At 41.9% G+C, this 61,982-nt stretch overlaps 3 protein-coding genes across 3 annotated transcripts; 2 read left to right on the forward strand and 1 right to left on the reverse strand.

The window, feature by feature from the left end:
* Nucleotides 1-3,781: 3,781 nt before the first annotated feature.
* LOC122530630 (transmembrane protein 132C-like) lies at nt 3,782-29,892 on the forward strand (the record flags this gene model as incomplete). Its single annotated transcript, XM_043657749.1, has 8 exons — nt 3,782-3,939; nt 10,539-10,794; nt 17,604-17,747; nt 17,838-18,668; nt 19,183-19,621; nt 20,471-20,916; nt 22,522-22,802; nt 23,584-29,892. Coding segments are annotated over 8 exons (3,213 nt in total), but the record flags the coding sequence as incomplete, so codon positions are not given.
* A 110-nt stretch (nt 29,893-30,002) lies between these two features.
* On the reverse strand, nt 30,003-31,617 carry LOC122530631 (39S ribosomal protein L16, mitochondrial). The gene is made up of 6 exons (XM_043657751.1): nt 31,304-31,617; nt 31,171-31,236; nt 30,934-31,091; nt 30,728-30,859; nt 30,525-30,635; nt 30,003-30,437 (listed from the first exon to the last, which is right to left on the reverse strand). Exons 1-6 carry the CDS (start codon nt 31,341-31,343, stop codon nt 30,222-30,224), a joined length of 723 nt encoding a protein of 240 aa, XP_043513686.1. The 5' UTR covers nt 31,344-31,617; the 3' UTR covers nt 30,003-30,221.
* A 158-nt stretch (nt 31,618-31,775) lies between these two features.
* Nucleotides 31,776-34,623, forward strand: LOC122530626 (cyclic AMP-dependent transcription factor ATF-2). Its single transcript, XM_043657741.1, has 7 exons — nt 31,776-32,132; nt 32,293-32,386; nt 32,468-32,613; nt 32,676-32,998; nt 33,076-33,292; nt 33,379-33,724; nt 33,790-34,623. The coding sequence occupies exons 1-7, from the start codon at nt 32,082-32,084 to the stop codon at nt 34,185-34,187; spliced, it is 1,575 nt and encodes a 524-aa protein (XP_043513676.1). The 5' UTR covers nt 31,776-32,081; the 3' UTR covers nt 34,188-34,623.
* The last annotated feature ends 27,359 nt before the right edge of the window (nt 34,624-61,982 follow it).

The following is a 61,982-nucleotide window of genomic DNA, read 5'->3' on the forward strand; positions in this document are numbered from 1 at the left end:
GTTTTTTTTTTTTTCGCGAAATATCACGATGGAGATTACACAGGCTGTGACACACAGGATGACGCGTAACCGTACGCGAGATTGAAAATTTGTAGAGGAGGGGAGGAAACTTTTGATCGATATATCGTATACCACATATTACAGACACGGTCTGTAATTCGTGATTTTTTCTTTTTTTTTTTTTTTTTTTTTTTTTGCATCGTTAGGCTGCGAATTTTTACGCGTTCGTTGGAAATTTCAAGGTAGAAAAACGCGCGGAATGTGTAACGCCGTTGAAATTTATAAAACTGTTCGAATTACAGCGCTCGTTGTAACATTTGAGGAATGAAAGCAATCTTCTCCATTTAGGTTCTATTTCTCCGGTGGAATGCACGTTAAATTCGCACGGACGTCCGCAGTCTATTCATCACGTTCAGATTGAAAATTTGCAAGAGAGAACTTTGATCGATGCACAATGTACTTAGGATGGTCCATGATACGTGATTACCCTTCATCGTGTTCGAATTTTTTGCACGTGTTTCTTTTTTTAGAATATTTTATTAAAAAAAGTATGGAATTGTACCCATGTGAATTCTCAAATAGGGCTATTACAATCCTCAGTTGAAACGTATCTATCTATCAATCAATCATTGCTTAATATGATTTAAAATATTTGAAGTTCTTCACGTTACAATATATATGTACATATATTATATTACAACAAACGTATTACAAATGTACATGGATCGTCTATTCAGAGCTCGCGCAAAAGAAACGATCTTTGACATTCCTTTCAAGAGATGCAAACGAATTTATTACATAACTTGATGATGTATATAAGTTTGGGGAAGAAGATAGACGTGATATCTAGTGATTAATTGATGACTGAAAGTGTAAATTAAGATTAAAGATCAGCGAAGTAATGACAAAAATTGTTAGAAGACTCGTCGTCAAACTAACTTACGTCAGCAGTTAATTATCTAACATGTCCATGACCTTATTTCATGAATTATAAATCATTCTTTACACATATACCGACTGTTGCCTATTTATCTTTGACTAAACTATGCTCTGCAACAATCTCTATGAATTTCATTACAAGTGAAAATAACAAAAATATTTTACGTAAAGTGATCGGTTAAAGTGCTTCAAGTTACAATGTTGCAAGCAAATATTGAACTCATTGTCAGTCTTCGCGTTACGTGCGAAGTATGCAGTTTCTACTTTAGGATATGCGAAGGAAATCGTATTTATGTGCTTTATTTCTACCGTAGTTGAGCATAATTGCTTCGCTGCTTAAATTCCCAGTGATATCGCGCGTTGTGTGTACGTTGATAGGGAATCAACACCGACATGGCACGGAATTTCTTGAGAATTTTACCTGGTATCAGCAACTAAGTTATTCATTCGTTGCCTCCTATCTTTCGTTATCCCGTGATAACAAATTTGTTCCCACGCGTGTATTTCACGCTGCGCTCGATGTCGGCATTATAGCTTTATAACAAAGGCGTTCTCAACAAAAGTTCGCGTAACAGTTTTTCCCTACTTTCACTTGTAAATTAGATTTAGCCGCAGTTCGACCGGCAAAGCAGGGAACACTTTCTGTAAGATTTATTATTTTATATTATACGACATTAACCTTCTAATACCGGGGCAGCTTATTAAGGCCTCGATGCAGAAGTTTTACGAGACTCTTGAACTTTCAGTTAATTTATACGTAAATATAAAACTGTCTCATCTTTGTTGCGCATTCTCTTAAATAAATGCAGCAGGATAGAGTGGCTCGTTACGTCAATTTCGTTTTAACTTGCTTTTAATTGCTCTTAAATACACTTTGAAACCTCTAGGGAATACATACGGGCATGTAGGAGCGGAGTTTCAGGGGAGTTAATTTAATAGAAATATGTCAATGTTTCACGACGGTGGCTCACGGAAGTATTCTAATCATAAGTTTAATTAAACTTCCCGATCGATTCTCCGCTTATCATAGAAAACTTTAATGTGCTTGGACTGCGTCTTCGAACGTCTGTGAGAGCATTGAAAAATTTTTTTTTTAACGATGACTTCGGAGATTGAGCTCTCGGAACTTGGCGTACGAATTGTTTTCGTCGTTTTATCGAGCTTTGAATATCAGGCTCAAGCGACAAAAATTGATATCAACGTTTCGTTGTTTAGCTCCGATGTTTCAAGTTCCATAAAATGGTGAGAGAGAAAATTTCAATCTTCCTTTTACCGCCACGATGCATCTAGTCGTAAGAGGAAGATAATCTCGATATGAATTGCACGTGATTTCGAAAATAATACGATCAGAGAGAGATTTTATCCGAAAATTATTTCGAACGAAATAATCAAATGACTTCGAGAAAGATGTTCCTTCAAACGAACCAACGTAGAAATAAAATTACCCTTCCTCGGAACTAAAATTTCGTATCTCTCGCGAATATTTCATAGAACAAATGTTGTTTCATAAATATTTGAAACGTCGAAGTCAAGATCCTCCTTCTATACAGTGGTTGCAAAACTGTAATCGGAAATCGTCTCGATGAGGGTAAAATTATTCGTGTCATCCGGTGGCGCGACTTTTGGCCATGCAGATCGGCCGAGTACACCGCTGCGCGACGATCGGACTCGCCGGTGCTGAAAGTGTGCCGTGTTCAGGCCTGCAGATAGACGCGATCGAACGGAAATCCGATACGCACGCACTGAAGAAGATGACGCTTCGTTTGCCAGCCCCGGGCAGCTGGGATAATCGAAAGAACCGTGGGGCTGGAAAAGTGTGCCGAGGTGTGCCGGTTTGCTCGCATTATTCCAAGGAGTTGAGCCGATAATTGCCGGGGCCGTGGGATCGATCACGGGGGCCAGCCACGGTGTACACCCATGGTTATCGGAAAAAGTAGCGCCGGAGAATTATTTCACCCTTGAACCCCGTTCGAACCACTCGGCGTCTTTTCCGCGTTCGTACAACTCCTTGGCCTTCTTCCTTCTTCTTCTATTTTTCTCCTCCCCGCAGCCAGCTTTAATTGCCTCTTCTTGTTGAATTCTTCTTCAAGAAAGAAGAAGATTCCGGGTGTCGGCGTCCGGGTGAATTTTATTTGAAATAAAAGAGTAAAAAGAGGGTAAGGATCAATTGATTCGTTACATTGGGGAAAATGGGGATTTTATCTCACGTCCATGAATCTCGAAGCGAATGATTTTATATTTGTTCGAATCGACTCGTTGAAATAAAATAATTTCGAAACGAGAAGTTTTATATGACGACGATAAATCCTCTGCAACGTTTGAATTTACATTACGGTCTGTATCTGAATTTTGTATTTCCAAAACGCGATTGAGCAATATCTACGCGATAAAATCCGAAGCTACGGAAACAAAGTACAAAGTACAAGACGAAGGAATAAAGAACAATCAGTAACGAAATAATTTCGAGAACGATCGAGTTTGCTCGTCCGAGTATACAAACTAACGTGACATTATTTCAAGACGATGTGCGCCACTTGAATAATTATTTTTCAAATATTTCGTGGCCCTTCGAAGCTTGGTGGAAGAGAGAGAGAAAGAGAGAAAGCAACCTGGTAGAGCGCGTTTACTCAGTGATTTTTACGTTTCACCGCGATTTCCAGGCGATTGTTTGCTCGCGCAAATTCGTGGAATTCATGGGAACGGCCGAGCGAATTTCGCTGGAACCGATCGGATTCCCTTCGCTGAATAATGTATCATCATCGATTCGCCGGCAGACGGCGCGAAACAACGAAATTATTCGACGTTCGATATCCCTTGGTAATAACGCTAATAAAGATCTTGACGTGTGTGTTGCAGAGCCAGGGTGAAATCCGGCGTGAAGATTCTGGACGCGTCGTCGAGCAACCCTGACTGGATCGTCGACAGCAAGATCAACGCGAAGAACACGATTGCCACGTTCACCGCCAGGCGAAAAGAGAACGCATCGCGATTACCAAGCGCGTAAGTACGTCGACATTTTTGCGCGAGGTGTTTCGTTGCTATCGATGATTGTACTCTACTTGGATTACTGGTGATTTGAACCAACTCTTTACGGACGATAACTTGAATCATGTTTTATTTTAAGAAATTGTCATTGTCAATGGACATACATATATTTTAGCGACAACAAAACGTCTCTACAACGAATTCGGTTGGGATATATTTCGTGAGTCGTTATTGAGGATTGACAGGGGAATGAAAATTAATCACGTGTACTCTCATTTTATTACGGAACATTCCAGAAACGGCAAAATAATTTTTATCTACATACATACATACATTCGTGAATGCAATTACGTATCGCTCACGACGAACGACAGAACATTAAAGGAACGCCAACGCGGCACACCTTTATTTCCGTAAACATAAAACGATCGTTAAGTGGCAGATCATTCCCGAAGAATCTCCATTATCTGGTGGTTGACGCGCAGCGAACGGAATGTCGCGACGTACGACCGTTCCTTTCCCCCATTTCGGTATCGTCTCTTCGCGTCTCTTCTCCAATTCTAAATCCTCCTCGGCTTCCTCGTGTCCCGGGTGAAATATAAAAATCGACGTCTGCGTTAAGGAGACCGCCCCACACCGGTCTCTTGGAGAGTCTCGGCGAGCCTCTGCAACTACTGTTGTTTATTCTTCTCCTCGGACGAAGATTTGCTGTCGGAATCGTGGTCGCCCAGTCCATCAATCTGCCTCTTGTACAGCCTCCTTTGGCACCTTCTTTTCTGGACGTTGCTATCGTTGCAGTTATTCTTCCGTCTCTTCTGTTTATTGTCGTTCTCGTCACTGTCACTGCTGCTGCTGCTGCTGCTACTACTGCTGCTACTACTGCTGCTACTCTTGTCACTATCGTTACTATCGTTATCGTCGCCGTTACTGTTGTCGTTGCCATTGTCGTTATTGTTATCGTTATCGTTATCGCCGTTGCATCTCTTCTTCGTTTCTAGCTCGCACGGAGCGAGCTCTTCTTCTTCCTGTCTTCCTGCCAGCAACTCGTTTCGCGTCGTACCGCCGTCTCGTATTCCTCTCTTAGCCCTTCCTCTTTCCTCGCTGCTGTTGGATTCCTGGCTGGAAGAATCGGCAGACGGTTGCTTCGATTGCACTTCCGTCCCGTTCCGCGGCGGACTCGCCTCGGCTTGCGGATACGCCTCGGCGTCGAACACGGAGTACGCCAGCGTCGCCAACAGCGCGACGATTATTAACGCGTTGCAACGCATGTCGTGTTCTTGCTTGGACAACTCGCCGGTTAGAGTGAATATAGTACTTCGTGATATAGTACTGAACTCGTCGGCTCGTCTGCTCGCCTCGTCGGTCTTATATACCGCGAACGGACCGATGATAAACATGTGATTGAAAGAAATATGCTTGGCGAGAGAGAGAGAGAGAGAGAGAGAAAGCAGTGGTACTCATGGGATCACGCTGGACCGAGATTAATTCTTCATTGGATTATTGCGAGTTCCCCGAACGTGGAATATCACAAATTAGGTCGCTTCTTCCTCCAATGAACGAATCCCGCGCCGTTGTTTCTCGCAAACGCGGGTACAAAACACGGGGTATCGAAACGTTGAGAAAAATAATGAGCTCGTTTCTGCGAAGTTTACGTGACGTGTCCTTTCATGCATTTTGCATTAACCTCTTGTACCGCGTAATAAAGAGAAGGAAGCTATCGATACGGGTACGGAAGAGTCGGCTTTGATTTTTCTGATATTCAGAGGCAAATGATGGAGAGGCAGGCGGTTCTCTTTGTGAGATGAACCGAGCATGATACTCGTGGAATAAAAAACTGATATATATATATATATAGATATTTTTGCTTTTGCGATTAAATAACTCTTTGACGAAGGTACTTGGAAATTGTCGAGGTTGTTCCCTGTACGAAAGAACCGAATGACAAATGTAAAAGTACGCAACATGTGGATAGAAAAGTAAGAAACTTGTCCTTTGCTCGCTTGTTCAAACAATTCCTCGAAGGTAGTAGGAGAGAGACGGTCAAGAAAGTTATTTCCTGTACGAAGCAAACGAATGACAAGTATAAAAGAAATTTGCTCTCGTGTTTAAACTAGGAATCGTTCAAAGTAGTTTTCCTCGCATGAAAATATTTAACGTATCGATACGACGGGAGCGTATAAAACAAGCAAATATTAAAATATGAAAAAAAACCTCACGCGCACCGGCAGACTCTCTCTCCCGTTCAAAGAAATTTTTCAACGGACAAACATGAACCGAGTAGATGGTATAATAATAAACAAACGAATGAGTACGAAATAAATAAATATTAAATGTAGAAAGATCCAATATGTCGATACGATGAAAACTGCAGGTCCTTTGCTCTCGCGTGCAAATAATTTTTTCGATCGCGCGGAACGGGGAGAGTACCAGAAACTGTTCGAGAATGGCGATTCTCGAGGGGTAATAGGGTCCGGAAATATGCAAACGACACCACCATAAATGAATGGTAGAAAGTCGAGAGAGAAAGAGAGAGAGAGAGAGAGAGAGAGAGAGAGAGAGAGAGCGGGGTGAGAATCGGAAAAAGATTTTATCACAGTCGAGAATCGAGGCGCGAAACGTCCGTTTCAGAAATGGTCCGCCGGAAAAGTAAAAGTAGTGAGTATCACTGTACGTTAGACGACGTTATCGCCTCTAACCCTGCGACGCTCCGATTTGATTCTCACTCTTCCTCTTTCTCTCTCACACTCTTTGCTAAAGTAGACCTAATGTCGTGCTTTTAATCGTCGATCGTGTGCAAACGTCGAACGAGCAACGCCGAGAGACCTATGCTCTCGATAAAACGGCATTATCGCCGATGAAAATCAAAAATTCGTTTGACTCCGTTGACTCTTCTTCCATGCGTTTATCTTTCTGCCAATTTTTTCGCGGCTTTTCCTTCAATTGCGTTGTCGTTTTTCAACTATCGCGATCCATCGTTCCAATTTCGATTGTTTCTTTCCTCTTTTTCTGCAACAAATGATCGATAAATCCCATGTATTCTCTATACATGTACTTCGAGCCGACGTAATATAAATGTAAGACTGAATGAATTATTCGTATTGCACAGGATATTGCGATAAATACTCGCTCAATAATAATAAATAATTTTTGTACATTTATAGAAAATTTCTTGGACGCACGTAACATGCGAGAATATACGTACAAATTATTCAAAGTTCCGTTTCCTTAAATTTGCGTACGAATAATATTCGCGTGAGATATTATATTAGAGGTTTAGCCAAGTCACTAATTTCCACATCTCGGCTCCGAAACTTCCACTGATATTTACAAACCGTACTCGTCCTTTTCCTATTTATACCGGTGAATGTGCGTACGAGCCGACCGCGTAACCGTGACTCGTTCAGTCCATGTTAGAACGTTGTACGGTAAACACGTGCCTAAACGATTTGTGAAGAATATATATTAAATGTTTAATACAATATATATATATATATATATATATATATATATATATATATATATATTTTAAAAGGATTTTTTTAACCATACTCTGCAACCAACAAATTAAAAACCCGAGAATGGTCCCAATTCATCCGTTTCGCAAGTTTGCAGGCAAGTGATGCAATTAGTTTATTACTACATACCTAGATTGTAAATAACAGGAAAACAAGATCATAAATACGATATTTCGACTCGTCTCGGAATATCCATCGAGCGATTTCCCCGCGATTTCGCAATCCTCGTGAATCTCGATGGGCTCTCAAGATAGACGGTTTTTCTCCCTCAATTTGCTAAAACCGACGGGGGGGAGGGGGGTGGAGGGCCGTCACGGTTGTTTCGAGCGGTAAATCCTCGGATAGTCTGTTCCACCACGTTGTGATCCTTGTTCCTCCGCGATCGGGACGTAGACGGATGGGTCGTTAATGCGTGTTCGACGTGGATTCGTGAAACGCTCGCGACTTTGTAGCACAGGCGTGTTCCGCTCCGTGTTACGTAACACCGGAGCGACTTGTAACTGGAAATACCCTCGTCGCAAGTTTCTCGTCCCGTCTCGTTGATTGTTCGACGAAATCCTCGTTAGTTGCACTGGAGCTTGAGAAATACTCAGGGAAGGAAGGACGCTTTATCGTTTGCAACTTCGTCCGCGCCCGTTTCTCCAGTTAGGGGCTGTTTCGCTGGATGAACTTCCACGTTTTACTTCGTACTCGTTCGCAGCTCTTCTTCTGTCTCTGGTTTCGGCGAGTTTTATTCGCCGGCCGCGTCGTCGATGCTAGGAGTTTTGCCGTCGAGCTGGATTTGTCACCAGACCATGCACACAACGCGCGTAATATGCAAAAATATACGAAACATCGGAAATATTTAAAGTACGAGAGATATATGTCTTTATTTCGATTTTGGTTCTTTAATGGTATAATAACAACAAGAAGAAGAATTATTTATTTATTTGACAGTGGCATCGTTTGGTAAGTAAGAGAAGTGTGTAATATAGTAACATGGAAAATTTGCATAAAAATCCGCGATATATATTTATCGCGTACACATGCTAACAATCGTAACTATTGCGACGCATATTGGAAAATTCTGATAAATTTTGCTTTTAAAGCTTTTGGATTTCATATTACGCGGGGGGTGTGCGTGTGGCGGAGAGGAAATAACGGATTTACAATACAATAGCGCTGAAAAATAAAAGCGGCGAAAGGCTTCCGATTGAATAACTATTTATTGAAAGTTCTAATGAATTTCACTTTATTTTGTATTTTATATTACACGTTGAAACTGTAATAATGGGTTTGTAATAAAATAACTAGAAAAAGGGAGCCGTGAGAAGCGTTCGCAAGGTTTGCATTTAATATTTATTTATTGGGTAACAATAACAAATTTTACGTCGTTTTGTGATGATGAAAGGCAGTGAAAAACATTCGATTTGTATTAAATTTATTCGATATCGATTGTTTTATATTTGTATGGCATATATACTGAAATAGTGGGTTCGTGATAAAATTGCTAAGAAGAAGAATCTTTCGAAAGGTTTAATCTTTGATTTGTATTAAATATTCATTTGTTGAAATAAATCTTACTTCTTACTTTTATGTCTCGTATCATAAAATAGATTTGCATATATTGAAATAATCAGAAGAGCGGTGAAAAAGGCACTCGGGTAAAATGAAATATCTATTTATTAGAATATTCTAAAAGATTTATAGGGCGCACATAAAATGATAAATTTATAATGAAATAGCTAAAAAGTAAAAGCAGCGAAGAATATCAATTTGTATTAATATCAATAGATGTTGGAATACTTACGAGAGGCAGTCCTCAGCAGTTTCTCCGCCATTTTGATGCCAATACTCAAATGCTCCATTTGGCACGGTACATAGTAGTATATTTTATCTGGATACCGCGTTGCATTGTCGTCTTTTCGCTTCTTTACAAAGAAAGCTTCTTTTCTTCTTTCAAAAATACAGCGCAATAAAAGGGGAGACATGACGTTTTAAAGTTAGAGCATGAAGTCTTTCTTTATTTATGAACCCTCTGTGTTCTTTTTTTTTTTAACGCGCTGTTTTATTTGCGTTGAAAGTTGAAAATTAATTTGCACGTATCAATTTTTTACGCGTGGAAAATATTTGAAGACTGACCCGGTAGATTGAAAATTTTCATAGTATAGTGTTGTATAATATGTAGAATCGTACGTGTATTCATTTGGTTTATTAATGAAATACAACAGCAAAGCAATAAATATACGAAATAAAATATAGATATATGGATATCTGATTTGCAAATTGCACGATATTATAAAGAGTTGAAAATTCACGAATTTTAGGTTAACTTAGTAACTTTTAAAAATGTTCGAAATGACAAAATTAAACGTGGAAGAATCGGATATGAAAATCTTTCCGTGGGAGATGTCTGTGACTTTTGTAATATTCAAAACCGACAGTTTCGACAAACTATTTGTCAACATTTGTCAAAATTCCAAAAAAGAAAAAAAAACCGCCAACGTTTCATCATCATTTGAGTTAAATCGACGACATTTTAACAGCATCACTCAATATCTACCTCCCAACGCACGATCCCAAAAATAAAATTCTAAATCATCGTGTGCAGAAAGTATTCCTACACTCGATGAAATACTGTCGAATACTTCAAACTGCTACAACCTCGCGAAAAAAAAAAAATATCACCGAAAAATTCACCTGGGTCCGTTTTAAAGCGCGAAGCCTCTACTTTCAGCAGTGGATTGATTTTTCGAGTTCGTTTCATTCTGAGGATGTTTTCGCGTCGTTTGAAAGAGAGTCGAACATAGATACTTTCTCTCCCGAAAATTGTCCCTATAGACAGTGAAAAATTTTGTCCACCGCGATTTTGATGATCGAAGTCTCCTCTTGAAATTTGTTGTACAACTCTTGCTTGATCAGGTTGTGCAAGTTTGAGAGATCGACGGTATTTCGTTCGAGTGTACGACGAAAATATACTTGTGAATTCACCCCATTTTTCCAAATATGTCAAGCGCGAGAAACACAAACGATGAATCACTCTGCGTCGTGTGGTTGTAATTATTGCCGGAGAAACAATCAAAGTCCTGTCATCGAGGATCGCATCTTTGTCGTTTGCAGATCGGCGGAGGAGATTCTAACGATGCTTTTGGAGGCGAGCGAGGAGGGGGTGGAAGGGAATTGGGACGGTGGTCGAATCGTCTGGAGCGTACGTTACGCTTTCGATAACGACTCTCAGCTAAATGGGATGGATCAGCAGAGATTGCAGCAGAGACAGATGCAGCACCATCATCATCATCACGCCGAGAGGCGAAAGCTACAGGTCCGCCTCGAAATACAGAAAGACGACATACAAGCTGTGTTGCCCATATCCAAGGTAAGCTCTACCACGCTCACTGGTTGTTTATCTTTCGAACGTTTCCTTCCCGATAACGTCCAGATAATGAAGATTACTCGACGTCCACCGAGATACGCCCATTACGTACCACTCTCTTCAAAATACCACTCTGCTCAAGAAATCTTCCGGGCACCTTTCTATTTTTAATATACTTGACGTTTGTTTTAGACAGTCAAATTTTCAAATTGTACGTGCATTTCGCGATGTAATTTTATATTGTAGATTTTTCGTCATGTAATATTGTATATGTAGCATAGCTTGTCCTAGAACTTTCGAGCGGAGATATATGCTGACAGTGAGTGGGAAAAATATACTGTCGTAAATTACTTCGCTTTAAAGAGAAACTTCCATTGATTTATTTGCACTTGGGCTTCGGACCATTCTTTTACCAGGTTATATATTTTATATCTTGTAGTATCGATGTTTGTAGTAACGTGAAAGTATTATACATTTATAATTATTTTCAACTATTTTCGTTTCACGATATGTACATACGCGATTTTTAATCGTATAGAGTGCGTGATACATTCGAAAAAGAAGTAATTCGTAAGCCCGCGTAAGCACCTTCGATGAAGACGGGAGGAAACAATTTCCAGTTGGCTACGTGCACTCTTGGAAAGTGATCGCTTGATCTCTTTAGCCGTCCGATAATCCCTCAAATTACACGTCCCGGCACTCGGACGTATAAATTTTAATTTTTCCCTCTGATTTTACGACCGCGCTATATCGCTCTCATCCTTAACGCCTTAAGCCTCGCCGGGACCTAAAAACCTTGTCTTCACCCCCCGGAGGAGAAGGATGAAACTTTAAGCTGGGGGATTTTGAATCACTGTGCCTTGAAACCTTTTACCTACACCCAGTGCAGATTATTTAGAACCCGCGTGTACTCTCTATGATCAAACGTTGACGACGCTTTGCCCGTGGTTCGTGAGATCCGTGGTTCGATGACAGAAGTTGGTTGGAGAAGTTCGATTGCTTTCGATTCGATGTGGACGTCGTCGAACGACAGGCGGAAAAGGGTGGCGATATAAAGAGAGAGAGAGAGAGAGAGAGAGAGAGAGAAAGTTTCCTGCTGTAATTCCGAACGGTTGTCGAAGGACACAACCGGATACGTGCCCGACGATTTTCATTCCCGCCAACCGTGCCTGGAACGTGGAATTCCACGACGGAATCCGCGACGGAATTCCACGAGAGAATCTGCTTTGGTTGAAAAATAAAAGAATCACCTAGCTAGAGAAAGAGAGAGAGAGAGAGAGAGAGAGAGAGAGGGAGTTTTAGTCTTGTGCGCGAACCAATATCGCCACTATCCTCTCACGTGTCCCTCTCTTCGAAATCTCTTGAAAAAGAATCCGTTAAGTTAACCGATAACCGACTGGAAAAAGCAGCGATCGATGCGGACCTGTACGTGGTATATGGTTTCCGCGATCTTTTTTACCAAACCGTGGGCCACTATGTCGAAACGCCTATCTACGACTTTCCCTGAAGAACTTTGGACGAGGGATGACGGAAGATAATGTATCGTGTGAGAGCCTCTTACTGTGATAAGTTACGATGGTGCGGAGGCGAGGAGGATTTATATTTTTTCGTCGTGAAAAAATAAGTTGAAAATATAATAGCGCGGTTATAGTAAAAATTCTAATTCTAGCTATGGAAAACGTGATACGTTCTAAAATTGGTTCAATTGGGAAAGCGGATGTACATAGCAGATAATTTTGACAATTGTAGCTCTTCATCAATAGTACAATATGTACAATGATAAATTTTAGTATGACAGATGCCAAGTGCGATAAGAGCGATATATTTAAGCGATTTAGTTATTTTTCTCATTTTCTGAAGTACTTGAATTATTCTTCTTAAAAATAACGTAGTATGTAGAAAATTTTCCCTTCTGCAAGTCTTTCACAATGAAAAATGTATATTTGAAGAGTGATACTGTAATTATCAAGTGCTCAAAAGTTATAATTGCGTTTGTCTAGAATTAAAACTTTCACTACTGTGCAAAACTCTCATTTTTTTATGAAATTCTTCTCACTCGTTCGAGTATCTCGCGATTCTAACGATTCTGACGTACAGTGTGTAATTCATTATTTCAGTTATAACAAATATCACAATATTTCATTAATTTTGATACAGAATTTTAGAACTTTTGCAACAATATTGTACAAAAATACAATTTGTTTTCGATGATTTTAATTTCCTACAGATAAGCGATTTTACATAAGTGCTTCAGTTCAAAATTCGTACACGTCCAAACACTAACATTTATTGAAAATCCAGCCTTTACACAATTTCGCAACTCGTCTCTGGAACCTAATTTTTTTCAGCAAGCAAACAAAGTCGTTTCATTATTGCGAAACGAAATTTCATCACCGAGCAACTTGACTAACCTGAATTTGTCCAAAGTGTCCGGATCCTTTTGAATTTTCCAGTCGTCGGGCTTCCCTCCCGTTAGTTTCATTACTTTTTCGATATATCTCTGCGTGACTATTCAAGTGACAGAGCAAACGAAACAGCGAACAAGAAGTTTCGTTTCTTACGTCGCAAATAACGCTCCAAGTTACCGCCTGAGAATGGTCGTGATTACAGGTCCGACTTCAGTCTTTGTCGTTGATAAACTAATAATGGAACGCGGATGGATTTTCCGCGTGGCAAAAAGGCACCGCCATTAAGTCGCAGCTCGCTCGAGCAAAGGGTTACGCGGTGTCGTTTTTCCTCCGAGATAAAGCACGGCTCTCTGGGTCTCTCCACGCGGTTTTTATCGCCGATCTGCCGGTGATACGGCATTCGAAGGGATTTATTCGCCAGTTCTTTCGCCGGGATTTCGAAAGCTTAGAGCACCAGAGGGTTAATTGATTTCGCAGGTTAATTCGGTCAGCCCTCGTCCGTCTCTTGTGTTTCTCTTATAAAACGTTATTAAATTACTTTGCTGCGCGTGACATCTATTTGTCTAAAAAAAATATGCTATACCAGAGAATTGCAAATAATATATTTCCTTCTGGTAACACCTTTTAACGCACGTTTACACTGATTCTTTTAAATAATTACTGCAAGTATCTTTTAATTTTATGTATTAAAATATCGTCGGAAAAATAGAATGGAAAATGCCGTGAACATATAAATGCGTATCGAATATAATTTTCTAACTATAAACTTGTATAAAAGAAATTGTAAGAACATTTTTCGATCGTTCAACGGGATTAATAAGAAATTTCGATAATTTTGGTATAAAATCTTTTTAAACACCGATTGTACGACAAAACATTGGAAAAATGACACGTTGTCACGAGCAGCAGTCTGATATCAATTCTTTTAGCATTGTGTCAATTCGACGCCGAGGAATAAATTAACAGAGAAAGAGAGAGAGAGAGAGTCTATCTCGCGAATCAAACTCGCGAAATCGGTCAGCTTCGCAGGGACCAGCGACGAGTAACGCTGTGTACACGACAATCAGCCGCGGAGACTCGTTGCACCAGCTGACTAATTGATTAATTAGTTCATTAATTCGCTTACATATTCCTTTGAAAGGCTGGCAGCGGTGGCAAGTTGTCGGAAGCTCGGCCGCTTCTTGATTATCCGTACTCTAATTGCCGTTGCTTTCGGCAGCCAGGTGGATGGGGAAGTTTTTAATTAAAAGAGACACCGTCTCTTCGCATTCGGCAAAGCTCTTTTCGTTCAGCTTAACTCCCAACTTCTATGCACCGTGAAGCTTACCGCGTAGCTGGCCAAACGCAAATCTCTCCACGCTCTCTCTCTCTCTCTCTCTCTCTCATTTAATCAACGGGAAGAAAATATTTTCGGCTGATGACGATACGTGGTAGCATGGTAGCACTAAGAGAAGATATTTCCGTTCAGACAGAATTCAGACTTAAAATACGATCGATAATACGTGTCCAGATTCAGAAGCTTGCGCATCGCCGGTATATAAATACGTGGGAGAAATATTCACGCGCATTTGCAACACGCCGCATTTCTCCAGTGTTGTTCCAATATAAATACAAAAATCCATTACTACGTTTCTACGCGACGTGTATCGCAGCTTAACCCGCTTGCGCGGACCATAACGAGTGACCGAACCGCTTTCTGTTTCTTTCGAAACTGGTCGGTACGATATCACTGGATAGAAATGATTATAAGAAGCAATCGACTTGTCATTTGATTTTGCCTGGGTTACATTTAAATATACTTGAAATTCTCGACGTGCGTGGCACGTCATTCCAGCGCAAGAGGCTAAACGTGGAAATATCTAGGCCAAGAGGGATAAGAAATGCGGCCTGGCTAGCCGGAAGTAGTAGAGCGGAGTCCACTTGGAACGACCTGGCGAGGAACCCTTTGACGAGGAGCAGCCCCTCGATAATGCATAGCTAAATCTCGTATACAGCCCAAGTGCAGAACCGGGTTAAGTAGATCAGAGATTCCTGATAAAGTTCGGTAGTTCGAAGCCGGCCAACTACTCGACTCTTGGTAGAGAAGAGGGCGAGCGAGCGAGGAGTTCGAGTTCCCCTCTCCGAACTGGAACTTTGATTCTCCCTGTGGCCGGCAGCCGTTGCCGAAGCGTCCCGACGTTTGTTTTAAACGCACGGCTCGCGCAGTCACGAATTTCGAGAAGCAAGTTTCACCCGCCGAACAACCGTGGTTCAATGGGATCCTATCTGGAACAAAAGCGGGCCGGCGCTGGAATTCGATCGCCCTGTCCTTTTGTTATCGAGCTGATCGCTAAATACCGTAATCGGCACTCTCATACTAGCTCTTTCTCGTCTCTGTCTCGAATGGGCTCTGTCGCACGATTCGGTAAATCTCGCGCGAGTTTTCCCAGGTCCGTTCAGGACGACCGAGTGTTGCAACAACTTGATAATGGGAACGATTTTTAATATTTTTTATATTTTGGAACGTGTCTGCGTTGTTCAAACTCTCTGCAAATTTATAGCGAGTGCTGGTTACTTTATGAAATTTAGGTAGAATCGCTCTGATCGCTCAGATGTTTCGCTTATTCGAATGTTCATCTACCTTCACCTTATTTCTTCTTCGTATTCGATCTTTTAGGACCTATGACCAAAATATTTTAAATAATTATTTAAAATATTATCCAAGATTAGAGATCAAAATTTCAGTTTCATTTCAAGTATATTTTACGTGTCCAGATACTTATAGACAACAGTATGTGTGTGTGTGTGTGTGTGTGTAGGTGAAAATTCAACGTGACGAGAATCGAAAGAAGGCCAGAGGGGCAATTTTAGGTGGAAAAAGTTTAGATGGACCGGGTCCATTCCGGAATGGTACTCAATGGATGGGTCCTTTTTTTTTCCGCGCTTACTCGTCGTAAGATGCAGCTCATCGATGCCAAGCAGAGGCGCGGATCCAAAAGAGATATAATAGTACCGTGGGGTGGCGGAGGGTGTACGTAGAACCGGTAGACAAGCGTGGGTGTAGGTGGACGGATAGAGAGCCGCTCGGGGTCAGAGATTTAAATTCCCTCGCTGCAATATCCGAGTCGTTTGATGTTCCTTCCAAAGGGCAGACTGTACGGAAGCCAACTTGGAAATGGCTTCTCGTGTACCGGACTGCTCTCTCTCTCTCTCTCTCTCTCTCTCTCTCTCTCTCTCTTTCGTCCCTCGTCCTGCCATCCCCCTTTCTACCGAATGGTCCCTCCAAAGTACACACGCCTGGGCAACGAGTATGATGTACAGCCAGCACGTAGAATAACTTTCATAGCTAGTATCACTATACCTACGTATGTGTGTGTGTATGTGTGTGTACACAGGGTGTCTCTGAAATTAAGGGATGATTCTATCTACTGGAAGGAATGATACGTTTTCATTCGAGACATCGAGTTCTCGAGTGAATCGAGTTTGGAAAATTGTCAACTATACTTGAATTTTGGTGACCGTAATAGGAGTGAGTAATCGATAGGATTTTATTCCGCAGGCGGAACTGCATCAACGATTCGTCGAGTAAAATTTTTTCCACAAATGAGAGAATCGGATTTTTAAATTAAAAATTAAATTTAGATTTTTAAATGAAAAAGTCTGTCAATGTTAGAAATATCAGAGTGATCAGAAAGATCAATTTGTTGTTGCAGTGTATTTTTAAAGAGTTGTGTGTGATTCCTTCTTACAGTAAATTCCTCCTTACACTAAGAGTAAAAGCTTGCGTTCTTTGGTGTATCACAAATTTCCTTATTACTTACTAACTTTAGTTAGAATTAAAAACACAAAAGTCCAGGGATTAGGAGAAAGGTTTGCAATAAAATGCATTTATTTGTTTCTTCGAAATCTGTGAAATATCTACAAAGAATTCTGCTAATAAATCTGACAGTTCTGACATTGAATAAAAAAACAGATATTGTCCCTTCTTTTCCACTTGTAGTTACCAAAGCTGTACCAAAACTTCAAACACACCCTGTACATGCGAATGCATACCGAGAGTACACGGGCACCGTGTATACCTACGAAATGGTCGAGCGACGTGGAACATATTCGTCTAGGCCCTCGCGGAGAGACCCTTTAAAAGCCTTTCCCTCGAACCCGAGGCCGCGCGACCATTCGCGAAAACTTTTCTGACAGCCGGCGCGCTTCTCGCTTGGGAGCAAACAAAAGCTTCCAACGAGGAACGAGAGATCGGCCCTTTCCTAAATCGGCCGACGGGCTGGGCCGACATTCTCAAATGGAGTTGGCGAACGCTTTAACAAGGTCCGGGAGGAGACGAGTGAGGTCTGGGACCGAGGACGGGTGACGAGGAGAGAGAGGAAAGGGCAAAGGCTTCGGCTTTAATCGAATTCGTTTTCCTCGCAGAACTGGGAGGTGATGAACACCGCGGTGTTGACGGGTCGTCAAGTGTCCCAGGGGATGAAGGTGTTTATCGTGAGCCAGGCTGGAACCGTGGCCGACGTTACGTTGCAGTCCTCCTGTCACTCGGAGGACGAGAGCGTGCTCAAGGTGCGTGGCTTTCCAGCTTGCAACGTCCGCTCGAACAGAAGCGACGGGATCGCCTCTGACACACGTCACGGTTACGTGTTATGTTTTCAGGTGTCGTCCTCGTGTAGCAGCGTGTACGTGGATGGCACGGAGATACGGGGCTCGAGCAACGCGTCGGTTCTCGTTAAGTACGGCACTTACACCGGGCTGGCTAAATTCACCGTTTGGATGCCGGAATTCCCGCTGGAGATGACCGTGGCGGACACCAGATTGAGTCAGATTAAAGGCTGGAAGGTGCCCGAGGAGCACGCCGTCGGTACGAAGAGCAAACGCAGCTTGAACGCCACGAACTCGCGGCAGAACGACTCGAGGACCAGCAAGAGAAGCGCCACCGAATTGGAGGACACCTCGATGGACATCGAGGACACGGACGTGATCCTCGAGGAGGACGAACAAGAGGAAAGGTTTCGAGGGAACGATGGGAACGGATGGGATGCGATCAATTCCATAGACAGAGGGCCCTCTACCAACTGTAGACTCCGGTTCCAACAGAGCCCGATCGAAGTACACGCGAGATTTTTGGCCACCGATCACGATTCCGGAAGGGTGTCCTATTTCGTGAACCGTCGTACTTGGTTGCGCGTGACGGACCTGGTGAACGGGATGCTTCGCGTGTCCGACCCGAGAATCGCTGACTTGCTGCAAGGGAGGATTGTTCAAGGTCGCGGAGTAGGTAGAACGGAAGTGCAGGTTCTTTCGCCGATTACGAGCAAAGTAATCGGCGCGAAGGAGGTGCGAGTGGTTAACGATCGAGTGGCGGTCACCAGGCTGTCGGTTAGAGTGGTGTCTGGTTTACAGCTCACTATCAGTCCGGACACAGCTATAGAGAACGGATATGTTGCAGAGACGTCGGTCACGAGGAAACTCACTGCTCAATATCAGGTGAGGTGCAGGGTCTCTTTAATTAATGAGAAACAATTAGAAACGACTGATATCTGTGCGCTTCACTTTGTATTTGACGAGTGTTTTGGATTCTCCGAGGGAAGATTTATTAATCTTTGAGAATACATTCATCTTTAAATATATATATATATATACCTTTCGATATATTTGTTTTAACACGTGTTATCCTCTAATTTCTATCAAGTAAATTTATTTACAATTTCAAATGGGAACTAAACGAGGGTTAATATATCTTTATGAGAATTTATCGTTTTGCTAATACAACTGAAGAAAAAAAGAGACCAAAACAGGAATGCATTTGATTCACCGAAGATTTATTTGAAGAGCAAGCTTTTATTTCATATATTTTTACAATGCAGACACATTTACACCATTTGATAATCATCGAGATATTTCGGCTGTTAGGTAGCAAGTTACATAAAATGTGTGAAACGCCAACTTTCGAATTTTAAGGTAATTTGATTAATTTTTCGCGCATTCGCGCGGAACGCAGGAGGGCTTGCTAGACATAGACATGGAATTTTCGGACGGTACGAGGACACCGCTGCGAGAAATCGCTGTGAACGACTACCATTTGTTAGTGGAGAGCCTGGACCCGGAGGTGGTGGCGTTTGCGCCGATGGTCGCCTCTCATCATCCTCGAGTGATCGCGGTCGGCGAGGGACGAGGCGATTTGTTACGAGTCAGCCTTCAATTGGCTGACGCCTGTCGCCTAACCGGCAGGAGGTCTGGGAAAGGATCGCAAAGAACGACCGCCGCAGCCCTGGCCAGCGCCTCGGCCAACGTCGAGGTGGACTTTGCCTCGAGCGATCTTCCAAATCGACCGGAGTTCGTGCAGAACGACGGGGGCGGTACGGTCGGTTCTCATCATCACAGGGAAAGGAAGACTAGCAGGGGAGAAATGTCGCCCGACTTGCGCGATATTCTCATCGGTAAATAGATCCAGTTCTCCTCCGACGTTATACATATCTCTCGCACTATTTTCGTTTCGGTGAATGCCACTGCGTATATTTTGGTAGCGCTTTACACTACCCTGTAAAACTACTTCCATTTCCCTTCGATTTCACTGTCGCCGTCGATATGGAGATCTTGCGTAAATTGGATTATCTATCCGGATCGTTCAACCAGTTCGTGCGATCGTTTGTTTATCGCGGTGAGTTTGAATCCTCTCAGGATCAAGGGAAGTAATTTTCTACCCTGTCGATTTTGCGATGCAACCATATTTTTTTCTCTCTTTTTTTTTTCCCCCCGCCGGGCCGGTAGGTGAAATTGTTTTATTAAAGGCAACGATACATTTATTTATAAACTATCACGCCAACTGCGCGCAATATAATCACACGTTGCTCCGAATAACCAGAAAAATCGATTACACGAATTTATTGGACGACCTATATACCGCCGCATACATATATCTCGCTTCCCATTGCCTTTCGTTTCTTCTCTTTAAATCTCCGTTGCTCGTGATTCTGCCATCGCTTAAAATCCTCTCCGTCGCTTGATCCTTAATCACTTGGCGAACTGATGGGTCCACAGACTGTAACGGACGAGAATCCCTCGGCCTGTCAGCTTCGACAGTCGCTTCTCTCTCTCTCTCTCTTTTTCTATTTCCTTCTGCCCTTCTGTGCATGACGCGAAGCGTTTCGGTGTCGCTTCTCTGCAGGCAGCTGGTGTCGGTGCGGGAGGATTACGCAGCTTGCCGGAAGCTGCCGCGGTGTCTACTTGCAGTACGCGTTTCTCACTCTTCTCCTCTCTCTTTCTGTCTCTTTGTTTTTTGTGCAAAGGGCTACCGCTGAAAGACGAGAACGGGCACGAGCACGAGCACAAGCACGAGCACGAACCTTTGGTGCAGGCACGGCAGCACCGCACGGCTATAGCTAATGGCATGTCTTCAGGAGGAATGGGCGGCGTCGGGATACGGCATCACGGTGGAGCGCGTATGAGCCCGCTCGAGATCGGCATGTACGTCCTTCTGGCGGCCTTCTGTTTCGCCATCGTCGTCTTCGTCGTCTCCTGCGTGGTGTACGCGAGCAAGTTCAAGCCACAGCCGCCTGACTCGCCGTTAGCCGGATCGGCGCTTCCGGTGCTGTCGGGCGCAGCCAGGGCCAGAGCAGCAGCCAACCAGCTTGCATCGGGCAGGAGACCTCCCAGAGAGTCGACCACGAACGCGCACGACTGGGTATGGCTGGGCAGAGCCACCCTCGAGAGAGCCGCTTGCGGACCGCAACAGGTACGGATCGTCGATTTCGAGCTAATTCCGGGCTTTTCTGATTTTCGTTCGCGACTCGGGCGACTGATTTTTCACAGACGGATTAATGGAGTTAACGTTTCGGAGCATTCATGCTAGCGTGAAAAACGTTTTACTTTTTTTTTTTTTTTTTTTTGATGTTTGAACCTGCATAGTGGAGCATTACTCGCGCCATCTTCAAATCGCGAAATTAAAGTGAGACTATTTCATTTTAACCACCGTTTAGCTGAAAATTCTTCGTTTGACATGAAACTGGATAGACATAGAATTATACGTTATAAAATCTAATAGAAAATAGAAAATTGTCGTGTTATTTTTTTCTTTTTCTTTTCACATTTGAAAAATGTTTGCGTTTAAATTGCGAATTGAGCTGTGATACACTATATACGTGTCGTTCGCGACTCAAGTAGTACACGCGCTCGTTTGGCCAGACGTGAACTTGCTAGATGCCGTGTGGAACTGCTTCGTGTAAATCTGTGTCGTTTCGAAACGCAGTGGTAAATTGCCACGACAACTCGTTTATTTGCCCTAAAGGCAATCGTGACTATGATCGTGACAGCATAATACATGAGCGACGTTAAATCAATATCGGCACGTATTTACATTTCTGCGTATCGTATTTTTAAAATACACACGACTCGGACGAGTGTATCAGGAAAAACATGAAACTTGGAAGTTTACACAAAAATTGTTTACCTTGTATTTTACTTTTTGTTGAAAGAAACAGAAGTTAAAAAAACAATGGTCGCATGTTGCTCTTTTTTTCTTTTTTAATTTTCCAGGCCATTGTTTTTACAAAATGGAGTTTTCAACGGAATAAAATAGAGAATCGAAAACAGCAATGAATAGTGTATTGGAACGAGTATTATTATTTCAGATAAAGATATTTCTGATGGAAAAAGGAATATGTTATTTCAAACGTGGGATGGTTTTATTTTATTATTATACAACAATGAATATAAACAATGAATTAAAATTGACAGGCGGATGGACGTTCGCTATCTTTTCTCGGCCCAACAGGTAGATGAATGAACTTTTGCCAGAAAATTTAGTTTTTTCTGATAAATATGCATTTTTATTTATTTTACACTGCCTGTCACGTTTAAATGTTACTCCTCTTAATTACCTAGAAAACAAAAATTGCGTACGTACAATTTGAACGATTTGAAAAACGTACAACTTTGACTTCACACTTCAATTATTCTTTCGGATAACAAAACTTTAAATTTCATATAAATACTAATATTAATTGAAAGATATTAGTTCTCTCTGCGTAACGTATAAAATTCATTTCGACTCTGGTATATTGAGTAATTTTCACGTGTATTGTCCTCGTTATTTTTAATTATATCTTTTAAGTAGCTGACAAATGGCATTACGATGAATAAGAATCGTCGTGATTCGTAAAAATTCTGCGAATATACGTCGACGCTGATTTTAACCATTTCACGAAAATTCTTGTCTAAATGTCTCGTAAAGGTTCCTGCGAATCGTTCGTCTAACATCGTTCTGTACCGTGCAATTATGTGGGCGATGATCCTTGAGTTTCGTAACTAGACCAAACTAAATTGAGAATTCATGTCTCAGGTAAGAGTGACTAGCAACCCTCTGGCTGGCGAGAACGAGGGAGAAGCAGCCGAGCTGGCAACTTGCTTCGACAATCCGAACCATATCGAGCTACCATCGGCTGGACAACGTAGCAATGGATCCGGGCCAATAGATACGACGACTTATTGCAAGAGAGACAAGCTTCCGCGGAACAGTTTCGCGACCAAGCCGGTATCGAAACCATCGACCATGGTGTCGGCAACTACAATCGCCACTCCAGCATCCATGGCTACGTCCACCGTTCCTTCGACGCGAAACGAGTAATTATTGTTTCATTTCGCCTTTCAATTATCGGTACTTCATCCCTGCTGTTCTCCTCGCGTCCTGCGCGATATGATATATTATATTTATAGTTATTAAGACAGAGGAGACTCCGTGTAATATCGGCCACTCCAGGGGCTCTTTCGCTTCGTAATTTGCATTAACTGCGATAAAAATGAAATTTGAAGAGGTTGATTTACAGTATAAATGGATCTTGATAGACGGAGGGAAATTGCTTTCCTATCGGCCAGGGGCGAGAAGTAACTTTAATAAACGAATGAATAGTCGGAAGGAAGAAAGTGCTTCCCAGGAGGGAAAAGTTATTTTTATTTTGATTACGATTTTATTTTAATTGCTGGACTTGTAATTTGATTTTAATTATTTGGCAATGTCTTAATTTCAATTTCTCGACGCAATTTTCACCAGTATATTTATTATTATCTTTAATTTTCAATTTCGATTTAAATCAAAGGAATAACCATGCACGTTATAATATTTTGTTTAAAACATTTCCGTACTTTCTTCATATCCGACGTTACCGATATTTTCATCATTTAGACATTAGTTTAGCGAAATTTCCCTTGAAATGGATGGAGAAAGATCATTTTCTAAGAAAATATTTCGCACACTTTTCACAAATAGTCTCTGTTTGTTGTAATGCGAGTTGAAAAGATATTTGAAAGAGTACAATGACGGGGAAACGGAGCAGAACAGGAAGGTTTGAATTCTAAAACCCTTTCGCCGCTATAAATATAATGTAACTCTTTCACCTTAACCCAGCAACGACGACATCCCGCCACCGTTACCACCGCACGGGATTCCTGTGAGTTCGGCGATGGCCTCGGCCACTGCAGCTGCCGCGACGACCAACAACAACGGCAACGAGGACTACAAACCGCCGGTGCCGCCTCACAGGAACACGGGGGTGATCGTACGACTGCCGGAAACACCCAGGAAACATCGTCACAGGGCCTCGAGCGGCAGCCACCACGGGAACAACCAACGTCACAGCAAGCAGATTCACCATATCAAACCGCACGGTAAAGCTAGAGTAGGTAGTCCGAAAGAAAACGACGCGGAGGACGAGGAGTTCGTGGAGCTAGTGAATCACGATGACAACAGGCATTCGAAGGACGGGAGAGCCAGAGAGGTGAAGAGGGCGACGATCGTCGGTAATCCAATGTTCTCGTCGTTCTCAACGAACGCGGTCGCCTCGTCGATGAACGTGTCCAGCCCGACCGTGGCCTCATCGTCCTCGTCACCGCCTAACTCGTCGCCGTCCTCCTCCGCCTCCTCCTCCTCCTCCTCGTCCTCAACGTCGTCCGCGTCCTCGTCCCACGAGCAAGAGGAGTCGGTGGCGCTGGACGACCTGAACCTGGGCATGGACTACAACCAGATCATGCAGTACTTCGACAACCTGAAGGAGTCGAACGCCTAGGTGATGGCGTTCGGCCTCGAAGAAGGCCGAGTAGTCAAGGTCGATGCGAAACCCCGGAAACCTCGTTGACCGGGCAAACGGCGTTACGGATACGAACGAAGCTTGGCCGTTGAACGTTTTCTCCGCTTCCTCCTCTCGCCACGTTAGCACGTTCGCAATGGAGAACCAACCTCGTTGGCCGAGCTCGACCGCCGTTCGAACGACCGTTCCGGAAGGTTTCGTATTCTATAGGCTATAATCTAGTCAGCTTCCTAGCAGCACATCAAGAGTATCGCGCAAAACGCAAATGGACACGAGACACACACACACACACACATACACACACGCACGCATACATACGAAACAAACGTACATATATACATACATACATGATCACACGCGTACAGGGAGGAAGACAGCCGCGACAAGGAGACACGCTAGCTATAAAAAGAGCGTGTTCCCGACACGAATCACATATCGCGCGTTCGAGTAATTCGTGCGTTCTCTGGTACGTAATAAATAATAATAATACCCGCGTACGTAATAAAAATTAACACGAATATTTCGTACATACGTATTTACGTATATTACACACACACGCAGAGGCTTCAAACGTGTGATCGCCGATGGCCGGGGCTAGGTAGATCGCGCGCCCGATTCGACCACTTTCGCTCTTCTCCATTTCCTCGATCGATCGAAACCTCAGCCGATCCTCCTCGCTTCAGCCTCCGTGCGCTATCGATCTCCTCGCTCAAGCCCTTTTCCTCACGGCAATCGAACGAGCTCGATTTTTCCACCCCTTTCCTCCCCTTTCTTTCTCTCTCTGTCTCTGTCTCTGTCTCTGTCTCTCTCTCTCGTTCCTGCCACGCGACAGGGCGGGCATTCACCAAAATGCGGCTGGACAAAAACCCGACTCCTCTTTTGTCTCGAGATCGATCCGCGGCCTCGACAGCGATGTTCGAACCGCCGCCGAATGGCGCTCGTCTCTTCTTTTTTTTTTTTTCGCGTCGTCTTTCCATTCTCTTTTGTGTGTTCATCCGTGTGCTCGATCCATCGTCGATTCCTAACGGAAAGATAAAGCTTCTCTCCGCTCTCGTGTCCTCTCCCCCCCCCCCCATCCCTTCAAGGTTTTCCCGTCGTTTCACCGAGTTTTATTTTTAAACAGTCGCTCGCGCCGAGTCTTCCCGACCGTAAATTCCAGTCGCGGCAACGAGCCGCGAAGATCGATATCGAGAGAAGCGACGTCGGGTACCAGGGCCATTTTGCTTTTTCTTTCCGATCTACGCCGCGGGGAGAACGATAATATTTATTCGATCGCTCGTAACATCAGAATGTTTGTAAATTTTGCTTTGTAAGACTGTGTACATATATATATTATATATATCGCGACCTAGCGCATGTTAATTATGAACTACAACTGATTGCAAATTTGTATGGCAAACTCCGTAGAAGCAAACTAACCGCGCATATCTAATCGCTCGATGGAGCCGAGCGAAAACGCGAGTAAGGGCCGCGTGCACCTTTCGATCTTTCGGCGTTTCCCCTCTCTTCTTGAGCCTCATCGTTTTGTACGAATCTCGTCGCGAATCGCTCTTCACGTTCCTCGTACGAACTTATTTACCGTTCGTATCTCGACCTGACATATTCCACGCGCATACATGGAGATTTGTCTGAGAACAAACTGAGGAGAATTTCGTCGTGTTAGAACGAAACAGGTCGTTGGGATACCTTGTTAACTCGTTAATCGGGGAGATCGAATGTAAACTCCGCTGAATGTAATTTTCCTAGCATTTCTGTTGTATAAATTGTATTTTAGTTATACTTGAAAATCATATTTTATAAAGATGTATCGTCATTGAGTGATTAGTCAATTTTTAATGGACTTCTTTTAGCTCAAAAATCGAACAACGTACCGTAATACAACAGAGTTTCGCGATTATTCCTTTATGAAATCTCTACTACGGGAATATAAATTATCATTTCCTTTTTTCCGTGATCTTTATTCAAGGAATGAAGTCGATTTAATTTTGCTCCGTTTCTCCGACCGCATCGTATTTTTCTTCCAACGGGACGAGTCCTCTTTGCATTTCCTGCAAATCTAAATTTCTTTTCCTTTTCTTTTCTTTTCTTTTTTTTTTTTTTTTTTTCAAATTGCTCGTCGAAACAAGAGCAAGATCACAATGTAAAAGTCAGTTAATTTCTCTTTATTAATTCCTAATTCTGTAATCGCGACACAGCGTACAGTTAGAGTCAGAGGATGGCCTGGTTAACGAGTCAAGGAGGGCGGGAGATTATCGGAAGATCTGCAAGCTGCAAAATGGGAAACGCTAATCTCCTAAACGAGTTCGCGCCGGCCCGAGACGCTGCTCCGATATCGCTTTTAATTACTATTCGCCCCTCTCTCCCATCGATTGGATTCCGCAATTGTCCCCGTACGTGCCACCGGTCGCGAGTGCACGTTTTAAACGCGTCGCGAGTCGGTGCACGTGCTTCCTCGCGTGAATGCAAGCGCAATCGCATCTGTGCCATCGTTAGTTACATCGTAGATGTAATCGTCCTCGTTCATGTTCGTCTATACATACATATATACATATACACTTGTACACCCAGAGAGAAAGAGAGACTGGAATGGAATAAGTCCACGTGAGAGAGAAAGAGAGAGAGAACGAATGAATGGATTAGAGAGATATGCAAACTACACGCACACCTTATAGCTTTCGTTCTTCCGCACCGATTTGATTTCCTCTTGTGAATCCAATCGCACGCCTCCTTCCTCCCTGCCATCGTGAACAGTTATTCGACAGGCTAACCCGTACTCCAAATTTTTTTCTAAAGTCATTTACGAGTTCTTTTCTTTCTTTTTCAGGAAGAAAGAGTTTCTCTGTTCTTTACACTTCTTTGAATTCGTTTCACTACCTATATCGTATACCATTTAAACCAGGTATTTTGAATTCTGTTGTATTGAAATTCACTACATACATCTTTGGTATTTTTACCCGTCACAGGCAATTATTTATTTCAATTACATAAATAACTCCAGCACGAAGATTGGAAAATTTAGAGAAAGATTGTTCTTCTTACGTGTAATATGAAATTTGAATCTGTGTATTCTCTCTGTTGGTTTCTTCAGCGTGGGCCTGTTTATATACAAGAACGATCGTATCTTGAGACGATCAGCGAAGGTGCGCAGGAATCGTAACAATCCGATCTATAAATCCACGCGATGCCTAAAGGATCGCTCTATCTTATATAGGCATTTAAGGACTATGTGTTTAAGTATGTATGTATCTGTAAGTTGTGTGTTAGCATGTCAAGCGTGAGATATAGTGATGTAATGCCGATGAACACTTAAAAAAGAAAAAAAAGAAAAAGAGAGAAAGAGAAAAGACGCCCGAGTCGGCGTTTAGAGCACGCGAAGGCACGTCAACCCTTTGCGAAGAAGTGATTTTTCTTTTTTTATTTATTTATTTTGTTAATGATATTTCCTTTATCGAAGACTCTGATCTTTTTAAATTGAAACATTTGTCGATTAGAAATATAACGTACTTTCCATTTCGTACTAACATTCCTTCATTTCCTTAAATCGAACGTCGCGGACGAATGTTCTCACCCTCAACGCTAGAGCTACCAAAGTGATCGAGATAAAAAAAAAAACGACTTAAATAATAAATTCACAACGATGCGACTTTTCTACGTTTGATTGACTTTTTGATTGATGCAAGTTTTATAAACTGTAGTCGCCGGTAGTTCCAGCGCCGAAGGAGACAGCAAAGGGTTAAAGGGCAGCCGCAGACAACGTAAGATACCCCGCCGAGAATCTAGTCTTATAGCGTAACTGATGCATTAATTATTAAATACTAATGAACGCGAAGCGCGATCTACATTGCCTTTCGCCTGACTATTACTATACGTATCCTCGAATCGTCTGGCGGGGTGAAGTGGCGGTCGTTTTCGCAGCTCTGCCCGCGGCCATCGTTTCCCTTTTCCCTCGAGGAGCAATCGAGAGACGACTCCTCGCGCCATCGAGACAGCGGGACGTTAAAACGAATCAATCATATCGAGTACCGTGAGAAGTGAGACAACAAGCGCTAATTTACTCTTAAAATTAGAACGTACGCCAGGGAATCTCGTCCTTCGGACGAGACGAGCACGGGAAGAAAGAAAAAAAGAAAGAAAGAAAAACATCAATCCCCCCGTAGGACGAGGAATCCCGCGCAGAGCCGGAAAAAAATAGTATTTACGATAGAAAATAGTGGAGTGCTTGCGAAGCTGTTTCGCGCGAAACGAAAAGCTGTTGGATGTTTCGCTTTCTGCGATGTTTAAAAAAGAAAAAGACAAAAAAACTAAAAAATAAATAAATAAACAAGCGAAACCGCCCCCAATTCGCCGTTACACTATCAACGTACAAACGATCTTACAGTTACTATTTTTTACTTAGAATACTATTTCCTCCAGCTCTGGCTACGGCCAAAAACACACTGTATATATATATATGCATTTCGTTTGATTTCTCGTTCGAAATTCAGCGAGATTGCAAGGAGGAACGACATAATTCCTGTTCCTTGATAACACTCGCTTTCGGTAAATTCATCTCTGCTTCGTTCGATCATTTGTTAATAGCCTTCACTTCGGTGATCTAACTACGATCCGCAAAATGAAATTGCCGAGTCTTTTCGAAGCACGATGCAACTCATAGCGCCGAATTTTATAATATTTACACGATAACTCTCTCGAGGAGCTTTGTTTCAATGCAAGATGAAATTCGCTGGATCCTCGAGTTCACTCTCGCTCACGGGAGGGGGTGGGGGGGGGGGGGGGGGGGCACCCACTGTTTGAGTCGAAACTGCCGGTCTCTCTTTTCTCCTTTTTTTATTTTTGATAAGTTCCCACCGATCAGGGAGGATTATATTATAAATATATAAATATATATATATAAAAATATATATATATATATATATATATATATATATATATACGTATATTGTAATAGAATATCGTCGCAATGCTGAATTCTGCATTCACACACATTCCTCAAGACACGATGTCGCTGTATCTACGTTAAGTGTGATAAATGCGGATAAAATAGATAAACGATTGACGAGGCGTCGACGGCAACGACGACGACGGCGACGGCGACAAAAGCACGACGAGGACGGCGATGACGACCGCGTCCACGACGACGATGGCAATAATCGACGATGCTCTCGCGTATCACTTGCCCTCTTGCAAACGCTCTGTGCATATCTATTTATCGTTCTTCTCCAGCTGAAAATGAGTCTCAGATTTCTCGTGAATAACCGAAACGCTTGAGAACCCTGATTCACTCTGTACTTATCGATTAGTCCTGTATATTTATTGTATTGCGAAGGAAAAGATGATGATTATCCTTAGTCTATCACACGATCATAATCATCGTTGCTGTTATTGTTATTGTTATTGAGATTGTTGTTGTTGCTGCTGCTGTTGTTATCGCTGTTTTCGACACTGTTTTACCCTGATCGTTTGGGGTTGCCGTCGTGGTGGACGTCGCCATCGCCATCGGCATCGGCGTAACCGATACGCTAATTAAACAATAAGATACGACTATCGCCTACTCAATGTACAATATGTAGTATTTACCTGTTGTTACCACCAAACCGTCATCAAAGATATATAAAATATTGTAATTGTAACAGATCGCCGTTGCTATAATTCTTCTCCAACTCCATTCTCCATTGGACTCCATTAACGAACGAATCACAGAAGGTATTACAGTCATTGATAAATAATAATTTGATAATAATTTGTACATTATGATTTTTATTTGTTCATATACATAGCTATGAATGATTTTATTGCCATGATCGAGCAAATAGTAATCCTATAAATTTGAGGTACTGATGTGCTACTTGTATTATATTGCAATGAAAATTGAGTACTTGAGACTGATAAATGGATATGAGAATTATATGTAGAAATCAGACTGACGTTTAATTGTTTTAAGCAGTATATACATTTTAAATTAAAGATATTCATTAAACCATCTCCTGTCATATTTTGAAATCCATTTGTGGCAGCCAAGCATGTTGTTCTGAATGATATATTTCCAAGTCCATGGGTTTAGATTTGTCTCCTCCATTATTTTCTTCTTCTCTGCCATTTCATCCATCATTTCTTGACTAACTGCCATAGCGTGGCAAGGCAGCCTTTTCGCAATATTTATTAATATAGGTTTCACCTTAAAAAAAATTATGCGTAATATCGCATGTTAGAATACTAATGATCGATAACAAATCAAGAGGTTACAATAAAATTTCTTCAATACCTCGAAATATTCTATGGTACCGCCGACTTCTACGATAATTTGTCCTGCTTTTACTGGAGTAACATAATGATCTATGGATCCTTTTCCAGAACCCATTCGCATTCCTTGAGTCTTATATTATATTAAACATAAATTACAATTCCAATCTTATATTAAACACAAATTATAATTGACAATTTCGAATATTACTTCACATCAATTACCTTTTTAGTGATAGGTTGCCAAGGTGTAGGTATTCTCCAAATTGCAAATACTTTAGTATAGTCTACATTTTTCAAAATTGTCATACGGATCATTTCGAAATTCTGGTATCTGAATCTGCCACCACTTGTCGCCTGAAAAATTTACTTTCAGATATTTTGCTAAATCAATATGGAGAATTTTTTAATTTTATTATTTATTCCCTTACTACTATGCCATATTGTTTATGTAAAAGGGTATTATGATATTCTTCTGGACCACGCATTAATCTCAATTTCTTTTGCATTCGATAAGATCCTACTTGAGGTGGAAGTATAGGCACTCTTGGCACAACTCTGAGCTTGTTACGATTAGGGTATTCAATATCTGCAAACAATAGTTAATTGTCAATAATATATATGTTCTTTGTTCTATTTTATATCAAGCTATTAATTTCAAGTACAACCTAACTTTGTGGGTGCTGAGAAAGACTTTACTCCAGCTACTGGTACTGATTTAAATACAGAACATGCTGTAACATAATGCAAATTACTAAAAATGAAAGATTTTTAAAAGACAACAATCGTTATGAAACTTACATGACAACAACGATTTCGAGATATTTCTATACAGCTGCATTTTTACAGTAACTTTCTGAATCTTATGCTGTTAAAAATATGTAGCAATATTATTTTTTAAATGCTGTCGCTTTCTAACCTTTTTAACCTCAAATCTGTACTGAATTTCAAATATTTTTTTAAAATATAGAGATAATACTTAATTTCAAAATGTTTAAAATAACAATATTTTCAACTTCTTTGGTACATCTCTATTATAATGCATTTATAATAATATTAAATGCAAATACATAAATACATTTGTTGCACAACATTGCCTTTCTTTTTTTGGAATAAACCATTTGCTGCTATCTATCGATCATATTTTATATTATTTGGTTGAACAAGTATGTGCTGCCATCTATCAAATTTTTAATGCTATTATCTTTCAAATCCACAGTTTTGGCGCGACTTATCTAGAAAATAATGAAATGTTCCTAGACAGAAGTTACTTTATACGCTATGTAGACGTCGTTCTATCATTTTTGTAACGAAAGACTGTTGATTTTTGGTTGTAACAGCTGATTCGAATTAGTGTGTCAAAATATTCTAAAGAACTGTGTTTCCTCAGACGTATTTGACTCTGAGTGACTTAGAAATTGTAAAAGGGCCAACATTGAGCAAAGACATGTATCATCTACATGAAAATATTCAAAGGAATGTCGCTTTTTGGCGAATCGTCTTGTATTGCGTACGCTTTAGAGTTTGTTTTTTTGTTATGTCGTATCTGTGAACTGTGTACAATAAATAGTAATTGACAATGGCAGATAACGAAAAAATTTTTGCTTGCTCCTCAACTGGTTGCAACATGGTAAATATGTAGCCTCATTATGTTAAAAATGATGAACATTTTGTTTTGATGTACCATCCTGTGAATTCTTAAGTTGTCCTTTTGACTGAAAAAGAAGGAAAATATGAATTTGTACAATTGTTCGAATATGTTATTTAAATATTTTTCACTTATCTTGCAGATTTTCACGAATGAGGACCAGTTATCGATTCATAAGAAGAAACATGATATGATGTTAAATCTTGGAAACAGCTCCAAGAATGGCAGTTTCGTTGGTAAGTGGCAGAAGCTTTCATCTTTGGATTATATTTCAAACATAGAGACAAATGAAAAGGAGATACTTGTACATTTCACAGCGGATCAAACACCTACCCCGACGCGTTTCATTAGAAACTGTGAAGAAGTTGGCCTGTTTCAAGACTTGCAAAATGTAAATCCTTTTGAAGAAACTTTTAGGAGGGCAGTAGAGTCAGGGAACACTGGTACATTGACAGTGCCAGAGGTAAATAATGGAATTAACATAAATGTCCATCTAATTGACCTATCATATAAGTATCTCCCCAGGCTGGAATTACAGATGATACTCTGCATACACCGCATATATTTCCCCACATAGCTGACGTACTATCTACTAGCAATCAAATGTTGTCAGAAAATTCTGTGCAAGAGTGTGCCAGTATATCGATCGCTGAAAAAAGCACGGAGGAAAAGAATACTATTGATGCTGACGTTTGCAGTACTGTGAAACTCGCTGAAACGGACGAACAAACCTTAATGAAGAAGAAGTTAACTATTGAACGAAACGTAACGTTAACAGAAAATATCATTGATCAAGTGACACACACGTCGATAATGCCGAAGGTTTTACAACAGTCTAGCCCGCAATTGTAAGTGTTTAATTTTCATTTCGTTAAAAAAATCTAACATTCCTGAACAAATGAGCGAAGAATAAATTCTTGTGAAGATCGATTAATGGCGAGGAGGTACAACTGTTACTAAAAACGGCCGATGGGAAATTAATGCAACTGTCGGCAATTCCGGTTTGCGATTCTGTTGATGCGACGAATGTGCAATCGTTGAAACAACAAACGGTTGTCATAAGAACAGAACCTCTTTTGCATTGTAGCACGAGATTGGAGACCAAGAAACCAACAGTTTCGACGCTATCGCTAGCAAAAATGGTATCTCGCTGTATAATTTCGAATATATTTGAATGTAATAATTATCTCCTTTCGGGAAATTAATATTCTTGTATAATATTATACAGAAATTAAAACAAACACTGACGAAAGGTACCAGCTCACAAAGTCAGAAATCCAATAGCAATTCCCGGAAAGATGAGTTAAATAGTTCCAGAAAGGAGAATAGAAACAAAACGGTAGAGGATCAATTGAAAAAGAAAGAAATTCTCGAACGGAATCGTGCCAGCTCGATGAGAGCAAGAGCCAAGAGAAAAGCGTGGATACAACAGCTGGAAAGAACGGTTGCTAATGTGAATGAGACCAACGTGGCTCTGCAAATGGAAATCAAGGTTTTGCGAACGGAGGTTGCTAAGTTAAAGACGCTTCTGTTGGCTCACAAAGACTGTCCCGTCACGAAGGCGATGCAAACAGGTAGAAACGATTATTCTCAATTTAAATTTTATTCTTTATTTTATTTCTTTATACATCGTTTACAGGAAACGGTATAGTACTTGGTCCAAAAATAATATCCGTAAATTCAGACACTATAACGAATCCAATTCCAATGACGTCTCCGATAAAAAGGACTTTTTCTTCCACGGACTTACCTATTATGCCAAAGAAAAAATTATGTCTGGCAGCCTCGAAGAATCCCATAATCTTCCCGAAGGTAGATTGCAATACGAATCTATCGATGCCTAACACTGCATTAATAAAAACAGTACCTACTTTAAAAATTATGAGCGTCGGGCAACTATTAGCAGAGGAGGAGCAGAAACAAATTTTTATCGTGCAGAATCCTTCAAAAAAGGTAGAGAATCCAACTAGACAAATAATTCAAATTAACCCGAATTACGAGATTGATCAGAACGCGTCAAAAATTAATGAAACGTGAATTTGCTCAAAGATATAAAGATAAAAAAAAAAAGGTTAAAGTCATATTAAATTTCCATGAGAAAATGACGTTTGGTATTACAAGCGTGATTAAGCCACGATTATTTCAAAACTTGCGCATTTTGGTTAGGAGTTCGGGCGGGCTTTGCGTTACACAGAATACATGATCATACAATGATTATACATTTCTTTCTATTTTACTCTTTACAATGGGTTTCAGTATGAACCAATTTAGGTTCAAATCAGCAAATGAGAACGATAAAAATGAACATGAGAAGTTTTGTCTATTGTTTTATAACAAATTGAAGAGCGTTGTTTCGAAATTTATTTATTTTCACACAGTATTGTTTACGTGTGTATCTGAATCGTATATCGTTTATTTATTATAATAAATCAAATATTTGCTGGCAATGTTTTTTAACTGCTTTATTTTATATGGTTACACGATTAATAAATTATACAGCCATGTTAGGAAAAAAGGAAAACATGTGTATCTATGATATTTATTATCCACATACATATAAAAGATCTGATATGTATATTGTACAATACCATTTTTGATATAACTTAAACATTCAATCGTTCAAATAATTATTCGTGTCACATTACATGGTGTCTTTTAATGTTAAAAACCTCGAAATTTTAGAATCACTCAGGGCACACATACAATCAATTGTACATCAATTAGAAATTATAGAAAATTTCAATTATAAAGTCTTCCCGTCGAATGAGTTTCTTTCCAGTCCAACATTATATGCTGTAAGAGATCTCACGATGATTCTGTGACCCTCGGGCCCTTATCAGTTCTCCGTCCAGTCGTCTAACAATTCTACACCGGACAGGAGAATGATAAGGGGCTTTGGGCACGAAACGCCTCGACGAGGCTACCCAAAAACCTCCTTTGCCGTTTGGTATTCAATCTTCACGTGATTTCCTGCGGATTCTGAAAAGAAAGAATACCCTAATCTACCCCTCGAACATATCGGTTTTTCCCTAGTTACATAAGCACATGTGCATCTCTCTGTCTCTCTCTATATTTATACTTCCGATGAATGACAGGCATTGATAGAAATAAGTAATTACCGTCTCCTGCCATGCCTGAATGCATTTTATCGCGTGATTTTATCTAATCGCCAGTGAAATTTATGTTTATTCACCGATTATATACGTAGAACGTAGTGACACAGTTTGCAACCAATCTGGTATTTTGTCGGCGAGTTTGCCTCCTGTGTCCCTCTCTCTCTCTCGATGCTGCTACGCGAGACACGCCAAACCACGATGAAAAAGGTCTGTGCTTTTTCGGCAAACAAGATTTCCGTCCCTTGAGTCACACGGATGACTCACGCGGCCAGAACACAACGGACCAAGTGAGATGTAACTGAATTATCGGTTACTCGGTAAATACCAACGGCTTTTCTACGTCGATAAGCCCGTTCGATAACTGTGCCGAGTTAGGTAAAACGTGTCCTTTCTTCGTACTCCGACGAGTATCTTATCGCTCATGAAAAAGCCGCAGGGCGTTCTCTAGGTTGCATCTGAAGATGCACGGGGAAAGTAAATCGAGAGAGATCGTGGGACAAAACGCACGAAGGATTCGTGAATACCATTCGCGTAGGGAAAGGAAACGGATCTTGTTAATGCAATATCTTTGGATGTCTTGGAAAATTTGAAGAGGAGATTGAATTTAATTCTTAGGCTTCGTTCAGATCAGTCAAATTATTCGAGTTGAAGTTAATTTTATGATGTGAAACTTTCCCTTACTTTTATATGAAAAATTGAATAACAAACGCACACTGGCAAAATCAGAAACGTCATTTGAGATTAAATAAACCTCGTTAGGGGGGAGAATTCAAATAAGTCGACTGAGCTGGAATTTCTCTGGGAGGAAACACAAAATTACACCAAATACGTCCATAATTCGATTCATCTGAAAGCTTCGCTCAGATTGCTATTAGAGTGCTGTATCGTCGAAAGGAGAATTGAATTGAAATCGTTGGATTAGAAGAAAATCGTGCAAAGTACAAGCAATGCCCTTAATTCGATTGCAAGTACGAGAAAGTGTTCAGTTGCACGACCAAGAGACTTGAGGAGCCCCGTACGTACGTTGCTCGTTGCAATTCCAACTAGGCATGTCATTCTTAGAACCCTTGCCGCTTCTACGTTTTTCACTTCCAACTTGTGGACAGAAATAGATCACATTGCCCCTCGCGTGTTCTCACGTTTTACGGCCCTGAATCACAGCTCGCATGGCTATTATACAACACGCGCAATCTTCTAACCTTGGTCCAGGCTGACCAGTTTCTTTCGTTTTCGATATCCGCGGGGAATTTACACCGTGTGAATTTAAATCCGCGGAAAACGCGGCGTCACTGAACTTCTTTCTTCGAAATCTGAAAAAGATTCTTCGATATTTCGCTTTTCATCAAGTTCAGTTCTAGGCCTCTCTAGTTAGAGTGCATTGGTCTATAAAATATTTTCTAAATCAATAATTCCTCGATACTTTGACGCATTTCATTTTTCAGTTTTCATCTTTCCGCGATACATCGACGCTTTTCCCCCAATTCCTAGAAGTAAAGAAAGTATAGAGTTTCTTGTGTACCGTGATACACCCGTGTAAAGAGATTGCCCTTTATGGGGTTTCCAGCGATCAACGGCCTGTGGCTTAATTGATATCGATCTCATCGGCGTCGATTCGCAGCAGCAACAGTGAATTCAAAAAATCAGTAGTCAGACGCGAACGCGACCCATTTGTCTACTTCGCTCGGGCTTCAATTTTCTCGTTGACTTCGAACACTGCGTATTCTATCGTAGTCAACCTTCTCAGGGATATTGAAGCTTGCGTTAGCTTTCTTCCCGATTTTTTTGATACATCCTCTGACACATTTTCGATGTAATAATATTTCTTCTATGGTTAACGAATTCCTTAAAGTTTGAAAAAGCAAAATTTCGATTTTCTTGACGGGAGTTCTGTTTGTTAAAATAAGAACGTGATTCAGACATAAAAATTCGAAGACTATATCGGCGTATAACATTAGATCAATCGGCTTCTATACCAGATACAAATGATTATAATTAAAATAGTATGATGAAAATAAAATAGAAATATATGTGTCAGGTTCTGTTCTCGATAAAATTAATCTTGCTAATATATCATATAAATTATGACTGAAAGAATTTGATAGTTGTAGTATTAAGAATTGTGAATAAATATCCTTGATTCCATGAAACCCATTGAGGAGTAATCAATCTTAATTCCCAATAGCCGCAATTGTACATACATTATTCCTCTCAGAAGAATAAAAAACAAAAAAAGTATTTATCTTTTTGTAAGCTCTAATAAGTTCCTTGAACAGTTTAATCGGAAATATCCAAGGTTTCGGCAGGCGAATTCCGTTTTTCTAGATAAGCACGCGTTATCTATCTATTCACGCGATATAAGTATAACTTCTAAAGTCGCCTTGATACTTTAATCGTTCAAGAAAATTGTTTAGAGCGCAGATATATAGAAAACAGCAAGCAATCATGTTACATTTACGATATAAAAACAATGTTGCAACGTAATTTCATTATTAATTAAAAAAAAAAAAAAAAAAAAAAAAAATTTCAAAAAAAAAAAAAAATAAAAAAAAAAAAAAAAAAAAAAATTTCTAATGCAAGAAACTATGTCGACGCCAAAAATGCTAGTCGATTGAAAAATACTAAAATTATTTCTAAAATAATAAAAAATAAAATGTTCGTGATTTTAAATGCGGATGAACGTTTTGAAACTTTGCAGAAGATCTCGTAACGTTACAGAAACACGTGCGCCCGGAACATACACGTGGTTCCAAAGTTTATAAATCCATGAGAAGAATTTCCTTGACGAAACGTGCTATCTTCTTGAAATATACGAATAATTATCAACCGCAACGCGATTAAATAAAAATTCCATACACAAGATATTGCTACTAAATTTCGTGATAAACGAAACAAAATGTGTAAGGAGACGCGACACGCGTTCGTTTATTTTCTTTCGAGCTGATTTCTTTTTGGGAACGAACTGCTACGTAGAATTTCACGAACGAACGAACACTTCATTTGTTTCAGACTGCGTTCAACTATTCTCATCTCGTCGAAAACGAAATACCGTGCAAAGGGGAGATCGAAAAATTCAAAAAAAAAAAGTTTGATCGTCGTCCTCGATTTATCTCGTTCCGACGTAATTATGCTATCAAAGCAGTGAGCAAAGTAAAAATTCATTTTGTTGCAAAACGTGTGCTTTGATGCACGAGAACGACATTTGTCAATATATATACATAAAACCTATGCGAAAATAGGAACAGACTTACGTTATAGTACGTATTACAAACGTGACAATAATTTGACTTATCTTTTTTTTTTTTTTTTCCACAAAAACTCATGCTTTCTGGAATTCGATGAAGAACAGATTTCTGTCACTAGACGAAAGTTCCTCTATTGCAAGCCTCGCGTGTTAACTGTGCGAGCGTACGAGCGGAGCGGTGATAAGAGGATGCGCGCGCTTATGTCGGAGGATATCGGCGGAAATGAAATAAACGGCACGCAGGGAGACTCGCGCGTGATTTTACGCTCCTGGCTAGACAATATACGGTAGCCGATAGCCTTGAGACACACGTCCGCTTCCTTTTATTTTTACCCCCCCGAGACAACGGACACTCTTTCGGCAGCGAACTCTTTTCGCTGTTCTCTTTTTCCCTTCGGCGATCGTGCAACGATTCAAAACCCGCCACCACACTCGTAGTAGTATACGCGACCGATGCACATTTCACGTTGTCAGAAAACGACCGGCTAGTTCGCTGGCTCGCGCGCTACTGGCACCGCCACGCCACGCAACGACAAATCTCATTTTCTCGGCTAATGAACGAACGTACGCACCACCACGCGACCACCACACGCGCAAGGACAACGAGCAAGTTTTCTAACCTCTTCTCCTATCCCATGCAGACTGGTCTTTGACCGGTCACATGGCGCGAACCGTGGAGCGGCCGCGACCGATCGATCTGCGTCCAAAATACCCTTCTGCTCTGCTCTCCTATCTCTCTCTCTCTCTCCTGCTCGCTCGCTCACTCTCTGTTCCCTTTCTCTGTCGCTTGGCTGCTGGTTGGATCCTCGCTACACTTCCTCTTCGTCACAATGTACCACCCGGTATTTTCTCGTTTCACGTTTTCGTACGAAAACGCGCACGAGCAAATCACGCCGCATCTCTCTCGTTCTCGAGAATGAGCCAGACTCCGCGAGCTCGTAAGAAACCACGAGCACGGGAGAGCGCATCTCTTTTTCTCGCTTGCTGTGTTATGCGAAAGGGAGAGAGAGAGTGAGAGAGTGAGAGAGTGAGATACTTGAACGCAGCACAGAGAGAGCCAATCGTCGAGGACCCACGTAGTCGGATGCTGATGTAACGGAACCGGGGATTGGTCGCTGCGTGTTCTCGCCGCAATGCTCGTGAATCATCGAGCGATATCGATAACGAACGGCGAACACGCGTCGACAAATGTGTCTCGCGCACTACTGAACCGTTCCACCGTCGATTTCGGACTTTTCGGCCCGATCACTTTTCGTCGCCGAGAGAGGGGAAAGGAACGAGAATCCTCTCTTTCTCTCTCCGATGCTCGTACTCCGTCTCTATCGGGCACATGCGTGGCGCCATCTTTGAATTTCCCTCTCTTTCTCGGTCCTCGGGTTCCCCCCTCTTTTTCTCTCTCTCTCCCACTCTCTCTCTTTCTCTCTTCGAAGCCGCGCCAGCCTCCCTCGTCCTCTCGCACCGCGATTCACGTTCATCTCTTTCGCGCGCGCTTCTCGCGAAAGATGCCTTGTGCACCGCTCAAACACGAGGCACTCGAAATTTCGATTTTTCGAATTTCCTTGGGAATCTTCTGAATTTTCACCTGGGCGGAGATGGTTACAGGTTACGCTCTCGGAGAATTTCGGGGAGAAGCAGACACGTGCCTCCCCCGTGGCGTGGAAGAAAGGAGGAGGAATCCCACCGCCGTGACACGCTTCCTCGATACGAGAATCTAAAAGATTTGCATCTATGAGACAACATTTCACGAGAGCGTCGCGTTAGAAGTTTAGGGGGACGGTTTGTGCAGGAGGATGAAGGAGGAGGAACCGCGCCAAAGATGCCTCTTACGAAAGAGCACGTTTTCCGGTCGATTTCCGCCGGGGCAGTCGATGACGTTTCGCGCAGTTACTGTTAACTACACCCCATTCGTGGCTTTAATTACGTATTTAGACCAAAGCTCCCGGCCTGTCCCCGAATCATGTCCTTTCCGAGCTAATTAAAAAGCGCCTCGAGTGTCTCTTAATTCTGGTGGAAGCTCGCCAGGAGTTTGCTTTTCATCTTGGAGGCCGCGTTCCTGGCAATAAAGAGCTGCCACGAGCTGCTTAAGCGTACAATTGATGGCAAAAATCGCAGCCAAATATGAGGCGAAATACGAACCCGCGGATGCAGCCAACAAACGCGAGAGGCAAAAAGAAGAAGAAAGAAAAAAAAAAAAAGGTTGGAGAGAACGTTCTGCTCCTGAACGTTCTTTTCTTTTCCTTCTTTCTTTCCTTCCATTTTCTCTCTCTCTCTCTCTTTTTCTTTTTAAGTGACCCACCAGTATAACGGATTCAAGGATCTCGGACAAATTAGAGGACAAATTAGAAATCGTGCCGAGGAGCAAAGAGGAGGCCAAGTGGCTGAGCACGGTGAGAAGCTAAGCAAAGAGGGTGGTAAGCAGATACTAACATTGGCCTGCGGAACGAAGTGACTCGATATCGGGGAGTGTCACGGCGTTAGCCCCGAATTAATTCCTCTGGATGGTCGGGGGATTCTCCATTACCAGCGGTGGAACGAGCAGCAGTAAAGTGTTCCGCCTTAAAAAGAATACCTGCACCTCCATCTCGACTCGTCCCGAGGAATTGCTGCTCTTCGCAACCCTCTTTTCTCGCTTCTCCCGAAACTCCTTTTCCAGCTTCGCCCCTCCTTCGCTTCTCTCTCTCTTTCTCTCTCTCTCTCTCTTGTGCCGTCCGCCGCAAAACGAATTGTCTGAAAAATTTGAAAGAATGCCTCGCCCTCCCCCAGCGTCTGGACGAGCATTAAGCGAGGTATGGCCACCCCCCGTTTGCACAATATTCGTGCGGCTCTCGACGACAATTTGCGAACTGTCGAAGGCTGAAGTTCCTCCCGAACTCTCCTCTATTGTACAATTAATCGTTCGGTGATTTACCAGAGACTTAAATTGTCATTCGACGATTGTTCTTCGAGGCATTACCCGCTCGCCTTGAACGAACGCGCCGAAGCCCCGAGTGAAACTGGATCAAGTGAAAAGGAAATAAGATTCAATTAAACGAGACGGTTAATTGGACGATCTTCTTCACTTCGTCCCTCTTCCCCCACCCCCTGGGTATTTACAAGGGAAACCTTGTGCTTGGCTCGATTCGACATTTGCAACGGCTAATACACCGGTAATTACAGCTGTCGCAATTACCACGTGCTTGTAGTATCGGCTGTCTCCTATTTGGAAAATCCAAAGAGGCTCATTCAAGGCTCCGTCGTCAAGAGCAGATCGATCCGCAGATGTTCCTGTGGGATGTGTCTGGAAAAAAAGCTGGTTAACCTTAGAAGATTTTCCGGTACTGTGTACACACTGGCCATTTTCCGACTAGTTCCTTTCGTGGTGTGCGGCCGACGGAAGGTCGAACGAAACGAGCTGCGTTTAAGAAGGAAATAACATTGTTGTCCGTGGGCACACGTGTCGCACAAAGGCCGAGGATATCCAAGTAGACCTCGTCCCTGGCCAGTGCGAGCATTTCAGCTCACCCATAGTTGGCCTGACGTTCCATAAGTGGCGGACTAATTGTATTCCATGGCCGGTGACCTTCGGCCCAGCTGTTTTCTGGACCTGCAAACGAACCAAAGACGACACTGGTTAATAACTAAGGAGTCGAACGTGCAGATTTGTTAGAAACGGAGATTAACCCTCGAACGCAGAGAATCCCCAAATAACGGACCCACTGTGAAAGTTCTGACACATGGAAGATAATTTTTCTACTCGTCAAAAGTCTCGATTCTTATGTGTCTTTTTTTTCAAAATTGGAGAAACTGATTAAAATATACGGGAACGTTGTTTAGTTTAAAGGACAACCACAGTGCACAAAATTTTGAGAATCTCCAGATGAAACGTTTCGCATCATCGCCAGTACAAATACGTCGCGCGAAAGGTTAAAACAGCCTGCGAGACTTTCCGTGAAACAATTTTGCTCTTCCGTTCGAATTCGAACGAGAACTGGAGAGAAACAAAACAAGAAAAGATAGAAAAAAGGACGGGGAAGCAAGAATAAAAATAGGAGATCGGGAGAGATGGCGAGTATTCAAGGGTAAATACTCTCTCTCGCAAGCGTTGAAAAAGAATACAAGAGTAGCAGGTTCGCGTGTTGCACGTACAGCAGCCGGGTTGATGGCAACGTGTAAACGAGACAGAGAGAGAGAGAGAGAGAGAGAGAGAGAGAGAGAGAGAGAGAGAGAGAGAGAGAGAGAGAGCACAAATTGAAAAGGACAGATCGACGGGAGTCTGGCGTCCTTTGGCGTGGGCTGGTGGGCGCTTTGAGCCTTTCCGAGATGCAGATAATGCTCGCCAAGCGATTCGAAACCGCGTGATGACTGATGCGATTGAAAATTTGCAAGAGCACGCGCTGAATACTCGTGTCGCCGGGGAGTGAGAATGGCGGCGAAAGAGTGCAGAAGGGACACGGAGGGGAGGCGGAGGCGTCAGTGAAACATTGTGGACGAGATAAGGCCGGAATTTTCAGGGCGGATAATATAAAAGCTCGGGCTACTCGGTGCCGGTCGTAATAATCGCGAGTAGGGGGTGGAAAAAAAAAAGAACGCTTTTTAATCTCTCGCGTGTAAGTTTCGAAAGAGAGAAAGAGAAAGAGAGAGAAAAAAACTGCGAAAAGTAAAAAAGAAAGAAAGAAAAGTAGAGATGCACACGAGCGTCGACCGATTTGACGGTGTGAAGAGAGGCACGAGGATCGTATGACGAGAAAGGAGAGAAAAGAAAAGAAAGAAAAAGGGAAAAGAAGAAGCGAGAACAAACAATCGTTAACCATATTTACATAATGTTTCAACGGATCGTGAATATCGCGCGGTTGTATGGCCGAGTTGCGCGCTGCTCATTTTAATTAACCTATTCTGCTTTTCAGCCAGCTGCTGGAAATGTAATTATTTAACTTTCGGCGCATCTTCCATTCGCTTTCCCCCGGTGAATAATTAAAGCAACTTTTTCTCTCTCTCTCTCTCTCTCTCTCTCTCTCTCTCTCTCTCTCTCTCGCGCGCGCGCGGTGCGTTTAGCGCGTGCGTTACTTTCTCTCTTTCTCTGTCCTTCTGTTTACGCACCCTGGATTTCCCCACTCTTTCCCCTCCGACCAAAATTCGGAACGCGGCAAGTCAATTGTACGTTAATTACCGCTGCACCGATTCGCCTAATAATAAATGGAGGCTTCTAGCCTCCGTTTAACCAAAAGAGAAATATAGATCGAAGCGTGCTTCCAACTCTTTCCGTAAATTCCTTCTCAAGCAGAAGATGGCGATAAGAAATTGGAAGAGGCGGCGATAAATCAGGAAGGCAGTTGAAACATTCGGGGAAATGGAAGGAAAAAGGATCGGAAAGGTTGGTTCATTTTCAGGGCGTGGTGAGTTTCCAATCCTAAAACAGCAGGGTCAAGGTTAAACCTTGAGCTCCATATGCACACACCATGGCTACTATTTCACCCTGCCACGGTTTTCTTTCATCCTCTGAACTCCTCTTCCTCTTCGTCCAACGATCTACGGCCCCCTTCTCGCCGTTCTTGTTCGTTTTTGCGTCTGTCTGTCTTTTTCATTTTTCTCACCGCTCTCTCCATTCGTTACGAGCAACACTTCCTACGATAGAAAACGATAGCTCGAGCCTATCGAAGCAGATAGGTGGTGTGTGTGTGTGGCCCCGTATATCCCCTGTTCACCGAGAGCCTCTATCTATCTATCGTTTTCTATTTACGGCGTCCGGTATGGCCAATCTCCGGGGACGTTGGCATGACAAGGCTACTTGGTACCGGTACACCCACTAATCTTTTTATTCGGCCCTCGTGCTAGATTCGAGAGGGTGGACGTGAACACGGAGGATGACTGTAAAATGGCCAAGCTTCCCTGCGAGGAAATTAATCTCACGTGCACGTCGAGAAACGACTTCTCCTTTATCTTTGGCGAAATTACTTTTACCACTTATCTTCCCCCACGTGCTATATACGATGGAAAAAAGGAGAAAATCTTAGACAGGGTGAAACACGATTTCTTCCTTTAACCTCTTAACGCTCAGGTCTGTCACGTACGCGAGCGTTACGCTGAAACGTCCAATTTGTTCAAATCGGTGACATTCTCACCGAGTACGAGTTACCCGATATCGTCGAATCGAAATTATCACGTTTTATAGAAAGTTTCAGAAAAGTGTATTTGCAGCCAGTACCTGTACGGAATGAGCAAAATACTAAGCGTGATATTTCGTCCATTGCGTGCGAGTGTCAAATTATACACGCCGATAATCTTCCTCTTTTCGATAGTTCGGAGTAGTTTTATATTGTTCTTCTTTTTTTTTTATCGTTGCCCTTTTTTTTTACTATTTTTGTCGTGACCCGCGTGCTATTATTGATTTATCACGTAACGCACGAAATTCTTCCACAACTCTCTATTTTTTTTTTTTTTTTTTTTTATGCCGAAGATAAAATAAAGCACTTTGTACGCCATAAAAAATGCACAGCTCGTATTTCCACACTCGCGGAACGTCCGCAGAATACGCGAAAACGTGAAATTCATACATTTTAACGAGATGAATTTTTCGAAAATCCGTGTGCTAAGGCGTTAATTCGCAAAGGTTACAAGTTCCACCCGTGGGACAAATTTCTACATTAAATTATTCGTTTTGAGTTTTCCACGTTAAATCTCTCTTCCATCGAATATATTCTTTGTCTAGCCACGGAAGAAACACAAACAAGCAAATTTTTATATTAGATTTTAATTTTCCAAGTTGTTCAGCTCGTTCCACGAACAAACTTATATTTTTACCATTGCAAATCCTACGATTAGTTTCTCTCTACGTTTAAATAACCCCGTACGAAAGTTGAAGCAACGACGAATTCAATATTCCCAGTTCCCGAAGTAAGGTTCCTAAGATCAAGAAAATCCCAAGGGTCGCGTGAATTTCACGGGTAATGACAGATTCGGTCCCGCGACACCGGTTCCACGCACTGATTACGATAAAAGCCGCCGATTTCCCAAGTCGATACGTCACTTCTTAATGAGGCGGGCGATCACAGGTTCCGAAAACTCGGCTGGAAAAGTGGAAACCGCGGGTGGCACTGGGGACTCGACTGGAAAAAAGAGTGGAGGGAAAGTCGAAGAAACAAGAGCAGAGCTTTCGGACGGAAAACACATCGCCGTTCCATTAAACGGCACCTATAATTAGTGGCGTTACGTGAATCTTGGTGGCAAGAGTTTATTAATAGACGTAGAGCCATTCTGCGGATACTTTTATGAGTGCGTTCCCGTTGGAATAATTTTATAGAGGCATTGACATCTCAGCGGCGTGTTATTTTCGAACGAGCCTGCAACCTCCTTTTCAATTTCGCTGTTTCCCGCGTGGCCTAATTATCATGGGGCTCGTAGAGTTTCCTAACCTCTACTCGATGTAATCGAAGCGCGACTTTTTAATAATTTGATGCCACGAATAAAAGCCAGTAAGAAAAAAAAAAAAAAAGGGGAAATGAAAGAAGTACACCTTCGGAAAATCTGTTGAAATAACATTGGTGATAGTAATTAGACTGCGCGTTTTTATGGATTATCCAAGCTTGAGGGAGTAAAGCGCAGTAAACCTGTTGTATATATTTAATAGGAAATATGTATCGAGTATTAAATGTGTTTTACGCACTCGCCGATATTATTATCGAGGTAAATGCACGAGAACCCTCGGCGTTTCGTTTCGTTTCGGAACGTGCTAAAAGGGAGAGGCCCCGGCTGAAGGAAATTTCACCACTTTGAAAAAAAATAAAGGATAAAGCGCGAGAAACATTTCCTAGCCGTGCCGGGGGTGTGTAACACGGCTCTTTCATAGGTGCCCACCCTCACAGCCAGCCAGCCAGCCGTGCCGCCACCTTCGACACCGGTAAATTGAAATTATTGGCGCGGCCCGCCGCACATTACTGGCTCGTTAGCAAGATATCGCATTTGCGAGTCGGTCCACCACCCACTTTCCGCCTGGTTCCCACGACTCTTTTTTCCCTTTTTTTTTTCCCGCTGCCTCCGATTCCGAGAGGGCTGCTGGTACTTTTGTACGGTTCTAGTTTTCAACCGTTCCACCTCTCGGAGAAGGAGAGAGGGAGAGAGAGAGAGAGAGAGAGTACCGGCGGATCGGGAAATTATGATTCATTAAGGACTAGATTCGGGACACGTTCGATGGCGTGTAATTTTCGATAGGAACGCATCTCGTTAGAAGGAGACCCCGGAGAATAGAAAGAAAGAGAGAGACTCTCCTCGTCGGTTAATTATCGCTGGACTTTGAAATTCCTATTGAGAGATCGGGCTCTTTATCGATCTATTTTGGAGAACGGGCAACGATAAATGGGGGCCGTTCTCACTTCGATCGTGATCAGTTTGATTAATTATCAGACTGATAATTAATTGTAGCGATCGGCGATAACGTGCAACGATTGGCCAATGGTGAAATAGAAACTATCGCGCGTGTAACGAATTTTCAAACGACACGGAACGAAAACGCCGTCGCTCTTCGTTATCGGCGAGTTTAGCCATTATCTCGATCGAACTTATCACGGGGGACCGCGTGAGTGAGAGAACGTGTCGTTGTGTTTGTCACCCTGCGGTTGAATGTTAGATAACGGAGAGACGGATGCCTCGAATACAAGTACATTACCATTCGCAAGTATACTTGGGTATTTCTCGTATATATAAATATGCGCGACAGAGATTTAATATCCATACTTTTTTCTAATTGTATTTTTCTCGCCGTCCATCTTCTCCAACACGATATGAAGAAGGTTGAACGTCTTAAAATAATATCGCCTCTTCGATAAATGACAGCAAGAGGTATCCAAATATTTATGGACGATAATTTGCATGCGCGTAATTACATTAAACGTGTGAGAACATTTTGATGTTTCATTAATATATTGGTATTACTGGTCGTTGGTCATTAGTATATGATCGGTTCATAATTATACTGGTAAACGTTGAAACCAATCTGGAAATGTCTATACAGAAATTACAAAATATTTATATAACGCACATATATAGTAAAATGTTAGTAAAATATTTAGGAAAATGTTAGTGCACAGAATGGGTAATTGTGTTTAATTTAAAGACGACATCTAGTACGATGAATAGATTGCGGTTATTCAAATATTTCTGTGAAATATAATATTAAACATTTTCTAATTTCTTACTGTTGTTACAAATTTACAACCGTAAATTCGTACATTTGTAAAATGTGTAAGTTTTTCATATTTTGCTTTTCTCTTTGCATCCGCCCTTACTTCCAACAATGATTTATTATCACGAGGTATTAATTGTTCATTTATTCGATGATTTTGATTGGAGCAAGAGGGCAGACAATTGGTACCGAATTCGAACGATTCGCTCGCCCGTTCGACCAGCGAAATGTTGATTAATATTCGATCGATGCTTCTTTCCAATTAAACGTAACGGCCATTATAACGCGTTGACAGTTTTCTTCGTGTCGTCGATTATTTTGGTAGAATATTTCGCTTATTTATCGGCAGTGATCGCGTTACACGCGCCCCGGATGATTCGTTAATCATTTCGTTATTCACGGCCGGGTTTTCCCCGCTTTTTGCATAATCAACACAGCGAGTAATAGCATTTTTATTAACCAATCGTTTCGTTAATTTCATTCTGCGTGGAATGAATTCTACCGGCGTTCTTTAATGTCCAACCGTGATTCAATTTAAAAAGTATCTCTCTCTCTCTCTCTCTCTCTCTCTCTCTCTCTCTCTCTCTCTCTTTCGAGGTTCGTTTATAGGCGTGTTTCGCTGCCTGTTTCACAAAATACAGACTCGTTTCACTCGCGTATTCTCAAAGACACGGCTCACCTTTAGCCCTCCCTGCTCAGGAAGCATCGGATTTAATTTCATCGGTCACCTTTTAACCCTTTCAAACCAAAGTTAAAGTCCACATTATTCTTTCAAGTCGTTCGAGTCTTGTACTTTCAAGGTGTAGCGAGGATTTTAACAGCTGCCGAAGTTTACGGATAACTGGAAAAAATTTGGGAATAGCCGAGATGTCGGAAATGTTGGAAATACATTCAAACGGAATTGAACAGAGTCGAAACACGGAATCAAAGATTCATCGCTCGAAAATTTTCTAAAAAAACGGAAGTTTCGCCTTGAGAAATCATCTCGTATAATCTCTCATTAATGTATATCCAAATGCTCGATCTCCTAAATTTTTCTGCAATTTTAGACACTCGTAAGTACGACACGGGGGGATTTGTTTCATCTCTCAGAAAATCGTACAAATGTACAAAGATATAACAGGGAAATGACGTGAACCGGAAGGATAGAAATAGCAAAGGCACGAAACTCGAATAAAAAGATTCGAGTTTAAAAGCGGGAAAATAATTCCGTTCGTCCGAGGGTTTGCGCGACGGGCGGTCGATTTTCATATTTTCGTTGTTCGCGTGAATCGAGCGCGTCTCGTGAGGAAGAAGAGGTGACCTGCGAGCTGTGGAACAGCGGATAAATCGATTTCTTCCGGAGCTGGTAGCCGGCGTGTCGTCTCTGGCAGCGGAGCGTGTACCGCTCCATCCGTTCCTCTCTGCGATCTTCTTTTTTTTTTATTCTCTCTCTCTCTCTCTCTCTCTCTGTCTCCGAGACGAAATAACGCTCGAGGGAGGCTCTTCTTCCTCGGGGTCGAAACAACGTGTAGGAGGAGGCAGAACACTCGGTTCTGCTACCGCGACAGCGAGCACTGGTAATTAGCATAATTCGCGAGGAAATACGAAAATTGCCTGAGACAGGTCGTCTAGGCGTGCTCGTGAATCGCGCGCGGAACTAGCGAGCGCGGCGAGGAATCGCTGGCGCGAGCCAGGCCGGCAAGGCCCTTCAAAGTTCATCTGCCGACTCGAAAACTCCGCTTCTCATACACAGGTGGATGAAATTTCTTCTTGCTTTTTTTTCTCCTCCCCTTTTCGAGAATCCTTTCGACGGTTCCGTTACAGGGGAGCGGTGCTCTTTCTTCTTTCGTTTCTTCTTTTTTCTTTTTTTTTTTTTTTTTTGCGCCGCGTATCGCGAACCCGAGTATCGTCGCTTTTCATAATTAAGCATAGCCCTCTGTTCGCCACTATAATCAAAGGGAGGTCTCTTCTTCAGTCTTGCGAGGCGTGTCGCGCTGCCAGCCTGTCTTCGAATCGACTTCGAAATGTCCATTAACGGGAACGAAATCGCGAGTTAATCGATTGGAAGAAATCTTTCCGTGGGTGGTTAAGGTTGAATAATTCGCAAGACCAAGACCAGTTCTATCATTTTACATCGTGATGTCTGCGTGTTATAATCTTTGCATTATCTGCGCAATCTTTCCCTCGGCGCTATCGAAAGAAACGAGATTTCTTGGAAACTTGACAACAGGAATTTCTATCGCCGGGTTCGATAATTTCGAGAGATTCACCCGACGAGATGATGGATCGATCGAAAATTATGCAAAATAAGTAAAGTTGCTAGCCCCAGCTTGAATAATTGGTGAGCACGATATTTTATCGAAGATCGTCCCGGGAAGAAAGACGAGGAGGGAATTCTCGAAAGGAAGTTTTCTGCATTTCAAATGTCCACATTTATCGTTCCCACAATCGTGACAACGGTTGTTTCACGGATCTCCATCTTCAGCCGTGAGGGAACAGGAAAACCCAAGAACGAATCCCTTTTGCCAACGTCTGCCTCCCCTCCTTTTATTCAGAAGAACCAGCGAACGGTTAAACAGCCGACAGAAGCCCGTTTGGTTCGACGAGGAAAGAAGATTCGACGGGAAGCGGCTCCGATGACGGGGTCAGAGGTGACTGGGGTCTTCAGGGGCACGAAATGCTAATGCGTCGGCCATTGCATTCGAATTATCGTTGTTATGCCGAGTTACTCGACACAGGAAACGTTGCTTATCGATTTTTTTTTTCTTTTTTTCTCTTTTTTTTCCCAACAATTCGACGAAGACAGAGTTCTAACAGCAATGGAAATTATAATGCAATAGTTTGACACGTTGACGCTGGAGCATCGAGGAAACTACAGAAGGAGGAAAAGTTTCCCTAACTAACGTTTCTCGACATAATTTTTACTTGCGAATGTTTCTCTTGCGAGAAATGGTCGAAGATTCTCTGGGAATGTAGCGAAATTCATCAAATTTTAGTGTCGAAATTAAATAAAGCCCACCGTACGATACATCGTTGCAAAATTGATGAAATATCAAACCTTCGTAAGGGGGAAAGATCGGAGGGGGGCGTCGCTTTGACTTTTATCGCTTGCGATAAAACGTTCGATTTAATTAGCTGGGCAAAGGGGACGGTAAACATTTTCAAAGGGATGAAAATGGAAGTGCCGTGCCGGGTTTATTCAACAAATTATACGTCCAAGTGCTCATTTGTTTCGGGAACCCATTCGTTAATTGGAAAATATCCAAAAAAAGTGATATACCGGCGAGAACGAGGGATAACTATCGCGGGATGATGTAACCGGTTCAACGAGAGCCAACGATGCTAACCTCGAAGGGAGGAGGAAGTTTGTTCCCTTCGAATTAACGAAAACTTCCGCTTAAGACTCCTTTATTCGAAAGCACGCCTCGCAGCATCTTTTTGTTTAAACTTTCTTCGCGGTGGTTCTTGCACCTGACCTGGCCCACGAGGGGCTCGCGTTTCGTCGTTAATTTCGACAGAAGCATCGCCGGTATCCATTATGAAGTTTCACTAACGACTTGCCGCTTTTTTCTCTCCTTTCTTTCACAAAAGCAACTTCTGAAATATCATGTGGCTCTCTCTCTCTCTCTCTCTCTCTCTCTCTTTAAATCTCATACTGATACAAAACGATTGTTGTTATCCTTCTCGTTATGGCAGTATCATCTGATATTTCCTACTGCAAATTTTACAGTTCCAACTGTGAGATTGGAAGAACTTTTTCCTTCATCGTGAAAGATGTCTGTAATTTTTCCATGTCGTTAAATTATATGGTCGTGAATAATTTATTCACGATACTTGCAGCTATTTCGATGTTGTATAAAATGTAACATTAATTTATGCCTCTTTCTTCCACATGCTATCAAAGGATTCATGTTCATTTATGTCCCTCGATAAATAAGTAAATGAAAGATCGTACAGTAAGAATGAATTTATTACGCAAATTAATTCTTGGTCATTTCCTGTTACACCTCTGCACGACACACATCACAGAAAGTTGTTCTTAATTTATGTCTCTTTCTCCTATATGCTACCAAAGAATTTATCTCCCGAACGAATAACTCGAGATCGTTCCATAAGAACGAAATTTATTACACGTACTAACATTTGGCCAATTCCTACCATCTTTTACGACATACCGTACGTATATATCGTAGAAAATTGTCCTAATTTATGAACTCTGTCTCTGCCAGAGAACTTATTCATCGAGCAAACAAACAAATAAAAGACCAAAGAGGAAACAGTCTCGAAGCGACGATTTCCTCGTCCAGTCGTTGACAACGTCAGCTGGCCGGCTTCGATTTGTATATTCATTTTCGTTACGCGGCGGGCGTAAGTGAAATGCTAATCCCCGATCTAAAATTATAATTTTCCCCGGATGCTAATACGCAGTTTTACGGAGACGTTGAGCCATCGCGTTTTATTTCTCCCTTTGAGCCCTCCCCCTCCCCCTCCCCCTCGTCGAGTAGACTCTGCCCGCGACGCTTCTGTTTCCCGCTTTTGAAGCGTCGAATTAAAATTCTCCGCGACACCGGCCCGAAAATTCGGATCGAGAGTCCCTCGGCAGATCGAGATTCCCTTGCTTGCTTGCTTTCCTCGATCGGCAACCTTGTTTATTCGCTCGGCTCTCGGCATTATTATGGCAAGTTATTTACCGTATCTACGCAACCTTGAAATTTACGCAATTCCAATCCGTCACGGCTATTGAATTTTGGCGCATCGATACGGCAAGCTCGATAGCGCTTGCAACAAGTGAGAATTGTTCAGTTGTTTCTTTAGTTCTTTGAAGACCAATGTACATGTATGTACATGTATGTATGTAGAACTCGATGTGTTTTAATCTTTATGTTTGCTCGATGTGCATTATCTTTTCCATTCATTTTTAGAGAGTAATTCTGTATCACGATTGACGCGCCACATACATGTACATATGTATGTTTTAAAACGCCGTTGTGCAACGTAATAATTACGGAGAAGAGAATCCTCTAACAGAGAGAAGGGTGACTATATATATATATATATATATATATATATATATGTATGTATAAATGCACAAAAGAGAGCGGCGAAGCGGCGCGAAAAAATTGTAGCGGCAAAAAAATTGGAGAAGCGTTTTTACAGTCGCGTGAAATATTAAAGTTTCGATGATTTGTTCTGGCAACGCTCGTTCGAGCTCTCGTTGGGAAAGCCCGAATTCCATCGTCGGATTTTCTTCCCCCCCTCTCTCTCTCTCTCTCTCTCTCTCACTTCTTCTCCCTTACTCCATCTTTTTTTTTTTCTATCGATATTAAAAAAGCTGTCCGCCGCTGTGGCCCGTCAAGAATTTACCTTTTTTTTTTTTTCTTTTTTGTTCCCGGGCGAAGTTCGGCTCGCACGCCGGACGATTATTATGTTTCCCAAGTAAACAGTGATATTAGCTTGTCGGCGCATGCAAATATTGCTTTCCACCGGGAAAGAAATGAGATTTTACGCGGAACTTTTTTAAAAGCCCCGGAATTACCCACGGAAAATTGAAACGGCGCGGCGCGGCGCGGGCGCGCAATTTATACGTCACCTTTAGGCCAACTTCTCCTTGAAAGAAAAGAGGCGATCGAACTTTTGCAGAAAGCCCCGGCAAAGGACCTTGCGCAAGATCGCGGTTCTTAATAAGCACCTTCAGCGAACACAATGGCGCTAATTGCTCGAGCAGCAAGGTCTTTTCGTCTCTCGTTCTCTCAGAGAATCCATCGACAAACGCTTTTTTCTTTTTTTTTTTTTTTTTCAATTCGAATTCTCTCCTCTGAAAACTTTGCGCTTTGTCTTCGTGACTACGCGCGAAATTTCCACCGCGTTGAATCCACGTATCGTTCTTCCGGGATCTGCTGCTCCCTCCCTGATAAATATTTATACGAGCGGAGTGCCCCCCCCCCCCCAAAAAAAAGAAAAAGAAAGACTCTTCCGTGGAATTGAAGTTCCTAGCGGTCGCATAAGTTGCTCGTTCTGTCCGAACGGCTCGGCTATTACATATGCAAATCCGGAGCGACCAAACGTTCGCTCCTCTTGACCCTGTGCGTAGTTTTTCCGGCGTTCGATGACTTTGTACATTGATTTCATTTTCGATGCATGCTTAATGCCATCGCTGATAGCAAATACATGTACTGTTGGTGAATCTTAAGTTTTCGATGCGTTGTTTGGCAGACTGTTCTTCTGCATTTCTCACGAGTGTGATTGAAAAAATGGAACTGCGGCGGGCAATTGCTTCAGTTGCCAGACGAACACTACAGTTGGAATATTTCACCTGTTTCAAGTAAACTATTATCCAATTATTTTTGAAACATTTTATTAAACACTGAACGTGCAAAGTATTCCAAATGTAGCAGTGACTTTACTTGAACTGTGTATAAAACATTCACAGAGTCATATATTCGCATTCCGTGGGTTCTTGCTTCTTCAAATTTTTTACGAATGCGTGAATTATTTACATATGTATCCTTCGATTCGTTATCGAATTTACCAACGATAATTCTATCGTGTTGTTGCTTATTTTACGAAGGATGTCGCGACTATTAATAAAATCTATTTCTCTCTTTAACCCAAAATTAGCTAGACCAAGTTGCAGCGAACAAATTCGAACCTGTCCCTTATAGTTTCTCTGTAATGTACAATATATTCAGAGAATGTTTCCAATAAATAATTCAAACACCCTCCTCTCCACCCCCCACCCCCCTCCCACTAATCTCTGTATTAATCGATTTTCCAATCGGGTTAAAATCAAGCTTTAAGCGACGCAAACGGAATTTGATCTTCGATCAGAAATTCAATTCTGGCCAGCGTGGACTCTCGTTAACAGCCAGAGGGGCACGTTCGATGGCGTTCGACGAACGCAAATGAAAGAATCCGTAAATAGGAGAGATCGGTGTGTTTAATGGGTTAATAGGGTGACTTTTCTCCGGAGGCATTATCTGTTTCCATTCGATTAAGAATTCAGCCGCGGCTCGCGCATGCAAATTCGCTCGATTCCCCGTTTCGCCCCCTTTTTTTTTTTCTCTCGGAAACCATGCTCTGCGAGCGAACGTTTCTTGACTTTGGACCCCCGACGATTCCCAAAATTTTCACACACGCAAGCAGTCGAGAGAAAGCCAGCTTGGGCACATTTTGTCATGCTTGGCATAAAATAAAAAGTATCTGGCTAATAAGTAAAGCAATATAATATTCGACTCGTCATTCATCGTCTGAAATGTATTATTTCGATGGATATCCAAATTGTAGAGAGGCAGAAAGTTTCGGGGAACAAGAAATTATTTGTTGCTCCAGAGCAGTGTCTGCACTTAATTTATGAAATATGTAAATCTCTCCCTCTCCAGGATTGAGAGAACATTTTACTTGAAATAATCGTCGTGTTTCAAAGAACATCTGGCTAAACCAAAAGTAATAGCCGTTACTCGAACGATAAGATAACGCACCGTTCGAAAGCTCATCGTCGTAGAGTGTTGGAAAAAATTAACGACTGCTCTGCGATTATGGAAACGTTGTTCTAGACCAATTAATACTGGCAGCCGAAGAAATTTTTCGGCAAACGATGCGGAGGATGTAACACCAGGGGAAGGGGGCAGAGGGTGGCAAGGTTGAAGTTGGCGTGCCTAGACGAACCTTCTGGGAATGACGGTTTACGTAAGGCTGGTTTAATTAAAATTGATGAAGCACGCTGGTAACCAGCCGGGAGAGAACTTTGTTACACCAACAGAGAAATGGAGAGGGGGGCGGGGGGGAGGGGGGTTGGTTCTTCGCTTCGTCGAGTCGCGGGTAATTCGCGTTGACGTTGCAGTTGACAGTCCGGAGGAACGAGTCCGATAACAGAGAGAAACAGGTTGCAACCTGTACTGTTCTAGGATACGCCGCCGTCCTAAATACAAGTATCGATGACGAGAATCGATCGAGAATCTAAATCGAGCAACGTTTTCATCGACGATCCACGGACGTTGTTACGTTGAAACCGAGTAAATGAGTGTTAACTCATAATTTCCTGAAGGTTTGAGAAAAAATTAAAACTTTGTTTAAGACGTATTCCGTTGTCGAATACGAAAAATATTTATCATCGTTAGGGGTTGAAAGTGATCGAACTGTTTCGCGATGTGGAGCTTGAAAGAAAATAATAATTGCAGGATTCTGGGAAAGTTGACTTTTCAATGTTAAGTCTCAATTCTCCAAGTTGAAGATCAATTATACGTAAACCTCAAAATATTTTACATTCTGACACGTATACTGACACTTATTTAATAAGTTCGAAAAGAAAATCGCCGATTTATTTGCTTTACAGCCCTAACGAGCTTCAACGAGTCTCGACGTAGCGAAACGTTGAAAAATATCGAAGGTCAAGACGATCGAGACTTGCTCCAACTCGAAAGTTCCCCAAGTACAGGGTAATTACCGAAGGTCCTCCGTCCTTTGAGGGAGGGGGAGGAAAAAAAAAAAAAAAGAAAGAAAGACGAGGGAAGGGAAATACGAAAAGAAAGAGAGAGGGTGCACCGGTCGGGATAATCTGATTAGCCAAAGTGTGTCTGATCGTTTAAGGTCGACCATCGTTTTCATCGTCGCGCTATCGCCAGAATGCTTCTGTTTACTCTTGCTCTCGCTTTGCATACTCGAATGAAGCGAGGAGTGTTCCTGAATCCATTAACCGTCGTTTCAGCTTCCGTTTACTTAACACCCGTCGCCACGAGGCCACGGTGAATCTGCCAAGAAAGCAAAAACCTTTATCTTCAGGCAACGACAAAGTGGCGGTATGTCGATCTCGATTGCAAACGAAATCGTGTTCTCAGACACGAGCTGGTCAGCAACGTGCAACAGACGATGGTTTCTGAAACAATTCTCTCAACTCATTGTCTAGGTGATCGGGCGACTGTGCGAACATTCAGCGAAAGAAGAAGGAAATATTTTCGTACATCAATTCATTTGAACTCGAGATACTGGAGTCAGGAATGATTCGTGTGAAAATGATAAGAGAAAAGGAGAAAAATAAATCACACTTTGTATCGATTTTTGTCGAAACGAATACACTACGAAATGATTTTAGGAATTTCTGAAAATCGCCTTTACTCAATTTTGTTTCGTAACAATTGAAGGATAACAATGTTATATGCACATATTTCACGATAATCTGCGTGAAAATCTGTAGTCTGATGCCAACAAGCAGAAACATTCTATATTTTCTTGCTTTGTCGAGCAAAGACAACGACAAAGGGGGGGATGAAAGTTGGGTTTCGCTTGTCTCGATTGTTCCGACAGGATTCTTTTGCTAAATGAACCTAATTTTCTCGCAAGACCGGCTAGTTAGGGGGAGGATCTTTCGTTAAAGATGTTGGTTAATCGATAAACTGCCAACGTTTCCACGATCCGTAAAGAGTTTTATCCGATCGAAGGGAGTTTGGAACAGGTTACATCGTTGGCGAGCTGAGAACGAGCAAAACGCCCCTTTGGGTTGTACGATATAACTGAGAAACGCTTTCCTTCTCATTCTTCCGCGAGGTGATGAATTATTCGCCGCTTATCAGCCATATCTTTAAGCTGACGCTGCAACTATTTTCCAAACATCGAACGCTTATTTTTCCGGCGATAGGGGGTTGCAACAATTGCTTTTCTGTTTTCTTCATCGGAATCCGATAGCAATCTGTCATGATATAATAGAGACTGGCGAGAGGGATCTGAAAATTCTTTCTCATGCTCCGCTTCTCGTCGAGAGAAGGGAGTACCTTGATGCTGAAAGAAGAAAAGAAAAAAAAATCAAGAACTCATCGATATTCTTTGCTTTCTAGTATAATAGACTTTTCTCTCAGTCTTTTGGGTTCGTTACGAGGTTTGTTATCGAAAAATTTTGAGAATCGAAGGGTTTGCTGCAATAGGGAGACAGCTCGAATGTTTAAATTGCATTATACTTATTGGAGGAGAAAGAAAATTGTATAGAATAGAATGTTGCTTTCTTCTTTTAAATGTTACGAGTACGTTGGATATTTTATTCATTTTTGTGTAACAGCCAGGCCAAAATCGAAATTGTAAGTTGAAATACTCTTTAAACTCTCGAACTTTCGTTTCGTCCGACGCGTGACGTATTTTTTCAAGGACTTTCATATCATCACTTAGAAATGGCCGAGCTTTAGACACTGTAGACGTCGAGTTGCTAAAAAATTGAATTGTTCTTGTCAAACGAAATGAAAACGACAGTACACGGTATCGGAGAATGTCAAATGAAAATGAACGTACATCGCATGAATGAAAATTGGGAGCTGTCTCCCGCGGACAGACAACAGCGATACAAGGGTCAAGTGAAAAGCTACTGAATTGCTCGCTATTCATCCCCATCAGCCCCTGAACAAATTTTCTTACGTGTCAAGTGTATCTCGCTGGACTAGCCGTCGTCGTTTACCTCTCTCGAAACCCGACCGAAATTTCATCAACGTGGGCCTAGGCAAAATGGACCGCGAACGCGGAAAATCGATAGGATGTTCGAGCATCGAGCGATCGAGCGGTTTCCCGTTGGCCGGGAGGAGCACGCACGTGTCATTCTCTCCCTCCCTCCCCAGTGGTTCTCCCTCCGATTGGGTGCGTGTCCGGTAGCCTTCGTCCTATGACCCAGACGGCACAGGAGGCTGCAGAAAGAGAGAGACAGAGACAGAGACAGAGACAGAGACGGTGGTTATAGTCGGGAAGGGTGGAACACGCTTTCGATCGGACAGTCCGCTTCCGCTTTCGATTCACTGCGGGACCCGATGAATACGGGATGCGTACGCGAGAGAGGAGCACGAGGCAATCTCGATGCTAAGGTCAATGTTTTTGGGACGGGTCGGAGTGGCAAGGGCGAAGCCGGCCAACGATGAACGGGAGAGAGAAAATAAAGAGAGCGACTTGGACAGAAAGGGAGAGAACGAGAGAGCTATGGATAGAATAGAGACAGACAGAGAGAGAGAGAGAGAGAGAGAGAGAGAGAGAGAGAGAGAGAGAGAGAGAAGGAGAGAGAGAGAGCGGTTGCTATGGAGACCGTGACGTGGAAAGGGGTTGGTTAAGGGGAGGCTGCGAGAGACGAGGAGAGACTACCGCTACGGAGAGAGGCGCGTAAACGTGTGATGAGAGACAGAAACAGAGAGAGAAAGAGAAAGAGAGAGAGAGAGAGAAAGAGAGAGACTGTGAAAACTATTACTCTCCTCTCTGACGGACTTTCTCTGCCTCTCCCTTTTCTTTCTCCCTTCGACGAGGTTCTCTCGTTCTGCCGTTCTCCGGCTCGTTTCGTCCTTCGTCAGTCATCGGGGCAGAGAGAGGGTTTGAAGCTGGAGTGATGTTAATTGCACTGCTACCGCCAGCAGGCAATATGTATTCGTGTACAGAGCGATGTGCCGTGCTCGTAAACGGCGACGTTCAAGCAACCTCGTTCCTCTTTTGTTGGAAAGGGGTGGAAAAGTAACGGGCAGAAAGAGAGAGAGAGAGACGCCCGAACTCTGATAAAAGTGGGCTAACGTTGCACGCGTGCTACCAGAAGAGAGAGCCTGCTGTTCCAACTCCCTTTCTCTCCTGGTGGAAACAGCCAGCAGTCTCTCTATGTTATTTGCTCGTGTCTCCTCCGCCCCCACCCACGCTACCCCCGTTTCCGAGACTCTCCTCGTGACATTTGCCACGTTCCATGGATCCCGTGTTTTGGATCACAGCACGTTTCCTTTGCTCAGTGATGTTGCTGCCCGGAGTCAGCCCTTTGGTCGATAATGTCGTTCTTCGCCCGCAAACTCTCTCGCTGCGTCGTCGCTGGCTTTAGACTCCTTTATTCGCCACTGAATCACCTCTAACGGGGGATTGAGAATCATTGATCTTGCGGCAGGATGCTAATATAGTGTTAGTCGGAACTACAGGGAAGTCAATCTGTTTGATTATTCCGTGGAGTGTGTCCAATTTATCTCATTACTGTCTGTCGTGGCCATTAATCCATCGATCACGCAGCCGTTTCTCGAGATAGTTCGCGCCAAGCTCGCTAAAGTTCCTCTGGAGTTAAAACTCCATCGATGCAGTTTCTTTTCCCAATCGCACGTAATAGAAGACTGTAAATACCGGTGAAAATTCGCAAAAGTTTTCAAAGGGGCTAACTTTAAGTAACTGATTGTCATCTTATTCATTTTCCCTATCAAAAATATTAACATAAATATAATCGTTTCAAACGTAGTCATTTTATTGTTCAGCTTCTAGGAACCTTGAATTTGAAACTATGAAATCATCTCATTTCTAGTCATATGCAATTCCTTTATACAATTCCTTTCCTATTATCGGAATTGTACAAATTTAGAATGTAAAATAATATAAAACTGTCAATAACAACAATATCAGTTTCCTATAATTCCGCTATTTCATGTCGAATAAAATTTTTCATAAAATCTGTGGAAATTTACCTATCTCATTATCCAATTTCCTTACGCTCAGTTTACTGAGAGAATCTTGAAATCGAAAAAGAATTTGGGATTCCAAGTCCGAAGGGGACGAGTTAATTCAGGCTAATCTCCAGCAATTAAGAAAGAATTTGCGAACGGGAGAGACGTAGCGGAAGAATACGTTCCAATAGCCATTTTTTGAACGTATTTTTGAATGTAAGCACACGTTGTTCTGAAAAATTTTCAAAAAAAAAAATTTGTAATCGGAATTTCGAAAACTTTGAAATTTTGCTTTGTTTGCAAATATTGGTTTCATTGGTTTGAATCATACAGTATTATACGATTGTATCCATTATATGCAACGTATGATTGTATGCATTGTTTGCATTGTATGTATTGTATGATTGTGCAAAAGATGAACTAACTGTTAACGCGATCGTTGTTTGGAAGGCAGACTTCCATAGTTCAATCATTCACTTGCGTTCTAGAGTTAAGATTTAGATTTAAACTTAAGATTGAACAATGGAAGGTCTGTCTTCTTTCTACATAAACTCGGGCCAAGTAGAATAAAAACTCGGTATTCATTAAGTTGAATGCCGAGTTACTTGCATGTAATCGAGGGTGAATGGGTCTCGTGCGTAGTCACCTCCTCGTGGTGAGACCTGGTAATTGATACTGTTTTACAAACATTTGTAAAGCTAAGTTATCAAGCTAAGAACTACGCAACCTACAGTTTAGTTTAGATTGTGCAAATTTCTTTCTGTCCATTACTTCACGATCTGAACTGAATTGTTGGAACAATTAGATGATAAGTAAATTTTTCAAAACAAAATGTATTTACATCAAAAAAATGTAAATAACCACTGGGAACCAAAATAAACAGACCAATGTTTGCAAACAAAGCGAAATTTCAAAGTTCTCGAAACTCCGATTCCAAATTTTCGAAAATTTTTCAAAATAAAGTGTGTTGACATCAAAAAAATGTAAATAAACATTGGAAACCAAAATAAACAATCAAAAAAACGTAAATAAACACTCGGGACCAAAATAAACAGACCAATGATTGCAAACAAAGCGAAATTTCAAAATTCTCGAAACTCCGATTCCAAATTTTCGAAAATTTTAGAAAATAAAACGTGTTTACATCAAAAAAATGTAAATAAACATTAGAAACCAAAATAAACAATCAAAAAAACGTAAATAGACACTGGGAACCAAAATAAACAGACCAATGTTTGCAAACAAAGCGAAATTTCAAAGTTCTCGGAACTCCGATTCCAAATTTTCGGAAATTTTTCAAAATAAAACGTGTTTACATCAAAAAAATGTAAATAAACATTGGAAACCAAAATAAACAACCAAAAAAACGTAAATAAACACTCGGGACCAAAATAAACAGACCAATGATTGCAAACAAAGCGAAATTTCAAAGTTCTCGAAACTCCGATTCCAAATTTTCGAAAATTTTTCAAAATAAAGTGTGTTGACATCAAAAAAATGTAAACAAACGTTGGAAACCATAATAAACAATCAAAAAAATGTAAATAAACACTGGGAACCAAAATAAACAGACCAATGTTTGCAAACAAAGCGAAATTTCAAAGTTCTCGAAACTCCGATTCCAAATTTTCGAAAATTTTTCAAAATAAAAGGTGTTGACATCAAAAAAATGTAAACAAACGTTGGAAACCATAATAAACAATCAAAAAAATGTAAATAAACACTGGGAACCAAAATAAACAGACCAATGTTTGCAAACAAAGCGAACTTTCAAAGTTCTCGAAACTCCGATTCCAAATTTTCGAAAATTTTTCAAAATAAAACGTGTTGACATCAAAAAAATGTAAACAAACGTTGGAAACCATAATAAACAATCAAAAAAATGTAAATAAACACTGGGAACCAAAATAAACAGACCAATGT

This window comes from Frieseomelitta varia, unplaced genomic scaffold (assembly GCF_011392965.1).
Source record: "Frieseomelitta varia isolate USP_RPSP 00005682 unplaced genomic scaffold, Fvar_1.2 scaffold_349, whole genome shotgun sequence".
Taxonomy (NCBI): domain Eukaryota; kingdom Metazoa; phylum Arthropoda; class Insecta; order Hymenoptera; family Apidae; genus Frieseomelitta; species Frieseomelitta varia.

What these genes read in the sequence shown, in the direction of transcription:
- LOC122530631 (XM_043657751.1), bottom strand. Translation starts at nt 31,343, where the DNA reads ATGCAGCTGTATAGAAATATCTCGAAATCGTTGTTGTCAT. An exon ending in ATAAACAATATGGCATAGTA is followed by an intron (nt 30,860 to 30,933) that starts GTAAGGGAATAA and finishes TAAATTTTTCAG; the next exon opens with GCGACAAGTGGTGGCAGATT. An exon ending in GGCAACCTATCACTAAAAAG is followed by an intron (nt 30,636 to 30,727) that starts GTAATTGATGTG and finishes ATATAATATAAG; the next exon opens with ACTCAAGGAATGCGAATGGG.
- LOC122530626 (XM_043657741.1), top strand. Translation starts at nt 32,082, where the DNA reads ATGGCAGATAACGAAAAAATTTTTGCTTGCTCCTCAACTGGTTGCAAC. An exon ending in CGCTATCGCTAGCAAAAATG is followed by an intron (nt 33,293 to 33,378) that starts GTATCTCGCTGT and finishes AATATTATACAG; the next exon opens with AAATTAAAACAAACACTGAC. An exon ending in CACGAAGGCGATGCAAACAG is followed by an intron (nt 33,725 to 33,789) that starts GTAGAAACGATT and finishes CATCGTTTACAG; the next exon opens with GAAACGGTATAGTACTTGGT.